The sequence below is a fragment of the Myotis myotis genome, unplaced genomic scaffold, assembly GCF_014108235.1.
Source record: "Myotis myotis isolate mMyoMyo1 unplaced genomic scaffold, mMyoMyo1.p scaffold_m19_p_18, whole genome shotgun sequence".
NCBI classification, from domain to species: Eukaryota; Metazoa; Chordata; class Mammalia; order Chiroptera; family Vespertilionidae; genus Myotis; species Myotis myotis.
The window spans coordinates 27,473,755-27,530,935 of NW_023416322.1; the positions used below are offsets into that span (position 1 = coordinate 27,473,755).

General features: G+C 52.5%; 1 protein-coding gene across 6 annotated transcripts; it reads left to right on the forward strand.

The window, feature by feature from the left end:
- Window positions 1-10,146: 10,146 nt before the first annotated feature.
- MEF2D (myocyte enhancer factor 2D) lies at window positions 10,147-43,839 on the forward strand. Of its 6 annotated transcripts, XM_036342673.1 has the most exons (13): window positions 10,151-10,478; window positions 23,252-23,324; window positions 26,647-26,838; window positions 27,438-27,641; window positions 29,130-29,267; window positions 30,291-30,501; window positions 30,720-30,776; window positions 32,616-32,806; window positions 33,270-33,290; window positions 34,463-34,592; window positions 38,752-38,989; window positions 39,450-39,756; window positions 40,094-43,839. In XM_036342673.1, exons 3-13 carry the CDS (start codon window positions 26,785-26,787, stop codon window positions 40,103-40,105), a joined length of 1,563 nt encoding a protein of 520 aa, XP_036198566.1. In that variant the 5' UTR covers window positions 10,151-10,478; window positions 23,252-23,324; window positions 26,647-26,784; the 3' UTR covers window positions 40,106-43,839. The 6 variants fall into 6 exon arrangements, with proteins under 6 accessions (XP_036198568.1, XP_036198570.1, XP_036198566.1 ...); XM_036342675.1 differs by lacking the exons at window positions 23,252-23,324; window positions 29,130-29,267 and adding an exon at window positions 29,324-29,458 and having other exon boundaries at window positions 10,147-10,478; XM_036342671.1 differs by lacking the exon at window positions 23,252-23,324.
- Window positions 43,840-57,181: the final 13,342 nt, after the last annotated feature.

Here is a 57,181-nt window from a genome sequence, read left to right on the forward strand (position 1 = left end):
TGACACGGCACCAGAGTTAAGTTAGGCTTTTTCAAAATGCTGACATGCCGAGCTCAAAAGGTTCGCCATCACTGCCCTAGAACATGATTCACTGATTTCAGAGAGAGAGGAAGGGAGAGGGAGAGAGAGAGAAACATCAACATGAGAGGGAAACATCGATTGGCTGCCTCCCACACACACCCAGACTGAGTATCAAACCTGCAACGTGGGTATACGCCCTGACCGGGAACCGAACCCACAACCCTTCGGTATATGCTCCAGCCAACTGAGCCACCCAGGCTAGGGCTTTGCAGCACTTTATCAGCATCACCCTCGCATTGTCACTGAGGAAACAGGCTCAGGATCAATGGCATGCCTATGGTCACAAAGCTAGAAAGGACTGAGCTTTTTGCATGGGCCACTTCCACATCTCATCCCACCGGAAGGTCTTCAGAGCCAATAGCAGGCATGGCGCTGTCATCGCCTGTGAGAACAGTGCCTTCTTCCAGAACCCTCCTGAAGGACCCTCCTGAGGTTCTTCCTGAGGAGATGTCACTCTTTTCAGAAACACATCTGGGGGAGCATGCGATTTTGCTCCCTGGCATATGTCATCAGTTTGGCTCAAATAAACTCATAAAAATTCTCTAAAAAAAAAAAAAAAACACATCTGGGTGGTGTACTTGGCTTGTTGTTATTGTTTCATCATAGCTGTGCTTGTGAGTAGATAATGCACCATGAACATTCCTCCCTATTAATGAAAATCTTTTCAGTGTTGAGATCCATGCTTTCAAACTTTTTTATATATATATTTTATTGATTTTTTACAGAGAGGAAGGGAGAGAGAGAGTTAGAAACATCGATGAGAGAGAACCATCGATCAGCTGCCTCCTGCACATCTCCTACTGGGGATGTGCCCGCAACCCAGGTACATGCCCTTGACCGGAATCGAACCTGGGACCTTTCAGTCCGCAGGCCGACGCTCTATCCACCGAGCCAAACCGGCCAGGGCTCAGACTTTTTTTAAAAAGGTCAGAAGCAACAAATGAATCCATAGCTAAATGGAACAACAAATATCTCTCCCTTCCTCTCTCTAACACCAATAAATAAAAACAATGGAGTTCAGTGGAGTACTTCCGCTGTGAGAACACAGACATCCAGGACGGGTGTGGGACGCCCCTGCCAGTCTCCTCTGTGGAGACTCGGTCTGAGGAGGAGGCTGGTGCAGGTTACAACCAGCTTTCCCTCTCTTTCTGCCCCCCCCCCCCCCCCCAAGATGCCACCCTCAGGCCTTTGCCTTTCCACAGAGGCTCCTGCCTTTTAGCAGATGGGGCAGGTCCTGGACCCTCCCATCACTCTGAAAGAGGCTTAACCTGGTCTTTGGTTCCCTAACCTCTGTCCCTGCCAGTCCTCAGAGAGAGTCTGGTGAGTGTCACAGGCGTGTGCACACACAGCATTCTGGGAAAGGACCACACACTTACTCATGAACATGCCTACTGAGAGATGGAGACAGCCCTCCTCTGCTACTGTCTTGAGGAAGATGGGAGAGGGAGCCTTGAGCTTTGTCCACCCTGCTCCTTTATACCTTTCTGCCTCTGAGTATCAGCGGTGCCAGGGCCCCCTCCAATGCCCTCCAGGTACGCAGACTTTGGTTGCTTAGCAATGGTGTGCCTCTTCGCAGACCTCAGTAACTTCTCTTGAAGCTCTAGTAGCAGCCAAAGCAGGGAGAGCCAGGCTAGACCTACAGGAGCCGCTGCCGCTGCCACTGCCAGGGAATGTGTGGGAACAAGCCCCCAAAGAGGCCCAGATGTGAAACCCCAGGTTCCTTTATAACACTCAAGACCCACACTGACTCTTGGAAAGTCCTGCCATGCTGCCCTCTCCCCAGCTTCTGCCAGATTACTGGCTCCCCCTCCCACATTGTGTGTCTCAGTCCCAGGCGTCTGCCCTCTCTGCCCTGGGGCTCTGGATCCGCCCTGTGGTCTCTCCTCTTGCCCATGTCCTCTTGCCCCTGTCCGTTTGCCCATTCTGTAACTCTAGCCTCTCTTTGGCCCCTCCTGCTCAGACTATAACTTCCAGTCTCCTCTTTACTAACACAACCCCCTTACACACCTCCTCCAAGGGCCATGATCCTATGTTGCCATAGCAACCATGATACACCCCTTGTTACCATCTTTCTAGGAAAAGCCTGTGGTGGGAGGGGGTCATGAACGGGCCCCTAGGGGAACCCTGCTTGCCTCGCTTAGCCTGCCCTGGACTTTAGCTTCAATGGAAACTGACCTTAGGCTCCTGGCAAATGAGAAGAGGACCAGGCCCAGAAAAGACAGCAGGTCCTTCCTGCCGCCGCCTCTCCGTCCTAGGCTACAAGATCAGTCTTCAGGAGAAGCCACCGAAGAGGCTCACAGCTGAAGTCAGGAACCTGCTGCCCCCAGAACAGTGCTCCCAGCCCCCAGGACAGAGTGCCCTGCAGTCTCCCTGTCTGTGTCCCCTGACTTGGCCTCTTTACCTAGACCCCCTGCCACCCCACTTCCTTAGTCCTTGATGCTTGGGTCTGACGATTGTCTCTGGGTTAAGAACCAAGACAGCCCGGCCAGCGTGGCTCAGTGATTGAGTGTTGACCTATGAACCAGGAAGTCATGGTTCAAATCCCGTCAGGGCACATGCCTGGGTTGCGGGCTCAATCCCCAGTGTGGGGCACGGTGAAGCAAAAGAACAGTTTCTCTCTCATCATTGGTGTTTTTATCTCTCTCTTTTTTTTACCCCTTCCTCTCTGAAATCAATAAAAAATATATTAAAAAAAAATAACCAGGACGAAAAAGCAGTTGGCAAAGAGACAGCTGAGAGGAGATACAGAGTAAAGGGAGATGGGGTGGAGCTCAGCGCCCGGGTAGGATGGGTTAGGAGAGATGCTGAAATGAGGGCAGGCGGGAAGCCTGGGGACCGGTGGTCTAGATTCTGCCTTCTAGCAGAGGAAGCAGGCAAACAGCAGATGGAACGGAGGAGGCAGGAGGCCGGACCAAATGACCTCACCCAAACCCTGTTGTCTGCTGCTATTGCAACCTGGCGAGACTCCCGGCTCTCCTGGGTCCCCAAGCAGGAGAGCTTTTTATAGTTCACTCCCCAACTTGGGTTTGAATAATTAAACAAGATGGACAGAAATAGCAACCGGTCGGCAAAAGCTGTTATTTTGGGGTTTTCTGGAACACAGAGTGCTCCTGGGCGGCACCCCACCCCTGCAGAGGGTGGAGCCAGCAACAAGGCCGATGGGAGATTTTTGTGGGGGAAACCCACCTGCATCTCTCCCACAACCCCACCCCTCCCCTGGCCCCCCCCAGGAGGGTCTCGCCGCTTCTTCCTGGTCTTCAAGGAAGGAGAGGGCTCTTACTACCTCTTGCTCATAGCTCCTCCCCTGGCAGGAAGGCCCTTCTGTTGTCTGTCAGCCCTGCTACTTCAGAGATGGGGACAGATACTGACAATGAGATCAACCAGCAGCTGCAAGACAGGCTGAACCAGGACGTGGTGGCTACTGATCCTCTGACCAAGAAGCTGGAATCAGGTTTAAGAGGTGTTGTGCCTCCTGCCCCCACTGTAACTATTGGGAAGCTATGGAGGAAATGAATGAAGGTTGGGGTGGGTGAGGGGAGGCAGGGTCGGAGAAAGGAATTGATGGGGGGACAGACTAGGCTCCAGAAAAGAAAAGGCCAGAGATGGATTCCTGTCTGACTGAGGAACTCAAAAGGGCAAGAAGCTCCCTCTCCCTGCTGCCTTTTAGTGTCTTATGTCCCTGGCAGGAGCACAGCCTGGGTTTCCTGGGACAGGGTTTCAGCAGCTGAGCTGGGGGTGGGGAGAGGTGGGGAGGCCCCCTCAAGTCTCCACTGCAGGCCAATCCTTGGCAGCTTGTTTGCATAATACTTTTTATTCAACCACAGAGATTAGGGCCTCCCCCCAGCTCTACCTGAGGCTCTACTACAGAGCTTAAAACCTGGGCACAGAGGGGACATTTCTAATGTTTTCTCCTTTTGGGTAACAACTTCAGGGGTCAGATTTCAGGGAACACTGATATCATTCATTCACTCATTCATTCCTGTTTATTCATTCAGCAAACATTTTAAAAGCACCAAGTATAAGCCTCCCACTATATTGATGCTGAGAACAGATTAGTATGGCAAGGTCCTTGACTCAAAAAGCTCACAGTTCAGTGCGGGAGATGGCCATCTTAAAACCTACTCCCCACCAGTACTGAGTGCCTGCTATACAACAGATATCACACAAGAGCTGCACAGAAATTGTCCCATTTAATCCTCGTAGCAAGCCTATGGTCTAAATAGCATTGGCCCCATTTGACAGTTATTAGAACTAAGATGAAAAGACTTGTCCAAAGTCACCTAGCTATAGAAACGGAATTGGAACACAGGTGTACATGATTCCAAGTTCTGTCCTTTTCACCGCTGCCCTGCGGTCACTAATGCATGGAAGGAAGATGCAGGCTCATTAAATGCTATGTGTGAGTGTTCAAAAGAGAGTAAGATTGTCTTTAGCTGTGGGTATGTGAGATGCATGCGCAGTGAGTGGGGCAATCAGGGAAAGCTCCCTAAAGGAGGTGGCTTTGTACTGGACCCCATTCGTATCCACTAGGCGTTTTGTTCTCAGTGCTGGGAATACCAAGTGAACCACGTCCTTAGACGTGTGGGGGAGAGGCTGAAATTGTCACAGGGCTAGTCTTCAGTGTTGAGTCCTTTTCACCCTCAGAGTTGTCCTGCTCCTTCTGGGTCTCTCGCCTAGGCGCAACCTTCTGGGGAACACAGATGGAAGTCTTTCCTACTGTCTATCCTGCATTTCTTCCCGTTCCAATAGATTTTCCCACCTCCCATGTCATTCCACTTTTTCAAATCTCACAGCAGTAACCGGGCAGACCCAAAGCTTCTGGCCCTTTAAGGCCACCTTCTTCCCCCCACGTGCCGTCTGGTTGGGTTGGCGACGCTGACGCACGCGTGACGTCAATGGCAGCTGGCGCGGTCTGGGCACGAGGAGCGAAGTTGGAATGGGGGTTGGGGGGCGAGAGCCAGAAGGCGGTCATTTGCATTTAAAGGGGCCATTCCTGGATTAGTGATGAGGACTTGGAAGAAATGTGTATCTGGCAAACTTTACGTCCTGGACTGCGGAGCAAGGAAAAGGCGTGAGACAGCTGAAGTCTCCGGTGACTGCAGTTTGCGCTGTCAATTATGTCCTTCCGCGTAAAGGGGAAATAGTCCTTCGGTGCCCCGGCTGGAAGCACGTGACCTGGAGGGGGCGGATGGGGAGGGGAGAGAGAAGGAGGGAGGAGTTGGGGAGACGACTGCTGTCAGGCTGCGTTTCAGCTGCCCCCACCCCCACATCCTGCCCACCCTCCTGCAGCTGCCACCACATCCTGCCCAGGCAACTGGGGGGGGGGGGGGGCGGGGACGGGGGGGACGGGCACTGACCTAGGACGTGGCTGTGGAACCCCTTCCCTGCCCCTTTCAGTTCCAGGGTTGCGCCTCTGCCCTTTGCCCTGGCTGGCCTACCCTCTGGCGCTTTGGGGCACAGCTTTCTGCCTTACTCCTTCCCGCGTCCCCTCCCCCCCTCCCCTCCCCCCGCCCACCTCTGGCCTGTGAGACTTGTCCCAAACCCAAGATCAGAGCCCCATTCCTGGGCTAGCACAGTTATCAATGGACAAATACAGGTGTTCAATGCAGTTTTTATAACTTTAACCTAGGTGCAGTTACACACACAGATCCATATAACAGATATTTGCTGAGCGCGTTCCATGCCAGGCCCTGCAAAGCCCCGAAGACACAAATTTGAGTTAAACGGCTGCCCTCAAGATGCTGAAGATCTCGTGAAGAAGAATAAGTTAAAAATCAAAAATAGTACAATATGGTGTGTACTGATGGGGTAGATACACAGAGTAGGGAGCACTATGCACAAGTGGAGGCACAGGTGGACCCGCAAGTCCACATGAAGAATGTGTACACGGAAGGACCTCCAGTGCGCAGCGGATAGCCCTTTCCCACAAGCAAGGTGTGAGATGCGGGGAGAGAGTGGAGCTTTTTTTTTTTTTTTTTAATATATTTTATTGATTTTTTACAGAGAGGAAGGGAGAGAGATAGAGTTAGAAACATCGATGAGAGAGGAACATGGATCAGCTGCCTTCTGCACACCTCCCACTGGGGATGTGCCCGCAACCCAGGTACATGCCCTTGACCGGGATCGAACCTGGGACCTTTCAGTCCGCAAGCCGAGGCTCTATCCACCGAGCCAAACCGGTTTCGGCAGAGAGTGGAGCTTTTGCTAGAGTTTATATGGATGGAGGTAGGGGGTGGAGATTGTTCACGTGCTTGTGGGGAAGGCAAGAGGGGTCACCAAGCAGCCAGACAGAGGCTTGTACAGCAACAATGGCTCCCCAGAGATAAGGAACAATGGGCAGGAAGAGAAGCAGCTCTTGGGGGTGAGAAAATCTTTCCAGATTAGGTTGAATTAGGGATGCTTGGGGAGGCATAAATAAAAGATGCCATTTAGACTTATGAAGATGATACTGTACAGAGGAGTTTACACACACTTTGTACGACTTTGATGGATGTCTTTCTGACTCCTGGGCGGTTTTGGGGTGTTTATAGCAACTTTGGGCTGTTAGATGACTTTTCTCTAGGAAAGATGGGTTGGTAGCCAGAGAAGAAGGAAAAATGAGACCCAAGCTTCTGAGCCTGCTCAGACATTTTTCGCCTAGAGCAGCGGTTCTCAACCTGTGGGTCGCGACCCCTTTGGGGGTCAAACAACCCTTTCACAGGGGTCGCCTAAGACTGTCTGAAAACACATACATAATTACATATTGTTTTTGTGATTAATCACTATGCTTTAATTATGTTCAATTTGTAACAATGAAATTGGGGGTCACCACAACATGAGGAACTGTATTAAAGGGTCACGGCATTAGGAAGGTTGAGAACCACTGGCCTAGAGGATTGTGGGATGGGTAGTCTAGGGGCTAGATACAGGGGTGGGCAAACTTTTTGACTCGAGGGCCACAATGGGTTCCTAAACTGGACCGGAGGGCCGGAACAAAAGCATGGATGGAGTGTTTGTGTGAACTAATATAAATTCAAAGTAAACATCATTACATAAAAGTGTACGGTCTTTTTTTTTTTTTAGTTTTATTCATTTCAAATGGGCCGGATCCGGCCCGCGGGCCGTAGTTTGCCCACGGCTGGTGCAGTGAGTCACTTTCAGGAAGTCTTTATTATAATCTGATTTCCCTAGATCCTTTCTTAGTCCTCCCCAGAAATCAAGACCTCATGTTTGTTACTTTTCCTTTCCCATGAAGTTCTCTCTCTCTCACACACACACATTATATATATACACTATATATATATATATATATAATTTCTATCCCTCATCCTCTCCTAAATTGATAAATTCTATCCCTCAGCCTCTCCTACTCTGCTCTGTAGTGAATTATCATTTCAGCATCTCAGGGCCCAGGACACTCCATCTCCTTTCCTGAGTAGACACCACCCTTAGTTTCTCCCTCCAGCTCCTGGCCCTTTAATACCCTCCCAGGTGACTCACCTTCCTTCCTCATTCCTTTGTTAAGGACTCAACATTCCAAGGCAAGAGGACCAATTGGCCAATCACAGCCCTGACAAGCCTGCCTGTGGCTTAGATTGGCTGGAACTGTGGTTGTGGGAGGCTCAACAAGTAGATCTATAGAGTTTGGGGAGGGGGTTTCTGGGAATCAGCCCTGGGCCAGAATTTGTTGAAGAGTTGCTAATGTTTTTGATGGAACCTACTAGGAGCGCTGGGGCTAGAGAGGTATCTGGCTTGCAGGATCTCAAAACTGGAGGCTGGCAGAGAACCCAGCTCTCTAGGTCCCCTGGGGACTTTGGCTGCCCCCTGCCCACTTTTTTTTTTCTTTCCCATTATGATTTGGGACCCAATGGTCTGAAGACTGAGTTCCCAGGCCTGTTCCTAAGAAGTCTTTTTCAGCAGCCCTGGATCTCTCCAGTCTCAACATTCTGCTTTCCCGACATCGGAAACAGCCGGAAAATAAACACCCTGATGACTAAACGGTTTCTCCAGCTAGAGCTTGGGGAAGCACTAAAAATAGAGGCCACAAGTGAGGGGAGGTTCCCCACTTGAAGGGGGGGGGGGTGCACTTTCCCATCCTGCTTCAGCCACAGCCCCAGGCCTGGCACAAGGCTCTGTTCTCAGAGTCCTTGGACAGATGGGCTTCCCTTGCCTACCCTTTCCTGGCCGGGAAGACTAACATCTTCTGGTGCTGGGACCCCATCTCCCAGATATAATGGGGAACTGAGAAACTGCATTTTGGGACAAAGTGGGACACTTTAAATCAAGTTTCCTGAAGGAGAGGCCAGATGGAAGGGAAACTGAGGCCGAGGAAATAGGAGCCTGCTGGCTCCCCGTCTTAGGACATTTAAGATAAGCCTCCAAACCATATATATATATATATATATATATATATAATTGATTTCAGAGACAAAGGGAGAGGGAGAGATAGAATCATCAATGATGAGAGAGAATCATTGATCTGCTGCCTCCTGCATGCCCCCCACTGGGGATGAAGCCCACAACATGGGCATATGCTCCATCCTTGACCGGAATCGCACTTGAGACCCTTAAGTCTGCAGGCCAATGCTCTATCCACTGAGCCAAACCAGCTAGGGCAAGCCTCCAAACCTTTTTGCAGAGCAATTCTACTGAGCTGGTCTCGTTTGAGACTTGTATGTGATAATGGGTCTAAAGGGGTGTTTGCAGTCCAGCCCTGGAGTTATTATAATGCAGCATGAAATACTGTTCTAACCAATCTACTTGTGTGAACTAATTTAATCGTCACGCCAAATTTATGAGTTAGGTACTATTACCACCATCTCCACTTTTACCCATGAGGATCATGAGGTACAGGACAGTTAAGGAATGTATGTGCCTCTGTTCACAATTAATAAATGGCGGAATAAGGCTTTGAACCAAGACAGCTTGACTATTTCCAAGTTGATGCTTCCAGTCACTGTGACATGCTGCCTCTCTCTGTACATGCTAGTCTTTTCAGCACTTAACCCAGAATCCGGTTTTTGTCCAGTAAATCGAACCCCGCCAGATAGAAATCAGGGTGTATGAAGAACTGAGTGCCCTTCTGTTCTGCAAGGTTCTTTGAGATCTAAGTCAGATTCCATCATTTCCTCAAGCTCGGGTAAAAAGCAGAACTTAGACGTAACAGAGATGCTGGAGAGGAAGTCTGCCTGGGATGGCACCCACACTCTTGTTGTAGGGCATGTAAAGATTCACCACACCCTGGAGCAACCAGGAATTTTTATTTATTTTATTTTATTTAAAGAGCTACTGCTGCCTCTTTAATAAGAAACTTCTGGGCGTTTCCTGTCCTGTGGGGAAATTAGGGTCCCGCCCCTTTAAATTGCCCCCCTTGGCTGTAAGTGCTCCGTGGCCACAGTCACTGGGGATTAGGTCACCCAAGAACTATGAGCTGTCGCTTTAAATTGCTGGGCGTCTGCCGAGCAGGCCCCGGCAGGGAAGGGGTCTGTCACAGGTAGAGGGAGCAAACGAGCTCCCTAAGTAACCCCCAGAAATGAATGTGTCCCTTTAAGTGAGCTTGGGCACACAGTAAGCGGGGGAGATGGAATCTTTCCTTCACTTAACGTCTACCCTCAATTTATCTATTTAGACTCCCACCTCCCAACTCTCCTGGGGCTTGGGGGGGAGCTGTCGAGTAGCGTGTGTGCCTATGAGTGTGCGCACAGCGCACAGAGCCTCCCGGAAAAGGACCTCCTGAAGCGCATGGTAGCAGCAGCGCTAGGCGGCGGTCCCGCGAGCTCCGAGGGGCCACCTTCGACCGCGGGCCGATCCCTTTAAAGGCCTCTGGGTCTCGCCTCCCCACTTCGCCCCGCTCTGTCCCTCCCTCCCTCCGCGGAGGGATCTGCCGCTCTTGGTGCTACAGCCTAGCTTGGTCAAGCCGAGGGGCGGGGGCTGACCCGGCCCGGCCCCGCGGGCCAAGGGAAGCGAGGGGCGGGGCCGCGCCCTCGGTCCCGCCCCTGCTTGGGCCCCGCCCACTAGACACCACAAGTCCCTCTCATTGGCCCCCCGCCTGTCCATCACCACTGTTTCCCCACCCCTCAAGCTAGGCTGAGCAGTGCCTACGTCGGCCTTGACTCCCAGGGGCTGGAGGAGTTACCTTTGGAGCCCGAAAGGAGGAAGGAAGCAAAATATCAACACAGCGGAGGCGAGTCGGGTATTCGGCCCCGGTCCCCCGCCTGTCCGCCGCCCGCCTGCCCGCCCCCCACGCCCACGACGGGGGTCCAGGCCCCTCGGCGCCGCCCAGAGCCCGCGTGGACGCCAGCCTCATTTATTATTCCCCCGCCCGGAGCTGCGGCTTCCCGGTGTTAAAGATACCCCGGACTAGAAGCGAGAGCTACCCCTTCTCAGCCGTGACACCCCCCTTTTCCCCAGCGGGACCGGTGAGTAGAGAAAAATAATGTGCCTGTCGCTTTAAGAGGCCCCCTCCCCCACTCCGTCTTGGGGTTGAGGTGGAGGGTGGTCCCGACTGTCCCCCTGAAGGGGTGGGATAGGGTGGCCGCCTGGGCCGGGAGAAACTCGCGGAGCGGGCTGTGTTTTCGTGTGGCGTTGGTGGGAGATGACATGGGGGACTGTTTGTGTTCGGGAGTCGGCTGTGGGGGACAAGTGGGGCGGTCTGGGGGGTCGGGGTGGGGACGGGCGGCTGGAGGCGCGCCGGTCGGTCGGTGTCCGGGGGTCCCGGGGGTCCCCGAGTGGTCTGGGAAGGGAGGCCATCCTCAGAGGGGCCCTCCGGTGACAGCCGGGAGCGACTGACATTTTAACAGCCGGCCCTCCCCCCCCCCCTCCTCGCGCCGCCTGTTCCCTCCTCCTTGGCCCGAAATGGTGCAGAAGGGGGCCTGGGAGGGCGGCGGGAGGGTGGGGGCGGGGGAGCCGCAGCTGTTTGGGAAGCGGGGGAGGGAGGAGGGATGTTGTTCAGATGACACCGGGGTGGTGGGTTGGGGTGTGTGAGCGTGTGTCCGGGCCCGGGTTTGCCGGGTGCCTATGGAGTTGGGACGCGGAGTCACCACGGAGGCGGACGCGCACGATCCTTCCTTGGGACCTCCTAGCCCGCTTCCGAGACCTCTGCTCCGGTTCGTCATCAGCCCCAGCTGGAGAACCCCTGGCCAGAAGTTTGCAGCTGTGCAACATCTGGGCAGGAGTGCTCCGGTCTCTCCATCGATGGCCAGCTGATCTGGGCTCAGAGTGGGGGTCTAGGGAATGGGGTGGAAGCTTTTGGGGAGGGAGGGCCAAGGAGACAAAGATGCATCTAGTCTCTCCTTTCCAGGGCCAGCCCCCATCCTGTGAGGTTTGGGTCTTACAGAGATGGGGGAAGGGCCTCCCTTGCCCAGGGATTCGGGCTGCCCTCCTCGAAGCCTCTTGAGGTCTCCCCTGGGAGGAGGGCTCCTGGGTGTGAGCAGTCTTGGAGCCGCTGAGTAGCTTATCCCAGGTTTGTCCTGAGTGGGAAGCTCTCTGTAAGTCCCCTTAAGTAGTGCATTGTGGATGGGTTGGGGGAGGGTACAGTGAGTGGATCCTGTGTCCCCTACCCTGTGTCCAGCCTCTCTTTTAAGGTTTCCTTATAGGCCTCGTTTTCGGGGGTGGGGTAGTTGGAGGGTGGCCCTCCCCTCCCCATCCCCTCAATGGGTCTCCCAGGCATTTCAGGTGCCAGCCTTGACTATGGGAAATTTGCCATCTGGGGCAGTGACCTTGGGCTGCTCTGGCCTGGAGATAGGAGGGGAGCACAAGATGGAGTGTTTTGAAGTTCGGGAGCTGTCCACCTCCTACTCCCCTCCAAACCCCCAGCAGGGAAATCTCAGTGGTCAAGGAGAACATCAAAAAGGCACATGTCATTGTTCACACATGTCCACCCGCCTGTGGCCAAGGGTCACGCCCGCTCCAGGTCTCAGCCTTTCTGTTCCAGTTCCCAGGGCTGCCTGGGAATGGATTTCCTTCCTGTGGTTTCCCAGTGTCGGGCAGGAGGTGGGGGTGGGATGGGATCCGTGTGAGATGGCTGAGGACCCGTTTCTATGAAGTGATTGGGGGACACTGGAGCTTATCTATAGCTCTTTCCTCACTTGCCTCAGCACAGGTATTTGGACTCTCGGGTCTCAGTAGTCACATTCTCATTGTAACTTCCCTGTCCCCAACACACCTGGTGTGTGTGTGTGTGTGTGTGTGTGTGTAACCAAGATCACACAGCAAATCTATGTCAGAACTTTAGTCCAACTGCCACTCTTTCAGGCGTGGATGGCTTCACTGTAGGAAGAGACCATAGGAAGGAAGACACAATTCTTGTTCTTGGAGGCCCTGGTCCAGAGAGAGAAAGAATCAGGACCCAGTCAGAGAGCATCATAATCCTTGTGTTGGATGGGGGGATGGGGGGGGGGGTATGGGAGGCTGGGCTAGAGCTTCTGTGTGCTGTACCCAAGGCCTGGAACGGAGTGATGGAAGGATGGTGGGTGCTGTCCATTGCTCACCCCACTCTGTACCTGCCGCCTTGCACTGGAGGGGCCTGGGCTTCCCAGCTCTGCCTCTCTTGGCTACTGGATCCTCTCATCATCTGGGAGATGTAATAGTCTTTCTGGCTGCTGTTATATAATCTCTCTCCAGCAGGTTTTTCTTTAAAAAAAAAAAAAAAATTCTTCACTGAGTCTTTCTTGGGAGGTGTGATGGGGGGAAAGGTGTCGAGTAGACTCGCAGGTGGGAGACTGGAAGACCAGTAGCGAGGGTGGGGGGCTGGCCCCGGAGCCAGAAAAGGGTTTAGACCCTCTTTGATTGTTATCTAGCCCCTCCCACCCTCCTCCTCTGACTGTGCCTTGGGGTGGTCTCTTTTCCTGTGGGTGTTCCTCGTCCTCTGCTCATCCTGTCAATCTCCTTCTGGGCAGCTGGGTCCCCTGCCCTCTCCGGTTGGCACTGGGTCCGGAATCTCAGTGCTTACCGTGGTGCTGGCCTGGTGTGGGTGGGCCGTGTCAGACACCTTTCCACCCATTTCTGTATCTCTGTGGGGACAACGGGGTCAGGGACAAATGGTTGGTTTTACCATTTTTCTAGTTGTATTTGGAGCCAGGCCCCCTGCTTCTCTGCCCCTCTAGTCCAGAGGGTGGTGGCCTTACTGGAGAAGATGAGTCAGTGAGGTGGGTAATAGAGGTCTCCACCTCTTGGCCACAAGTCAGAGATGGGGTTCACCTGGGTCCCGTCAGTGAGTATGAGGATGAGATGCCCTAGAACCCTTCCCCGGGGGTTAGATTCTGGCCTTGTGGCACTGGTGGCAGGTTCTCCCCACCCCTGGGGACCATGGCTGGAACCCTCCAGGCTTTCTGAGGCCAACTGGTTTGAGGCAATTGCCTCCCTTTTACAGGGAAGGAGGAGATGGCAGTGGGGCCGGCATAACCTCAGCATCACTGTAATCACTGGTGGCTTTTATGGGCCAGTCATGGGGTCGGAGTCCGGCCAACTGTCTGTCCTTCTGTCCCAGTTTGGTGACTTACTCATGGGGGGAGGAGGAGGTGGCTGCGTTCTGGAGGCTGGACACCTTGCTGTGTTGTGGTTGATGTTGCCCTGTCTGTCCACAATCGCAGCAGGCAGAATGGAACTTAGACCTAAGGAAGAACTCCTAGTGTTGGAGAGACAGCCGGCTCTTAACGTGGTCTGGGAAAAGGGACCCTAAAGCACTTTCTTCTTCAGTAGTTCTTGGTGGCTCTGCGGAAAGGCCTTGAACTTTGGCCTAGTGGGAATGGTGCAGTTTGGCTCCTGGAATATTTATTTTCATTTCTCTCCTCCCGCCTGGGGCTGCAAGCATTCTGAGGGGAGTTTGTCCTGGAGCTATGGGATGGCGAGCTTGTGGACCCCTTTCCTCTAGCTGGGGGGCTGGGTGGAGGGTCTGTGCAGACTGATATGCCCAGACGCACCTGGCAGGTCCACAGCATTTAGTGGCACACAGGCATGAAGGTGCGCAGTGCATACACGTGGGTGTGTAGCACCCACGGAGCAGCTGCCGCCCTGTAGGGGGTTGGGGTTGTGAATGGCAAAGATGATTAAAGGATTGGAGACTGGGGATATGGGGGGGGGGGGGGGGGCGGGAGAACTGGAGGTAAGGAGATGAAGGGCATACAAGAACTCAGAAGAGAGAAGGGTTGACTGGAGCATGAGGGATGGAGGTTAGACTACAAATGGGCAGACCTAGAGCATGGCTTGTGAGTTGTGGAGCCCTGGCTGACTTCCATCACTGCCCCTTACTTCCCTCCTCTCCCCCATGTATCCCTCTCTGAGGCCCTGGCTTAGCCTGTCTGTGACCCTCACACTGCTTGTGTGTCCTTGGAAAAGTGAGCTTTCCAGATATATGGAGCTTCACCTTGCCTTGTGGTGACCAGAGCACCTGGGTGTTTTCGTGGTTTGTCACTGGTTTCTGTTGCCCTCCCCATTCATTCTGTGAGCCCTTCCACTCTGTTGTAGCAAGGTTGTATCTGAGCCCTCAGGCATTTGGGGCAGATTCCTGGCTTGGGTAATCTTCGAGGCCCTTCGCATCTGATTTTTCCTTTCCTGAGGCTGTGGCCACAACCTCCCCTTCCTGGGAGCCTAGCCATGCTTCTGGCCAGGCATGGAGACGGGGATGCATTCATGGACTCTGCACAGGACCCTGAGAGTCTGGAAGGGGGGTGGGGGTGGGGCAAGGGGGGTGGCTGTCTGATCTCTCTCTTTTGCTGTAGGCTGGGAGGGGAGGGACTTGTCTGGAGCTCTGGCCTGTTGCTGGCCACACCCAGGTGGGACCATATTTACTCATTTAAACTCACCCTCCCAGGAGGCTCTGGGCTCTAGCCTGGTCACTGACCTTGGCTTGGTGCCTCTGGCTGGGTGCTCCAGCCACTCCCTAGGAGTTGGGCCGACCAGGGACGCATATAGAGAAGGAGCTTTCTTTGTCCCCGGTCAAGAGCTTTACCCCACTCGCCCTAGTTTCCAATATACCTTTGGAGACCAAAAAGCTAAAACTTGTTAGGTGCTTGGGGACTGGAGGAATGAAACTTCCGTTTGTTTTATCTCCGTGTGCCAGGCCCTGTGCTGGGCATGGAAACATATGAAGACTTGTTTATTTCTCTCCACAATTGTTTTTCATAGTTAGGGAGACTGCATCAGAGGTTTCAGTGACTTGCTCAAGCTTTCCCAGTGAGGAGGGTTGAGGGCTTTTGTCTGAGTGTTACGGGAAGGGGTTCTGCCCTGAGGGAGGGCAGTGGAATGGGCGGCCAACGGAGACCCTGGAGAAGGAGGAGGATGTGCTGAAGGGAAGAGCAGGCCTAGTAGGATTCCCTGGCAGAGGGCAGAGGATTAGCTTGGTGGCTAGTGGAGAGAAGGTGCTTTGTTTCCTGAGAAGGTGTTGTCTTCTGATTGAGTGCCACAGGAGAGAGCGCCAAAGCCGGGACTTAGAAAGTAGGTGTATCCTTTTCTCCAGACATCAGGGTTCGCCTGGCCGAGGACTTGCCAGCTAAGGCACCTACCCAGAATGTGGGGTGGGAGCCGGCGGTGTCCCAGGTACGGACTGGGTGTATGTGTGTAGGGAGCAGGTGAGCAACTGAAGAGGCCCCGAGGGGACCAAGAGGCCTAGGGCTTAGTCCGACCCTGGGGTGGGCTTGGGGAGCTGAGTGCTCCCCAGCCAGTTGTCTGCGGATCTCAGAACCCTTCCACACTTGGCCCCATGAGCTTTCCAAATCCCTCTAGATTCATGTTCTTGATTTCCCTGCTCCCATCCCGCCAACAAATACTTGGGTTGAGGGTTGGGAGAACAAGAAATAAGAGAGAGCTCAACCCCTTCCCTCAGGGAAAACCTACTGTGGTGGGATGTGTGCGGGGAGAAGAGGGGTTGGTCTCTTTTCACCAAGTCTTCCCACTGCAGTTGAATGAAGTAACTGAAGCAATGGGATGGGGCAGATGACCTCGAACCTTGAGTTTTTTTCCTTTAAAGCATGCATATGTTATGTATTTGGTGAGGGATAATGGTTGGGGGTAGACCAGGAGAAAGGGCTGATTTTGAAAAGGTGCTTCAGGCCTTTCCATTTACATCTCTTTTGACCTCTGATTCCCTTTCCTCCAGCCCCCACAGCTGCCTGCCTCTCTGCTGACTCCCCTATGCATATGCTGTGGCAGGCCCATGGGGCCCCTGCTGACTGGGTGGGAACAGGTGTCCGGGACCGGCTGCTCTCTCTCATCTTGCCCACCTGTCAGCCCAGGGGATGGGGAGCTGATGGGGAGGGGAGGAACCTCTTGGCCCCCTCACCTGCTCCCTGGGTTGGGGCCCTGGTTATATAGTGCAGCAGAAGGACTGAGAATAGATCACAGACAAGACTTCCCACTTAGAGGAAGGGTAGCTCCAGATCATAGCAGTGGCAGAGAACCTTGGTAGGCAAGGGTCCTTGCTGGCAGAAACCAGAGGGGTCTTTGCACATGTCTTTATGAAAAAGGGAGAAGCTGGGTATTGGTGAGGCACATGAATTTGCATAGCTGTGTGCAGGTCCGCTCCCTAGTCCCCCGCCTTCCTGGGCCCCCCTCCATCTGGCTGGGCATCTTAGCCTCACCTGGCACCTTTCCTGAAAGCAGCAAGCTAATCCTGTAAGAGCCGCCTGGCTGGCCTTCTCAGCAGGCCCACGCAGCTGTGCTGCCTCCCTCCCTTGCCAGGGGCTTAGAGGACTGTCCTTCCGAGTCAGAAGGAGACCCAGGCGCCTCCCTGAGTGGCCCCTTTAAATCCTCTGTGGCTTCCCAGGGTCATGATTTCTCTAGGAGGATTTGCTTTCCCTGATTGGATTGGCCTCTTTCGGGCCCCCTGTCTGTAACTGTAGGTGGACACATCACGCTCATCCTCCACCTTTTATCAGAATTGCTGCTGTCCAGTCTGAGGGCCCAGGCCTCAGAGCCCCTCCCCTCTCTGCTTGCTCTCACTGTCCCAGCAATGGGGCCCTGACTCTTCTTCATCTGCTTCAGTCAGAGGAGCCCTGCCCTGGTTCTGTGGGTGGGAAGAAAGGATCTCACAGCCTTAAATAAGGGGACCAACCACTGCCCTGGAAGAGTGCTCCTCTGAGACTGTCTCCTTGCTGCCTGCTTTTCTCCACGTTTTCCTCTTCAGCCTGCTCTTCCTTTGGCCAGGGGCCCACCCTCCATAGTTACCCCCCGCCCTCATTTCCATGGGAAGTCCCTCCCCTGGTCTAACCAACAGCCCATCCGCTGCAAAGGCAGGCAGCCAGACCCAGCACTGGTATCACTATGCTCACCCCAACGGCTCTCAGGCTGACCCGCCCCCCAAGGTCCCAGCTGTCACTTTCACTTCTGTCTCCTGAGACCCCAGAGGGAAGTTGGGTGGGGAGGTGGAAGGTGACACACTAACCGTCCCAACTGCCCCCACCTCTCCTCATCTGAGGCTCGGGATGGCCTGGGTCCTGTCTGCCAGTCTCGTTTAGATGACTGGAGTGCAGTGCAAGGGTTGGCTCTAGTGAGAGGGATAGTGGTTAGATAGCAGGAAGGGCTTCCCAGGATTGGAGACCACTGATGGACTTCATTGTTTTAGAGGGTATGGCTGAAAGTGTAGATACTATAACTGGACAGGCAGAGGTCAGTTTGACCTCTTCCAGCTCCCATTGGTTGGAATGTCATGCCAGGACCTTCATGCCCTCCAGGTGTTACCAGCTGTCCATGCTTGGTTAGGTGGCTCCTAACTAAGCAAATTTGAGCCCTAGAGACTACTTAGAGGCAAAAACTCTGCTCGGGAAAGTCCTCTCGGTGGTCTGGCGTCTCTCTTGCTTGCTGTACTAGCTATTTCCTCTCATTTGGCACTCTTGGGAATGGATTTTTAAAACAGGGATAGAGGTAGAAGTTTACCACCCACCTCATCCTCCTGCTGCCCAGCCTCTGCACCAAGGAGAATGGAGCTGTTTACCTGGGGAGCCAGCATCCTTCATCTCCTGAATCTTTTCACATTCCTCAGGCTTCCCTGTTTGCTAATTCCTCATAACTACACCTCCCCTGCCCCCGCACCCCATCTCTACCTTGACAGGGACCTGGACAAGACTGGAGGACCCAGTTGGTTGAGAGCTGTAGACAGTACAGGCAAGGGGGGTTATTTATCAATTCATGAATGCTTTCGGGGGGAGAAAGATGGAGCTGGAGGCCTGAGGTACCAGGAACCCCACTTGGGGTCCTTAAGTGCCTAGTTTTGCTGGGTGGCCCAGGACCTGGAATGAAAAGTTGAGTTTGATAGAATAGGTCAGAGACACTAGCAAATCCCCATGCAAATGAGAGGTAGTGAGTCATTACTGATCGGCCTGCTGGAGTAGAGCATGAAGCAAGACTCAGGCCTGGATTCCAGAATTGGCTCCACTAATGACCATGACCTTTAGCCAGTCACTATTCAGTACCCAGAAGCAGGACCCAAACCCTGGTTCTGATAGGTATACCAGGTGTGTGAGGGGATTGGGACGACTGAAGTTGCCCCCAGGGCCTTGTGTGCCTCAGTTGGCACCTGCCCTGGCAGACCATGACCCTCTGTTAACCCTTGGCCATCTATTGTGGGGGTTACTGTTCAGAAAGCACCCTCTTTAGCCCCCTCCTTACCCTTTTCTGGCCTTCATATTGCTCTTCCCTCTTTAAAAAAAATTTTTTTAAAAATTGATTTCAGAGAGAAAGGGAGAGGGAGAGAGAGTCAGAAATATCAATCATGAAAGAGAATCAGAAATATCAATGATGATAGGCTGCCTCCTGCCTGCCCCCTACTGGGGATCGAGCCCACAACCTGGGCATGTGCCCTTGACTGGAATTGAACCCGGGACTCTTTAGTCCACAGGCCTACTCTCTATCCACTGAGCCAAACCTGCTAGGCTGCTCTTCCCTCTTAAGCTGGAGAACAATGGACCCAACCAGGCTATCTCTGCTGTTCCCTCTCCATGGAATTACACAGTCCTGACTTTTCTTCCTTTTGGGCCTCTCAGAAGAGCACAGGCCTGAATGTTCAGGCTGGAAGGGCACGTGGACAACCTAGTCCACTCCACCCATCCATTGCACTGACCAGTGGGTGAGGCCTGGAGGGAGCAGTGACTTAATTCAGGATCACACAGTACACAGTGACCTAGGGCCAAAGCAGGGACTAGAATTCGGTCCAGAGCCCCCATATTTCCCTGGGATGCTGCCGCCCTACCCTTTTCTACAAGATTCAATCTCCTGTTGCTCCCAGATTCTTACTGAGATCAGGCTGGGTGGCTCCGGGAACTTGCAGGGGTTTGGGGGAGGTTCATAGGAGCCAGCCCAGAGGCCGCCAGGCAAAGGGCTGAGCTGGGTTGGGAGGTGCTGGCGCCGGGGCGGCAGGCAGGCTGCTGCCTCCATAGGGAGACATACAACCTCACAGCTGCCACAGGAAGGATGAGAGCTAGACTACAGGAAGGACAAGCTAGGGTGGGGAAGCAATGGAGGAGGCTCAGGAGACAGACCCTCACTGGAGCGGCATCTCCTGGGCAGAGAACAGGATGACCCCATCCCAGGAGATTTGCCAAGGAGAAGGCTGGAAGCCTAGGGTGGGGCCAGGGAGAGTTGTCCAGCGGAAACCCTCCAGAGGGAGGGCTTTCAGCCTTGCTCCCACACTGGACGCTCCTCCTGGCAAGTCAGTTCCTGTCCCTTAAGCTGAGGCTGTAATGCCCTGCCTCCATTTGCATTCCTAGGGTGCCTGGGATCTGAGACCACCTCTACCGCAGGTCCAGCTTCCCTGGACTGGTCCTTCCCCCTTCCCCCAGCCGGCAGCCCGCCCCCAGGTCCCTTGTGGGTGAGTTAAAATTAGCTCAGTGCCCAGGCTAAAAATAGCCCCTGCCCAACCCTGAGGCTGCTGGGCTGGGGGAGGGGAGTTCCCGAGGGAGGGGAAGATGGTGGGAACCGGGTTTGGGTAGTGAGCCTGCCAAACTGAACTCTGAAGGGAGGAGGATCAGGGGTAGGGGCCTGCTTGTGCCTTTGAGAGCAGATCGCCTGTGCCTTTTAGAGTAGATCATATAGAACTCTGGGGTGAACGCAAAGAGACCACCACGTGGGAAAGGATCGGGAGACAGAATGGAGCCAGGAGTAGTGGGTGGGGAACCGGCAGGGGTGGGGGAATGGGTGGGTAGGGAGGTGGGGGTGGGGTGAGAATTGGGCTTCCAGGAGGGGCACTGCCTTTGCTCAGACTTGGGGAGAGGTAACGCCCCTAGTTCAGGACCAGCACAGTGTTTGTGAAGAAAAGGCTCCCTGTCCAGGGCCTCATCAGCTCCTGGTGCTTGGGGGCCGTCACTGGGTTCACCTTCCCACCCACCTTCCAGAGCTCTTCCTCATGTGCCTCTGCTTACAGGGAAGCAGGCCCAGCATGTGGTTCGGAGAGGACTGGGAAGGCTGTGAGCCCTGGGCCGGGGTGGGAATGGAGGTGGTACCCAGGGACTGAGAGTGCCCTTGGGCCTGGCGCTCACCTCTGCTCACTCTCAGGACCTGCCTGCCCTCAAGGTTGGGCATAATCCAAAGCCTCAGGGGCAGAAGTGCTCCTTCCAGCAGGGGAGGGGGGAAGTGGGTCCAATGCAGGCCCCCAAGGGCCCTTTTGCCTCTCCCCGCCCTTGTCCATGGGGGACCTGCCCTTCTCTTGTCTGTCTCTTGGCTGGACTGCAAGTTTTCAGAGCAGGGATGGTGTCCTGTTGAATTATGCCTACGCGCCAGGCCTGACATCAGGGTCTTGTCTCTTGTCTACCCACTTATCTCTGCACCTTCCCCTCTGTCTGCTCCTGCCTCTCCCCCTCTCCTATAGCCCTCTCCTTGTCTGCCTCTGCACCACCCTCAGCCTTCTTTGTGGCCTCTCTGCTTCTTCTGTCTCCTTCCCTACAACTGTGTGTCTGTCCCCCTCTGTGTCTGCCTCACCCAGGCCTCCTCCCTCATTAGTGAGCAGGCTGCTTGAGGCCCCCTGACTGTGGGGGTGATGGGTAGATTGGATTGCCACCCCCTCCCCCAGCTCCTGCTGCTTATTTCATGCCCTGCAGCCCAGCCACAGGGAAGGGGCGGGAGGAGGGATGACAGCTGTCTCCAGCGCCTCCTACCTTCCCCTTCAGTCCACAGCCTGCCGCCCTGGGCAGCCTAGGAGGGAGGGATAAAAGGCCCACGTAATGAGAACTGCCTTTCTCACTGTGTGGAAGAGCAGGGTTGAAGCCATATTGCTCTGTGACAGGGGCTGCTCACTCAGCCTCTCTGGGCATATTTGCCCCATTTGACCAGTGCTGGTGTGGCACTGCTGAAAGCAGGTGCCTTGCATTTTCTCCGAGCCTGTGGGACAGAGGACAGGTCTGGATGGAAGGATGTGAGAGAAGGGGAGGCAGGTACTCCCCTGACACTAGCCATTGGAAGGCACTTCCTTCAGTAGCTCCCTGGGAAGGGCAGTCCTGCTGCAACTGTGCCCCAGGAGACAGCCCTGACCGCTCCCCTGCCCCCATAGGCCCCAGGCCATCCTCACACAGGAACTGAGATAGCATCATTCTGAAACCCCGAGAATAGTTTGAATATTGCTCAGGTACCAGGAGGTGTTACATTGGAGGAGGCTGAGGCCTGCTACTTCTTCCATATCCCCTCCAAACCAAGACCCCCTTTAGGGTACACTTTGCATATTATCTGTACCTCATTTGCATGTTAATATAACCCACGTGTTCCTACTGGATCTGTAGCACAGCTTGGAAAAATGGCTGTCCATGGGATCCTTCTGGATCTCCCAAGTCTCAGGTCCCCTCAGCCCCTCCTCCTTGCCCACAATGTTGTCAGATGAGCCTCCCACCCTGCGTCCTCTCTGCTCTCCATTTACAAAGGCTTCTCTGCAGCCCAGCTGCCATCGTTCCTCCCTCTTTGCTCCTTCTGTCTCCAGGGGAAGGCTCTACCAGATCTCTCCCTGCCTCACTCCCCACCCTGGGGAGGTCCACTCTGCCCCATCCTGTCCTGCCAGCACTGCCCCAGAGGGTGAATCAGAAGCAGCTGGAGACCTCCAAAGGGTACTTTTGGTGACACAGATGCTGTCAGCCAAAGAGGTCATAGCTGTGGCCTGAGGTCAGGATTGGGCAGGCCCTGGGGCCATCAGAGCAAGAAGGCCATCCTAGCTACTCCCCCCACCCCCTCCTATCTCCATGGCAGCCCTAAGCCCTCCCAAGCCTTGGGCTCCAGGAGAAGTAGCCCAAAGCCAGTTCTTCTGGGAGGGCTTCCTAGAGGAGGAGCAGGTGGGAAAGGAAAGAGGAATGGGGCCAGGGCAGGCCAGGGAGAAAAGGCTCACATCTGGAGAACAGATGCCAAGGCCTCTGGCTCCTGGAAGTTGGTTAGGTAATTAGGTAGACTGCTAATTAAGGAGGTCCAGGTGTTCATTAAAATGTCGCTAATTGGGTAGGAGGGAAGCTTGGACAGGATAGGCTTCTATACCTTGGATAGGGTCAGTTTAGGGTCCTCTGTGCCCATTTCGGCCCCAGCCACACCTGTTCCAAAGTCAGGGGTGAGTTCATGTTCTTGTCCCAGAGCTTTCTAAGACTCTGCAACAATGTAGAATGGAGAGCAGAGAGGAAAGAGGTTGGTACTGACTGAGCCTGCTGTGTAGGAGGGCTCCTGGTTAGATAGGAGGAAGGACTGCCCAAGGTAGGGGTATCGCTTCCTCTGGCAGTGGAGGGGCCATGGGGAAGGGGCCTTGACAACATGGAATTCTAAAAAGTGCTTTGGGCTACTGGTGGGGATAGATGTTGCCCTCCTGATTTCCCTGTCACAGGGTGTTGGTAGGTCTCTGTGGCTTCCCTGTCTTCTCAGCCCTGATCCCTCTCACATCCTAGCTCCCCCAGCATGAGGCGGGGGTGGGGGGGGGCGGTATAGGAGATCAGCCAGGGAGCTGGTTGCCAGGCGACAGTTGCCTAAGCAACCCCATCCTCTCTATCTCCATGTGCTCAGGGCTGCTCCTTAGAAGACTTTAGAGTCTCACCCTCTATACCAGCCAACCCAGGGGCGGAGAGGGTTGAGGACTAGAGTGGCAGAGGTGGTCGGAAGGTAGATGGTTTCCAAACGGACAAGCTTCAGGTGCAGCTGGGAGAGGAAGGGTAGCTGGTCCTGATTGAAAGCAGGACTGATTGAAAGACCACAGAAGGACTTCTCACCGGGCCACAAAGATGAAACAATCCTTTCTTCCTTTCAACAGATATTTCCTGAGCTTCTCCTTTCAGGGGATAGAGTGGTGAAAAAGACAAATGTGGTTCCTGCCCTCATGAAGCGTGAGTCTCATAAATGAGCCAGGCATCAAATAGAAGCACAGAATTATAATAATTTAGAGCAGCGGTCGCCAACCCGTGGTCCGTGGACCACTGGTGGTCCTTGAGGTCTGAAAGGTTGGTGACCACTGATTTAGAGTCATGATAAGTGCTAGAAAGAAAAGAACAAGATGCCCTGGGAGTAAACGAACAATTGGGGGAACCAAAGGAGTGAGGTTGGCTTGCAGTAATGGCTTTTCTGAGTGTCATGAGAGCTAAGAATGTGTTCTCTCCCAACTCGGAGGAAGACATAGTATTGGTCATACGTTGACAGAGGCTACATCTCAGCAAGAATTTGCTTGTGAACAAAGGGTGGTGAGAAGGAGATATAGTAAAATGGGAGGGGAAGGGCAGTGAGATGCTATAAGCCAGAGGAATGCTGGAGTGACTGCATTTACCATCCTGGATTGGGGTCTCCAAAGCAGGCCAGAGAATCCTTTTTAAAAGCCCTCTCCTTAGCCCCACTCTCCTACCTTCAGTGTGCCCTCCTCACCTCCCCTGCTAAGCTCTAGAAAATGCAGCCCTTGGATTGCACTGGGAGGCAGGGGAGCCGAAATCCTTGAGTTGGAGACTTTGTAGCAGGGGGTTGGCAGAGATTGGGGTACAGGCAAGGAATGGTGAGGGGATAGAGCAGTTCTAGGTCCAGGTATCTGCTGGGCCACTCAGGGTTGGCTGGGCTTGTGTTGGGGTTGTCCTAGGGCCCTTATGAGGGCCACAGTGGGAGGCCCAGGCCCCATGGAGTAGGTTGAGAACAAGGAAGAGGGGACCAGAGAAGGGTAGGGGGTCCTTCCAGGGGTGGGAAGGGAATTACATTGCTTTCTGAAGATACAGACGGAATAGAAGCTCTCTTTCCAGCTGGTCTAGGGAAGGCCTGAGGGACAGTCCTGGTGATGGGAAAGAGTGGAGAGGGGTATTCCTGGCTCCTCCCAAGTGCACAGATTCCCTGCCTACCCTCCCCATGCCAAGATGCTGAGGCTGAGCTACAGACCCTATTGTGGAACATTGACCATGGTTGAGTGGAGCTAAAAAAGGCTCAGCCATTGGAAACGGGGGTGGGGGGAATGGGTTCCTAATTACAGGTGTCTATCAAATACCTCTCCCCACCTCCCTTGACTTTGCAGTGGGGTCTCTGATAGGGGTGCTGTGGAAGGGAAATTCTGGAGGGAAGTGCTGGGTTTCTATGGTCTGGGCTCCTCTCAGACCCAGAGAGGCTTTAGAAAGCATGACTCCCACCCTAGCTGGTTTGGCTCAGTGGATAGAGCGGTGGCCTGTGGATTGAAGGGTCCCAAGTTCTATTCCAGTCAAGGGCACATGCCAGGGTTGCAGGCTCAATCCCCAGTAGGGGGTGTGCAGGAGGCAGCCGATCAATGATTCTCATCATTGATGTTTCTATCTCTCTCCCTCTCCCTTCCTCTCTGAAATCAATTAAAAAAATATTTTTTTTAAAAGGGAAAGAAAGCTTGAGTCCCATGCTCACTGCGCCCTCCACCATCTCTGATGCAAAGACTCCTGAAATCAAAGAGCTGGAGGGACCCTGGGATTAATTCATGCCTCCAGCCCCCCAGGGCTCACCCAGCCTGTTGGGGCGCTGCCCACACACCTGAAAGCATGCACCTTTTCAGGCTCAGGCTGAGCTCTCATTCCTATGTCCCCTCCCATCCCAAGGTATTTCCAGGATTGTATAGTACAGGGGCTCCATTTCCCATTCTGGCTCTGGAATTGGAGCTGTTCAACCAGTGGGCCATGACGGTTTATACCAACAGATGTACTGAGACAGACTCCCGCCTGGTGCCTGCATCCCCTGGCTTTCAGCAGTCTCCTATGGGTACATCAGTAGGCTCTGTATTTTCACTTTGTGCTTCAAGGTGAACAAGGTTGGGAAGCACTATTTAGACTGAACTTGGGTTCTAGACTCGGCCCATTCCTTTAGAGTAGGAATCAGCAAACTGTGGCCCATTCATGTTCGTATAAATCTAGTTTCGTTAGAACACAGCCACACTCATTCATCTGTGTGTTGTCTACAGCTGCTTTCATGCTACAATGGCAGTGTAGGCCTGCAAAGTCTGAAATATTTATTATCTGGCCCCTCACAGAAAAAAATTGCCAACCCCTGGTCTAGAGGGGTGATTTGTTTGTTTGTTTATATAGCAACAGAACCCTTCAAAAAATTATAGGTTTAGGCCCACTGAGTAAAATGGACTGGTGTGGAAGTAGTTGAAGAGATAGGGGGTCTGCAGCCCCAGCCCCACTCTGGAATACCAGGCTCCAGGCTTCATGAGCTGGGTGTGAGGATCTCTGCTCTAGACTTGCTCTGGTATGTTCTTTGTTGTTGTTTTTTAAGATTTTAAAATAAATTATATATTTTTTTAAAAATTAGTTTTTCTTGATTTGAGAGAGAGGAAGGGAGAGGGAGAAACATCAGTGATGAGAGAAAATCATTGACCGGCTGCCTCCTGCACACCCCCTGCCCCCTTCCCTCCCCCAGGATCGAGCCTGCAACCCAAGCATATACCTTGACTGGGAATCGAACTGTGACCTCCTGGTTCATGGGTCAACACTCAACCACTGAGCCACACCAGCTAGGCTAAATTAATTTTTAGAGAGAAAGGGAGAGAGAGAAACATAAATGTGAGAGCAAAACATCAATTGGCTGCCTCCCACACGCCCCCTACTGGGGATCGAGTCTGCAGCCCATTCATGTGCCTTGGTTGGGAATTGAACCAGCAACCTTTAGGTGCATGGGATGATGCCCAACCAACTGAGCCACACTGGCCAGGGCTCTGGTATGTTCTTGATACAGGGATGCAGAATCACTCCCATTGTGGCACCAGGTAAACCGTGCCAGCTGCATGGACTTGGCAGGTGTTCACTCAACACGTTCTCTGCACGAAGCTCCAGCACAAGAGCCAGTGTTCTAGGCCGGAGGGACCGCTGGTGAGCCCAAGTGTCTCTACTCTGAGAGAAGGAAGTGGCTGAGATGTTCTCTAAGACCCAGACCCTTAGAAGCCAGGGAGCTCCATGTACTCCATCTGACCTGGAACCTGAGGGCAGCAGTGATGGCATGGGAAGGGCCTGGGCCAGAGTCCTGGGCTCTGAGTGTGAGGTCCAGCTTGTGCCCGGCTGTGGCATGCTGTCCCCTCGGGTTGCCACCCTGTCCTCACTTTGAGGATGGGGCTCCGACACTGACAGCCTCTCCCAGAGGTGCTGTGGACCTGGCCTGTGTGCCCAAGGAGCAGGGCTGAGGATTGCTAGGACTGACTGTCTTGTCATGACCTTCCCCTCCCAGGAGGCTGTGCAGAAGGTGTCCTGCAGACCATGAACTGAGCACTGGTCCCAGACCGTTCATGAGCACAGTGTGAGGTGTGCCGAGACCTGCCACCCAGCGATCCCCTCCCCTCCCTAGCACTGAGGATCCTCAGAGAAGATGGGGAGGAAAAAGATTCAGATCCAGCGAATCACCGATGAGCGGAACCGACAGGTGAGGAGGTCCTAGGGCCACACAGTGTGGATAAGGGCAGGGAGCTGGCCTCTGCCTCTGTTCCTTACAGCCACTCCAAGAGGGCTTCCTGGAGGAAGGGGTCTCTGAAGGCTATTATGAAAGGGGAAGGACTGAGTTGGGAAAAAGAGGAGCCCCCACCTCCTTGCAGCTGTTAGAATCCTGTGTCCCAGAACACCTGCTGCTGATGCAACCATACAAACCTATGCCCAGGAGCCATATGCCCTGGGCATGCCCCCTTTCCCAAGATGAATCCTTCCCCCTTCCTGCCCCAGGGGAAGAGCCAGGAAGTCCTTCTGTTCTCCTTCCTTGGCCTCATTATAGTTCCCAGAACAGATGTGGAGGTCGGTGCATCTGAATCCTCTGCCTTCAGTGAGTTAGCTGTGGGCTATGTCGTGGCCATGTGTTGGCAGAGGGGTGCTGGCCTGTTTCTCCCTCAGGCCAGGGGCTCCTGAAAAGAGAGCTGTGTCACCCTGAGATGGGGGCTCCCAAGAAGGGGCTGTGTCCAGCTGCCTGTAGGTGGGGACTCCTGGGCAGGCCTTGACTGAGCCAGACCTGGCTGCCCACCCACCCACCTGCAGGTGACATTCACCAAGCGGAAGTTCGGGCTCATGAAGAAGGCGTATGAGCTAAGCGTGTTATGCGACTGCGAGATCGCGCTCATCATCTTCAACCACTCCAACAAGCTGTTCCAGTACGCCAGCACCGACATGGACAAGGTGCTGCTCAAGTACACAGAGTACAACGAGCCGCACGAGAGCCGCACCAATGCTGACATCATCGAGGTGGGCCCACGCACCGGACCCCGCCCACCCCTGCCTGCCACCCAACATCACGTGCCCATGCAGCACGCACCCACGGGCCCGGCCTGCCTGTGCATGCGCAGGTGTACACCTGCCCTCATAGCTCCTCACCCGTGTGCACCAACATATAAACCCACGTCCTCTCACACAAACCCTAGGCTGAAGAGGGAGGAGGGGCAGTGAGTACATGTCAGGTGTGGCTGCCCACCCAGCCCACTCCCACTGCAGCCCTCAGAGTCTTTCTGCTTGTCTGTCAGGCATGACATGACCTCTCCTCCATCTTTTCTCAAGTTCTCTCTCTCGGTCTGTCTGTCCCTCTTCTCTAGCTTTTGGTCTGCTACTGCATCCGACTCTACCTTTGTCTCCCTCTTTGTTTTTGTCTCTCCTGCTGTCTCTGTCCCTTTTTGGGTCCCATAGCCCTACGTTCTGTTTCAAAGAGGGCTGCCATTGTGAACTGTTGAGAGATAGGGGCTTTGGGGTCCAGTTCTGGCCTTTACTGGCCATATGACCTTGGCAGAGGGGTTGGCCTCCCAGAGCTTTGATGCTCATCCACCGCCACAAAATGGGGCCAGTGCCTGCTTTGAAGGGTGTTGTGGGAATTGAATGAGACGGTCCAGTTCTTGCTCCTCACACAAGGTATTCATGCCTTGGGCATATGAACTTGTGTCAATGGAGAAGGATGCCTGGGAAGGCACAGGCCTGCCTTCCTGTAGTGAGACTTTAACTCAGAGATTTGGAGGAAATTCCCTTATTTTTATATTAGAGAAAACAGATTTCCTCAGGACTAGAATGTAAAATCTGCATTCATTTTAAAGACAAAACAAGTATCTATGAAGATGTTTTGATCCTTGAGAGGGCAGCTTTGAGGTGTACTCCAGACCCACCAGGTATGTCCTTACTTTATGGCCACGTGTGAGAAGCTCTGACCTTGGGCAAGGGCAGCATATGGGGTGGTACAAGGAGCTCAGTCAAAGCTAGTTCCTCTGTTTGCCTTTCTCTCTCTTCTCTCTCTACCTCTCCGTCTCATTTCTATTTCTCTCTCCTCCATCTTCTAAGCAGAGCCCAGGGATCGAGCTAGGCAAAGCCAGCCCTGATGACCTTCCCCTGGGGAACGCTCCGTGCCTTTGTGCAGAGCTGGTCATGGGTGGTAAGGCAGCGGCTGGCCAGAGCACCATCCTCCCAACCCCCAGAGCCCTCCCCACCTATCACCTTCGAGGCACATGTCTCTGCACCACGTGCATTCCCTGGGCTATGCCCACCTTCCATGTGACCCCTGCATGCTGATGCCTCCCCCCCAGCCGCATCTTCACACAGTGCCCCAGCGGGGAGGGTGGCACTGAGGGATGGGGCTGGGGAGGTGCTGGGACCCCTGAGGAAGGAGGTTGGAGAACAGTTAAGGGCTGAAAGAACTCCAGAGAGATGGGTGTGGGAGGACCCTCACCTCTGCTGACAGTAGCGGTGCGGTTACAGACCCTGAGGAAGAAGGGCTTCAACGGCTGCGACAGCCCTGAGCCGGACGGGGAGGACTCGCTGGAACAGAGCCCCCTGCTGGAGGACAAGTACCGGCGCGCCAGCGAGGAGCTCGACGGGCTCTTCCGGCGCTATGGGGTGAGCCCCACTCACTCTCTCTCTGTTGGCCCCCCTTCCGGCCCCTTCCCCCCCAGGCGCTGCACAAGAAGCACAGGGAATGTGAGAGCCCCGAGGTGGACGAGGTGTTTGCCCTGACCCCCCAGACGGAGGAGAAATATAAAAAGATAGACGAGGAGTTTGATAAAATGATGCAGAGTTATAGACTGGCCGTGAGTAGTAGCATGGAGGAGAGCCTCCCTGTGGTGCATGGTGTGGCTTTGCGCCCCGCCCGCCCTGGCCCTCTGCTGCCTCTGATGGATGTTCTGCTCTGAGCCATGCTGGGGCTATTGGTGATTCCTAAGGAACCTCTGACCGTGGTTGTGATCAACCTGTGACCCTCGCTGAGCCTCTCTTGGATGGAGCATAAGCCAGAGAGGCCTGGACTGTCCCCCTCACCACAAGAAATGTGTAGATGACAGGAATGTAGACAATGTGCTATTGTCTGGATCTTTTGCGGGGAAAGGCCCCCTTGGGCCTGCTCTGACACCCCAGGCTCAGATGCTTAGTAGCATTGTTTAGGGAAGTCAGGCTGCTAAAGGGAAAGGCAGTGAGGTGGGGTGAGCACCTACAGTAGGCCAGTGGATGAGAGACTGCAAGTGAAATGATACCCGGACCCATGTGCAGGCCTGTAACAGCTGTGTGTGTGAGTTTGGGTCTGTACTCAGGGCCTCTAACCTGCTCCCTGTGTGTCCTGCCTGGCTGAGGACTAACCCACCTCTACTAGGGGGTTCTAGGTGTCCCTGGTCCTGTCTGTAGTGAGCAGAGCCTTGTTCTCGTTCCTCTGGGCCAGAACTGGATCCCAGAGCAGTCCCACCAATGCACTTCCTTGGTGGGAGTGGCAGGCAGGACTCCAAAAGGGCCCAAGGCAGAGAGATGGAGCTGCTGGCCCTAGATCGAGTGCACAGCCCAACATTAGAAGAACCCTCGCCTGCTTTCTCAGGCAAAGTGGGTCCAAGGTAAGAGGTCACCCTGCCTGACCCCGCCTCTCCATTTTCTGTCTAGTCAGCTGTCCCGGCCCCCAACTTTGCCATGCCTGTGACAGTGCCCGTGTCCAATCAGAGCTCACTGCAGTTCAGCAATCCCAGCAGTTCCCTGGTCACCCCTTCCCTGGTGACATCATCCCTCACGGACCCACGGCTCCTGTCCCCCCAGCAGCCAGCACTACAGAGGAACAGTGTGTCTCCTGGTCTGCCCCAGCGCCCAGCCAGTGCAGGTGAGTGGGCTGCAGGTGGGTGGGTGAGGTGGAAATGAGGTGTGATGGGGGTTTGGGATTCCATTTTCAATAGAGAGTATTTCCCTTGACCTGCACAGCATTCTCCCATTGATGTGGCTCCTGAGGGAAGGAACTATGACTCCTGTCCTGTTTAGTCCCCAAGACTCACTCTGGAGGGGACATCTTGTCAGCTCATCACGGTTCTGTTTGTCTTCCAGGGGCCATGCTGGGGGGCGACCTCAACAGTGCTAATGGAGCCTGCCCCAGCCCTGTTGGTGAGTACTGCTGCCCTTGCCGGGGGGAGGGTAGGTCCTGCCCAAGAGTCCAGGGACAAAGAAGGACCTAGATTACAGGAGGAGAAGGTCCCAGGGCCTGAATGGAGGATTTCTAAGCCCTGAGGTTTTTTTGTCTGTAGCAGTGATTGGTGTGGAGCTATAGGCTCAGAGAATTCTGGACAAATGATTGGAGGTGAAGATTCAAGTTTTTCCAGTTGAGCAGGACATCTGGTTGGGATCTGAAGGATGGAAATATATCTCGTGCTGCCAATGGGCAGTAGGCACACACTCACACACATACTTACTTACACACGTGTAGACATTCTCACTCATGGAAATATCCAGACATTCAGTGTGCACTGTGTGCACACATCTATAAGCCCCAGAAGAAAGGCACACACACCCCCACCCGGCAGCTGACAGTCCCTCCTGCCCTGTGCTGTTGTCCGGCTGGTTACTATGACTTCGAATGTCACCATTGACGTCACCCTGACATTCCTGCCATTCCCGGAGTGATCTGGGAATTGGGATGGAAGCAGCCACACACTTACAGAGCAGCAGTGTGCTCTCAGGCAACAGAGCAAAGACACTTCTGATTGTGGTTACCCCCCACCTCTGGGCTTTAGAATCCCCCTTTAGCACCAAGCACCATATCCTAGCATGTTGGCAGTGATTGTGTATGGCAGGGGTCCTCAAACTTTTTAAACAGGGGGCCAGTTCACTGTCCCTCAGACCGTTGGAGGGCCGGACTATAGTTTAAAAAAAAAACCATGAACAAATTCCTGTGCACACTGCACATATCTTATTTTGAAGTAAAAAAAACAAAACGGGAACAAATACAATATTTGCATTTGCATGTGGCCCGCGGGCCGTAGTTTGAGGACCCCTAGTGTATGGGGTTAGGAAATGGGGGAAATGCGTGAATACGCTCCCCCTCTAAGGAGAGGGCCAGACAAATGCCTGCAGACCTTACGGAGGCAGCGGTACTTGTGGGCCCTCAGGCCTGGCATGTGGAAAGTGGTAAGGGCCCTAGCTTGGCTTCCAGCCAGCTGTGTGGCCCTAGAGAAGTCATTAATACCTCTGTCAACCAGGCCCTTCTATACACAGGGCTAATGATACATGTCCTGACCACCTTGAGGGTTAGCGTGAGGATTAAATGAGATAATATGCATGTGAAAGCCCCAAGTAGGTTGTGGAGTATGTAAGGATAGTTATTGTGCTTGTTATTACCAGCCTAATTATGGTGGTGGCTGGGTTATCAGTCCCCCATGCCAGGAAGAATACCACCACTAGTGAATGGCTCATCTTCCCCAGAGCTGAGGGCATCTTGGCATGGGCTCATCCAAATCATCGTGCCCCCAGCTCATTGCAAAGGGAGCAGCCTGAGTGGTTGATTTGCCCTGGTGAGCAGAATCCTCACTGAGACCCAAATTCCAGGCTGCCACCCCTTTTCCAACCTGGGTCATTGTGGGCCCAGTCAGAGGCAGGTAGTGGGATCACAAGGTGCTGGAGTTCCTGCCCATAGGTACCAAAAAGAGAAAAGGTGGGGAGAAGGCTTGGCTGCAGAAGAACCTCTTGAATATTGTGGTTTCCATTTCCAATTCTTCCTACCAACCTCAGAACTCCTACCACCCAGTCCCACACATAGCTCAGGGCCAGGAGGATGAACCAGTGATTCGGTAGTAAGGGGTCTTAGGGGAAAATCAGATAGCTCAGTACCCACTCAAAGCCTGGGCGTAGCTTTGAGAGGACTGGGTGACCGGAGTACTGGCAAGGGGGCAGTTAACAGGGCTGAGGGGTGGGTCCATGTTTTTCCTTTTATCCTCATCTCTTCTTCAGGGAATGGCTATGTCAGTGCTCGGGCTTCCCCTGGCCTCCTCCCCGTGGCCAATGGCAACAGCTTAAACAAGGTCATCCCTGCCAAGTCTCCACCCCCACCCACCCACAGCGCCCAGCTTGGAGCCCCCAGCCGCAAGCCCGACCTGAGGGTCATCACTTCCCAGGGAGGGAAGGGGTTAATGCACCACTTGGTGAGTGGGGTTTGGACGGGGCTGGGGAATGGGCGCGTGGAGGGAGGAAAGAGCCGATCTCCAGCAGAGATGTGAAGGTCACCCAGCAGTTAGGGCTTCCCAGGAGAGACCATGAAGCATGGCTGGGAAGAAGTCCCAGAGGCCTTACAAAAGGTTGGAACACAGAAGTACCAGCCTCAAAGGCAGTAAAGGGAACAGGAGATGGGAGAGAATGTTCTGTAGCAGGAAGAGATCTGCCATCGCAGCAAAGGGATGGGAACTAGGTTGTGAGGGTTTCCCACCTCTGATGGACATTGGGATGTAGCGTCTGTGGAAACCCATCAGGGCAGTGAGGAGCTCTGTGCTTCCAGGCTGCAGAGCCTTCCCGCTCTCATGCAGAGGTGGGAGGGTGTGGGGACAGTGGTGTGCGGGGAAGGTGGAGGCAAGAGACTGAACCATCCCTTGGTTTTATTTCTGCTCCCAGACTGAGGACCATTTAGATCTGGTAAGTGAGGCTGTGAGATGTTTGCTGTGGCTTTGAATTCTGGGTCATCCCCTTGCTCTGTGGCCCCCAGCATGGAACATGTGTGTGCCCTTGTCCTTTTGCCTGTGTGTATAGTGTGTGTTGTTTGGTTGCTTGCCGGGAGCGCCAAGCAGGATGCAAAGGTGAATGGGGAAGGGGTCAGACATGCATGTGTTTGTACATGTGTGTATGTAGATGTGTTACTGTGATGTTGCATTCCTGCAGGCACACCTTTCTCTGTGTGTATGTGGGTGTGCCAGGGGAGTGGGCTAGGCCTTGTCCCAGGATGCCTGGATTAGGCCCTTGGACGAGAGGCTGGGCTGCACTTGCCCCCCAACTCTGCTCATGCCCACCACATTCTTGGCACCCAGCTCAGGACCTCATAAAAGGGGTACCAGCCAGACAATAACATTCGTTTTCCAGGGAAGCCGAGGCTTAAGGTGAGGCCAGAGGTGTCCTTGATGGGGGGCTTCCCCATTTCCCTTCTGTCTCCTGTGCTCCCTTCTGCACAGCCTGTCTCACAGGCGCTCAGAGGCATACCCAGCCGCTCTTTCCTTCACACACCTACATACTCACCCTCAGCCAGGATGGGGCGGGGGCTCCTCCCTCCCCAGTTCCCTGATGGGAGGCCAGTGAGGCTGGAAAAGGCAGGCAGGCTTTGGCGGCCAACACGGCAGCAGTTTCGGCCTCAGCGTGGAGTTGGAATAAACAAGTGAGTCAGCAGCAGATGGAGCTGACAGCCCCACACACGTGTGTGCATACACGCAGGCACACGCATTCCGTCGCAGATGCCAGCACGCCTCTCCCAGGCATGTGCTGCTGTGTGATAGATGGAGAGCAGACTCCAGAGGCATCAGCCAGGAGAAGAATGGCTCTCCCTTCTCCCCTCTGCCCTCGGAGAGCTTGGTGCTGGGCCACAGGGCAAGCATTCCTCTGTGTGTAGGTGTGAATGGATTTGTGTGGCATGTTTCTCCCTGTGGATCCCAGTCTCTGAATGCAACAGCATGTGTTTGTGTATCTTCGGGGCCTCTGCTGAGGCATCCCATCTGGGCCTTGGGACTCAGAGACCCCAGCTTGGCCTTGGAATGGAGGGCCAGGATCAAGCAACCCGTCCCCCCATCTACCACCTCTTGACAGACAATTTTCTCCTGCAGAACAATGCCCAGCGCCTTGGGGCCTCCCAGTCTACCCACTCGCTCACCACCCCAGTGGTTTCCGTGGCAACACCGAGTTTACTCAGCCAGGGCCTCCCCTTCTCTTCCATGCCCACCACCTACAACACAGGTGAGTGTTCAGGTGGCCTGAGCTGTGTGCACATGGCCTTGGGACGGGAGGGGCCAGCGAGGGGACATGAGATATTCTCTGGGGACATCCTAATCGGAGGAAGGCCATTGATTTGGGGGAGCCCTGTGTAATTAAGGTTGCCAGATTTAGCCAATAGAAACATAGAATGCCTAGCTACATTTGAATTTCAGGTAAAACAATGAATAATTTTTTAGTATGTCTCACAGATATTCTTCTGTAAAATATGTCCCAAGATACACTTATGCTAAAAAAGTATTCATTATTTTGTCTGAAATTCAGATTTAACTGGGTATTCCTTATTTTTTTATTTTTTTGTTCATCCTCACCCAAGGATATTTTTTCCGTTGGTTTTTAGAAAGACTGGAAGGGAGAGGGGGAGAGAGACAGAAACCGAGACATCAATGTGAGAGAGACACATGGATTGGTTGCCTCCCGCACGCACCCTGACCAGGACCAGGATTGAACCTGTAACCCTTCAATGCTTGGGCCAATGCTCTAACACTGAGCCACACCCTTTTTTAAAATATAAGACCTAATGGAGAAGGGAAGCCCTGTCCTTAGTACAGAGGTGAGCAGATGATTCAGGCCACCAGGGCTGGAGAGTAGGGAGGCAGACATGGTCAGTTCAGTGAGGCTTCTTAGAGGAGAAGAATGAAGGAATGAGGGAGAGAAGGGAGAGGCTGAGCAGGCCAGAGTGAAGGATTCATCCAGGTTCCGGGGAAGGCTGCTGAACTGCCTTGGTGGTGGAGTCTTACGGGGGCAAGGAGGAGGAAGACTGTGAAAGGCTGAGGAGAGATCTGAAGACGGGAGCGAGGCCTCTAGGAAGAAGCATTCAGACAGGACATGCAGTGCCCAGGCCGCTGCTAGGCACCCAGAGCGGTCCTGGCCTGTGTCACCCACTCATTTCCCCGGGAACAGTCTGTGACGCTCAGCCTTCCTCGCCTGCACTACAAGCTGCAGTGTCGGGGAGCACTGCCCAGAGGGAAATGCCATGTCACTTTGTTTCAGAGCATGTGTGTGGCTGGGAACCTGGTCTGTTTCCCTGCTGTTCCCCAGGTTCTTTGACCTGCGAGTGGCTTGTGTTGGGGCTGTTTTATGATGAGGTCAAACTAGATCAAAAGACCCTTCAACTTCACTCCCCTCTCCAAGCCCCCATTCCAGAGTTGAAGCACCCTAGGTCCCAGACTTCAGTATAAATACCCGCGAAATCTCACCTCTTCCCCACGTGTATATATCCAGAACCAGCCCTGTATGTAGGGAAGCCCCTGGGGGTGGGTAGGACAGCTGTTGCGGAACCAGACTCTGGCATGGTACCTGTGTCCAGATTTTGTCATCCAGGTGTCGTACAGCCCCTGTTCCCATGTGTCCTCCCATGCGTGCACACACTCTCAGCTTGCTATGTCCTCAGGCGGTTTCAGGGGGACTGCTCCAGAGGGCCGAATCCCTGGGGCCAGTCTCTCCATCTGTGAGAGTTGTGAGTGGACAGGAGGTCTCTGGGGCTCGTCCAGCCCTGCCAGTTGGGGCTGGGCCTGGCTAGAAAAACCAGTTGCCTGAGGACAGCCGAGGGTGGTTGGCAGAGGGCAGCACAGAACACTTTTCAGGAGCTGTTGTTTTTTTGGAATCCCAGGGAGGTGATTTTCTGCCGCCATCTTGGGTCTCCTGTCACTCTGTGAAGAAGGAGGGAGGTTAGTGGGCGTCAGTGACCTGGGGCAGGTGCTCAGCAGGCCAGACTTTGTCACTGTGGTGAGAGAAGATGCTGATGCTGGGACTGCCGTTGGAGCCCTGTGAGAGGTGTGTGGCCTTCCTCGCATCCTCTCGGCAGCCAGGGCTCCAGCTCCTCTGGCTGCAGGAGTAGTTCCAACAGCAGTGTTCAGGTGACTCTAGATACATCAATAAAACCCTCACGGACACATTGCTGTTTAGTTGTTTACCGTACAGTCCTAGTCCCCAGTTCAGGTTCTGGCTGGGGGTGATCTGACTCTGGTAATGTCTTCGTAAGGGACAGGCCCGGCCCCTGTTAACCCTGGCTGCAGAGGTCTGGCTTGTGGACATGCCAGGAGCAGGCCCAGTGGGCTGCCAGGTGACCTGCAGGCCAGGTTCCTCTTACCTAGGAAGAGCTAAGCCTCTTGGAGAGCCAGGTCTCCGGGTAGATGGGGCTGGCGTGTCCTGGGAAAGTGAGGGACTAGGAGTTGAGTCTGAACCATTCACTCGCTGAGGGACGTTGGGCAAGTGATGCGCTTTTCTGTGCTTGGCTTCCTTGTTTATATAATGAGCGTTTGAAATAGTCGGTCCTAGGGGCCCCTTTTTGCCCTTGCTCTGCTTTTTAAATGTAAGCATCTCAGAGCTCCTGGCTAACGTTAATGAGGCCAGAGGCAAGCATGGACCATCTCTCTAGGGTGAGATTTAAATGTAATAAAGAGGCTCTGCCGTTGGCTTTCTCTGTGACCTGGGGCGTTCCTCAGACTTGAGGGTGCAGTTGCCTCCTTTGTAAATTAATAATAAGTAAATCTTTTGAATATTTACTATGTGCCAGACACTGTTCTACCTGCTTCATGTGTGTTTGTTGTTGTTTTGTTCCTTTTCACCGGAGGATATTTTTTCCATTGATTTTTAGAGAGACTGGAAGGGGGTGAGGGAAGAGAGAGAGAGACAGTCATCAATGGGAGAGAGACACATCGATTGGTTGCCTTCTGAACACACCCCAGTCAGGGCTGGGGACTGAACCTGCAACCCAGGTACGTGCCTTTGACGGGGAATAAAACCCACAGCCCTTCGGTGCTTGGGCTGACGCTCTAAACACTGAGCACACCCCTCAGGGCGTGCTTCCTTGTGTATTAACTCAGACCTCACACAGCTGTGTGGTATAGGCAGGATGATTGCCTCCAGTTTATGGAGCGTAAGTAGCTTGCCCAAGGTCACATGACCTATAATGGAGGTAGCCCGGAAGTTTGCCCTCATCGCTCATGCCTGTAAGCTTATTGTTATGTTGCACAGATAATGCTATCTTCTGGAGCGGATGGCCCCTGAGTAAGAGCTTGGTGGCACAGAGCTGCTGTGATGGGAGGAGGGGCGCGCGTGTCCTCCTCCTACCACAGTGCAATCACCTTCCGCTCCTTAGGAAGACATTTTCTAAACTGTTCCAAACAGGATGCAACATGAACCATTACAGGGCTGTGTAAATTGTGAAACATCTATGGCTCTGTTTGTTCTGTGACAGTGCAAATATCACAGTTTCTTTATTGGGACAGAAACTTTAGAAAAGAACAAGCAACGTCTCCTGGGGAAATTGGTTAGCACCTTGGCCTGCTGTGCTGCACAACGGTTTCCCCGCCTGCCCCTCTGCTCTCGCAGGCTCTTCTGGGTGGCAGGCACACGCCCTCCGTGTCGATGTGGGGGCCCAGCAGCTCAAATCTGGCTGCTGCTTACGTGTTGGCAGTCTCCAGCAGACTCTGGACTTTGCAGAAGGTGGAATGGCCGTGAACAGTAATTCGTTTCGGATGGGCTGTTCACCTGGTGTTTACACGCCCCCCCTCTGTCTCTAAAAAGCACTTACAGACTTGGCAGCTGAAGCTATGACAGACATACATTAGACCTTCCCTGATTTTTTACCCTTCTTCTTCTTCTTAACTGACATTTTAAAAGTGATACCTACACACAGTAAACTTTTTAAAAAGTTAAACACTATTTAAGAAACCACCTCTTGCCCTCAGTGTGGCTCAGTGGTTGAGCCTCAGCCCATGCACCAAGAGGTCCCTGGTTCAATTCCTGGTCAGGCACATGCCGGCTTGCTGCTTGATCCCCAGGAGGGGGCATGCAGGAGATAGCCGATCTGTTTTTTTTTTCTCTCTCTCTCCCTTCTCACTCTCCCTTTCTCTCTAAAAATCAATAAAAACATATTATAAAAAGAAAGAAACCACCTCTTTTCATCCTGTTAAAAAAACAGCACCTTATGGTCATTACAATTTGCATCTTTTGAACTAGGAGTGCCGTGCCATCTTCCTGGATTTGTGTGGGTTTTGTGATGGTTCACATCTATCATTAACAGCTCCTCCCCTCTCCACATTCCTCCCGGAGGTGCCCCCAGTCTGAGTCCTCCCCTTCCCACTGCGGCTCATCCTCCCTTTCCCCATCCACGCAGATTACCAGCTGACCAGTGCGGAGCTGTCCTCCTTACCAGCCTTCAGTTCACCTGGGGGGCTGTCACTAGGCAATGTCACCGCCTGGCAGCAGCCACCACAGCCCCAGCAGCCGCCCCAGCCGCAGCCTCCGCAGCCTCAGCCCCAGCCGCAGCCCCAGCCGCAGCCGCAGCCACAGCAGCAGCAGCAGCCACAGCAGCAGCAGCCCCATCTGGTCCCTGTGTCTCTCAGCAACCTGATGTGAGTCCCTGGGGATCCGTGCATGTGTTTGCAAAGGGAGGGACGAGGGTGGGGAAGAGGAGGGATCCCTTTAAGGTTGTCTGTCATCAGTGGACAGCATATGAGGCACCAGATGGCAGTCCTGATATCCCAGGCACAGGCTTGGGAGACCTGCCCTGAGCCCCTCCCCCAGCCAGCCAGGGGTGGGGGTGGGGACCCCGCACTGTAGAAGATGACATGAGATAGAAAGAGAACTAATCTGACTTCTTTTCCTTCTTTCCCTTCACTTGGCCATCTCTCTCTCCTGGTCTCTGTCTCCATCCACTTGTCTCTGCCTCCCCCTCACATCCCCATCCTCCATCTTCTCATTCTCTGTCCTCTCTCACTCTGTTTTGTCACCGCCCATCACTTTTTTTGTCACTCACCTTCTCTCTGTTTCTGTCCCGTGTACCCTGTCCCCATCCCCTTCGCCTGTTACCAGCCCTGGCAGCCCCCTGCCCCACGTGGGTGCTGCCCTCACGGTCACCACCCACCCCCACATCAGCATCAAGTCGGAACCTGTGTCCCCAAGCCGCGAACGCAGCCCTGCGCCTCCCCCTCCAGCTGTGTTCCCGCCTACCCGCCCTGAGCCTGGTGACAGTCTCAGCAGCCCAGCTGGGGGCTCCTATGAGACGGGGGACCGGGATGACGGACGGGGGGACTTCGGGCCTACCCTGGGCCTACTGCGCCCAGCCCCAGAGCCTGAGGCCGAGGGCTCAGCTGTGAAGAGGATGCGGCTCGACACCTGGGTACTGTAGCATCACCCCTCCTGTCTGCCAGTGTCTGCTACACCCAGGGACTGCCCCGTGTGCCCCCCCACCTGTTTTATCTCCTACCTGAGAGGCCTTGTGGCCAGCTAGCCCTTCCATCAGCCCTTTTGGGGCAGCACCATGCCCTTTTACCCCCACCAAAGGCCCATCTCCTACCCTTCCTCCAGCATCAGTCCTTCTGCTCGATAGCATCCTCCCCTCAGAGCTGGCCCTGCCGCTGAGAGTCCTGGCCCGACAGGGAGAGGGGCGTGGGGGACACATGCCCTGTAGCCTGGGCCACCCCTCACACCCCCTTCTCCATCTCCTCTCTTCACAGACATTAAAGTGACGATCCCCACTCCCCTCCTCTCAGCCTCCCTGATGAAGAGTTGACAATCTCACCGCCCACCCCCTGTCCTGGGCTCCTCCCGCTTGACCCCCACTTCCTTTCTTGTGCTCCGTGTCCTGTTGACGGTTACATTTGTGTATAATTATTATTATGTTATTATTAATATTATTATTTTTTTTAATTTGGATTCTCACTTTGGAGAGGGGGATGCCCCCATCCCCTTTCTGCACCCCCTGCCATTTTCACTGGCCGCGGGAGCTCTTTTTGCGGGAAGGGGAACACTTTGCACGTTGTACACATATGCTGCAGGAGGGGGGGAGGCCAGGGGGCCTTTGGGAAAGGACAGGTGCCGAGCCCTGCATGCGGACCCTCCCACCCCGTCCCCCAGATAGTGGGAAATAACCAAAAAAACTACCAAACAACAAAACCCTTACAATAGACTGAAACCCCAAAGTTGGCTTGACGGTGGGTTTGTGTTTCAGGGGAAAGCGAGGAAGAGGCTCTGTAAAGGGTTTCTGCCTCTGGGCTGTTCCTGCGGCCACAGGCATACGGGGCAGAATGCCCAAGCCTGGCCCCACATGCCCCACACACACACAGCACTCGCTCACTGGTTCTGTGTGAGCTGCACCTGCGAGGTGCGGGGGAGCTGGCCGAGCTTTTGGGCTGGGAAGGCTGCCTAGGAATCGGAGGCTGCGGGGAGGCTGTGAGGGAGCGCCCCTCTGAAGCACATTTGGAGAGAAAGAGCCATGAGGAGAGAGAAGGCTGAGGAGGGACAGGGCTGGGACAAGGTGTGAGTCAGCATCCCTTCCCTTTCCCAGCGTTTTCTCTAAGACACAGTGCAATAGCTCCCCAGCCCTCGGTGGACACCAGCCCAGTAAAGCTGGCCACAACGTGCGGGGAGAACTGGGGAGAGGAACTTGAGTGAGGTGACTCGGGGGGAGCGGGTCTTGTCACTTCGGGATGCCTGAGGTTGGAACCCTTGCATCCAGGGGCGAGGGTGAGTGAGGGGACTTGCTCTTCCTTGCACGTACATATTCCCAGAGGAGTGGATGTTGGGATGGGTGAGAGGATGGGAAAGGGGACTGGAGGTCTGCAGAGGCCTGCCTCCCTTCTTTCCTCCTTGTCCCTTCTCCCCAGCCCTCCTCCCAGCTCCTGCTCCTGCCCCCCGGATCGGCTCCAGACCCCACCTCCGTGCTCTTGGCGCCCTCATTGTCTGGCTACCTCCTGCCCCACCACCCCCAGGCCGTATCCCACCTTCCCTCTTGGCTACTGTAATTGTAAATAGCAACCTTTGGAAAAGTTAGCAGTGTAACAGTCCAGGAAACTGTTTTTTGTTGTTGTTGTTGTTGTATTGATATGAAATGAGATTCTATTTTTGTCAAAGTATATTGTAATAATAATGACTCAAACGCCCGTACTGTACAGATGAGGTTCTTCTGCTGTTGTTCTTGCTCCCCTCCTCCAGCCCCCAGTCTGCCTCTCTCTGCGCCTCACCAGGTCCTGAGACCTCAGGCTGGATGACAGGTCAAACTGGAGGGGGCAGGCCCCACGCCCGTGATCCACACCACCCCTCACCCTAACGTGCGTGGGCAGGCAGACTCCTTCACATAAGCCCAGCTCCTCTGCCCAAGGGGTGTAGCACTCCCTTGGGGTTTCATCCTGGTGGGAAAGCAGAGTAGACAAGGCCCAGTTTGTGCCAGGTGACTACCTTTGCCCACCTGTAGGACCCAGCCACTTGCAGTATTCCAACACGAGGCAGGGAAGGAACCAGAAGCAGAGGGGGACATGTGGCTGCACATGTACCTGAGTGTATTCCCAAGGGCATCTAGTGTTTGTACGTCCAAGTATTCCTTTGTATTTATGTGTGTGTGTGGCTGTGTGGGTCTCCTAGCCTGTCTGGGCATACACATGAATCTTTGTGCGAATTAAGCTCTGAGGGCATCTGTGCGTGCGTGTGTGTGAGCACGTGCCTGGGTATGTGTTTACAGAGGGACAGGTGGCTGTTGCAGCCACATAACCCTGGCTTCCAGCTCCGTGACCCTCCTCCCTGAGCCCCGCTCCCTTCTGGCCTGCTCCTTCACCTGTTCTCACCCTCAGCTCTGATATTTTGTCCTCCCGTCAGAGAGGATCTAGCAGTTGGCCCTCCTTGCCGCCCTGCCTCTCCCAGGCTCCACGCACAGTTGTCTGCCCAGTACCCACACCTTTACAGCCCCTTCCCTGGAGTACACTCTTTCCTCGCCCCAGTCCTTTCAGGGTGACCCTCAAGCTCCTCTTCCTCCCTGAAGCTTTTTCCTCACCTGATAGTGAACCATCGTCCTCACACCTTAACCCCACCTGCTGGCTGGGCACACAGCATGGCCAGTCTTCCTGCAGGTTCCTAGAGGGAGTTTCAAGAATAGATGAGACTTGATCAGGGCCATGAAAGAGGAGGATGTAGTCTCGTGTGGGTGTGCATTCCCAGAGCCTTGCCCAGTGCCTGGCACTCAATAAATGCTGGATGAGTGAACGGTGAATGAATGATGGGTGCTCAATCAACATTGAACGGCTGGCCATCCCTTCTCAGGCTGTTCCCGCCACGAGTCTGTCCACCTTTCTAAGCTGAGGTTGGCCACCATTAAACACGGGGTGGGGGTGAGGGCCCCTGCAGTTCACGGTGCAATATTTACCAGTTTTGCCCTCTGCTTTGTAATGGCAAACCTGGCTTTTGATTACCATGTGTGGATGTGTGTGTGTCCTTTCTTCTCTATCCCTGAGGGCAGGGGGTGATTTGTGAATGAATGTGTGACATTTCTGCAATTCAGTATCCCAAGAGTTCTCTTGGGGGTAGGGGCTCCTGGCCGGCCAGAAGAAGGGTCCCTGGGAACCCAGACCTCAAGTGCAGACTTCATCTTTCCCTCCTCTCACAAGCCAAATTTGCCTCCACCCACTCCTTCCTCTGAATAACTGGGCATTTGCCAAAGTAATCACTGGAGTCATCCAATGCTCCTCCCCTCCCCAGGTTTCCCACAGCTTTCAGGGACAGTGGGCAAGAGGGCCCCCCACCCAACCCAGTGGAACACCATTTCCTCTTTCCCCCGTAGTGCACTCAATACAGCGAGACTGACCCCTGACCCTCACCCAGCCCTCCCCACCTTGGACAGGAAGGAAGTAATGCACCTTCTCTTGCTGATTATTTATTTGTTTGGAGAGACAGAAATGATGTAAAAGTGTATCTAGAAATATCTATATCTATATATTTTTAACTGACTCTTTGGAATCCCCTGGGGCGGGGCGGGGCATGGATTTAGGCTTTCACGGAGGGGAGGAGACATGGAGCCTGGGAACTCCTCTGTTCTTCCCTCTGCCACCTCTCTCCACCCTCTAACCAGTTGGTAGAAGGAATGGGATTTGTACTGGGGGAGGGGCGCTGGAATGTTATATGGAGAATCTGGATTCTCTCTGTCTTCCCCACTCAAGTCCCAGAGGGAGGAAGGGGACAGGGCACGGAGGTGCCTCACCCCCAAACCCGACAATCACCCACACTCCTGGGGCTCCTCCTGGGTCCTGGGCAGGGCGAGTCCAAGTGTGTGGCTGTTGATTTGTTTTCAATATTTCTTTTCGTGCTGTATGGTGATGCTTTCTTAGTATTCTACACAATAAGAAAGACAAAGTCCTCGAGATTCTTATGAGTTTTGTTTGAAAACTCTTTCACTATATTTGTTGTAAAGAGGTTTACTATTAAAAGAAAAAGAATACACGTTTCTGATACTTTGGCTTGGGTTCTGGTTTCTCTCGGGCGGTGGGCTGAGGAGGGAAGGAGGGGCTGTGTGGCCCCACCCGGGTCAGAGGCCAAGCATCACGGCAGCGGGGAGGAGTGGCGGGAGCCTTCGGGGCGGCACTTTCAGGTGGCTGTTGTGGGGTTCCAGATGAGATTTTCTCCCAGGTGCTCTGTCAGAAGCAGAGGCAGCTCCAGAACTAGGGAGGGTTGCCCTGTTAGGAGTCATAGGAGGGTTCGTGGGATACACGAGAAGTCCCACTCAAGGCCTGGTCAGCAGCAGGATGGTGTGCAGTGAGGGAGCCGCACAGTAGAGAATCTTCGACGACGGAGAGCTGTCCCATGGCAGGAACTTGCCCAGGTGCTAGGTTAGGCACAGATGAAGTCCACCTTCACACGGGTCCCACGGAGCTCACGCCAGTAGGGGCATCTGCCCTTCCCCTCCCTTTTGAAGCACCTAACAGTGCCAGGGTGCCTCTCCCTACCCTCCTCAGATCCCAGAGGGCCTCCCACCTGGTGCCCTTAGGGGCAGGTGACTCTCAATCCTGCCTCCCCGCACCCTGCACAGCTATGCTTTGGGCTGGTGCAGGGGCTATGGAGGGAAGTGCGCAAGGCTTGGCTAACACATTTGGCCACTCCTCTGTACCAGGCCCATGCTAGGTGCTGCAGAGGCAAAGATGGAGTGTGAGAGGCCAATATACAGTGAGAGAGGTGGGCTTACAAATGTCTAAAATCCACACTGCACAGTCAATGCTTTGGTTGCTGCCTATGCAGGTTGGTGCAAGAGCACATGGAGTGAGGCAAACTGCAGAATGTCTTTGTGCCTTGAGTTTCCTCATCTGCACACTGCGGTGATCTGCCTCCCTCCCAGGGTCATGGCAAACTTCACCTGGCTTCTCCCTCAGCTGGAGCAGAGCTGACAGACAGCTGAGCAGAAGGTGCTTAGGAAGACACCTGTGGTGGCAGTCTCCAAGGTGACATCCAGTGACCTCAATGCGGTACTCATACCCTTGTGTGGTCCTCTCACATTGAATCATGGTTGGTATGTGTGTCCAATAAAACTTCCAGAATAAAGCTGGTACATGGTTCTCCAAGTGCTTTCCCTGTCGTGGGAACTATGGACGCACCTCAGAGCAGCCTGGAAGGCTAAGCTGCCTCAAGGTGCCCAGCACACAGGGGACTGTGTGAATAGAAAACGTCTTAAGCCACAGAGGTTTGGGTGTTATGCCTGTAATAGAACCTATCCTATCCTGACTAATGGATTATCCATTCACACTTGAACAACCTTGAAGCCCCATCTACTGATAACCCTGTGGTGAGGTAGATCTTTGGACTTGACGTAGTCCAGAACTGGTTCGGCTCCTAGTTCTGCCACTTAACAGCTGTGTGGCCCCAAGGATCATGATCTCCCCAAGCTGCTGTTTCAATAAGCAGAGCTAGTAGCTGCCTGTTTTCTCTAATCCCTGCCTCCCCCTTCTCCAATCCATCCTCCTGTCTTTGGCACAGTTCTAATCATCTAGCACCTCAGGGTTCTCCACTGCTCACCATACCACGTGAAATCCCAACGCCTCAGCCTGGCTCCCAGGGCCGTCAAAGAACCAATATAACCTCTTTTCCAGGCTTAGTCCACACATCCCTGCTGCACAGCCCTTGGACTCTGGACTGGCCAGGCAGTCCAGTCCATTCCTGGATAGATCCTTTGTATCTTTGTTCATGTCATTCTTCTGTCTGAAATGCAACAAACGTGCATTAAGCACGTACTCTGTGAAATCCTGTTAGGCACTGGGGATATAGAGAGGAGCCAGGCAGCTCCTGCCTTTCAGCAACTCACAGTCTAGTGGGGACAAGAGCCAAGAAGTCTTGAGTCAGAAGTCTGTGTTCAGTGTCATAGGACGGACACGAGCAGGCCGTGGGATCAGAGGTGAGACACCCAAATCCAAGCCAGTGGAGATCAGGGAGTCTCCTTGGAGGTGTTTGAGCAGAATTTTGAAGACATGGAGTATTCTAGGCAAATGGGACGGAAGGCATTCCCAATAGCAGGAATAGCAAGTAAGATAGGGAGAAAGAATGGTGCATTCAGGAAATCCAATACTGTGGTGCAGGTTAAAGGAATAGCAGATAAAGCTGAAGAGGTAGCAGAAACCTCACTGTGAAGGGCCTTGATTGCCATAATCTGGACTTTATTCTGCAGAAGATGTTTGGTCATCAAAGGATTTTAAGTAGAGGATGGACGTGATCATATTTGACGTGATCAGAAAGCTCCTGCCCGTACACGTTCTCTCTTGGTGCTGCAGAGAACCAGTTGGAAGGAATGCAAAATTGAGGCCCAGTCAGGGTCCTTTACAACTAAGAGGATGAATTTAGTAGATATTTGAGAGGTAGAATTACAGGACTTGGAAACTGCCTGGTAAAGGTAGCAAAGGAAAGGGAGGAGGGTCAATAACTCCCAAACTCGTGCTTGGAGTACTGACTGGATGGATGGTGGTGCTCCAGTGGCTCCAGACAGGGCTACCAGGTATCTCCTGAGATTTTAGACAAACGGAGTTGGAAACAAGGGAAAGCTCAGGGGTACCTTCTCGGGGGCATAAGGGGAGAAGTGGTACTTTGCTCCCCGGGGTAATTTCAGGGTTAGGGATGGTGGTGAGGGTTGTGGGAGCCTTAGGAAGATCTGGTTCTAAAGGCAAGACACGCAGTGCAACCCTGGAGGTCATTCTGTTTTCTCTCGATACGGGAAGATGACTGGGAGATGGACCTCTCTATGCCTCAGTTGCCTCATGTGTAAGTGGGTTGCTGTGAGATTGATTTTTTAAAAAACATATTTTTTTTACAGAGAGGAAGGGAGAGGGATAGAGAGTTAGAAACATCGATGAGAGAGAAACATCGATCAGCCGCCTCCTGCACACCTCCCACTGGGAATGTGCCCGCAACCCAGGTACATGCCCTTGACCGGAATCGAACCTGGGACCCTTGAGTCCGCAGGCCGACGCTCCATCCGCGGAGCCAAACCGGTGAGGGCTGCTGTGAGATTTAAATGATACCCCTAAGTGAACTGAAAACCACTCCTGGCCATCGTAAGTGCTCAATCGTGTCATTCTGATTACTGCTACTTGTCAAAGACATGAAAATAAATGAGCTTACTTGGGTAAGAAGATGTCTAAAACACTGCCTTACACCCCTATTTCTGTCTTTGTAAACTTTCCTGTTATTCAAGGTTTACTCCTACAGCTTCCCCTCCATAAAACTTTTATTTCCCCTGCGCTACCCAGCTGGCTGTGTTCTCCTCCTCTAATGGGGTGTTAGGAATCTGCCCCTTCACAGCACCTGCCTCATTTTTCCTGAAAATGTGGGTACTAGTTTCAATTTTCTCTTGAAAATCGGTCTGAAAGCTCCTTTTAAAAAAAGTGCACTGCCTCATCCCTTTGTGCGTCTGGCTCAGTGCCCGGCACACAGTATGTGTCAGGCTAACACGAGATAACGCATGTGAAAGTGCGCTCGGTCAACGACGGAGCTACAAACCTGGAGGATTTTTCCTTCCAGGGCGTGGTGACTTCCTGCAGCTTCTCTTCTACTTTCCGGCTCCAGGAGCACCGACGAGGCTGAAAGCAAGTGTGGGTTCGTTTCCTGGGTTTCGCGGTCAGCAGCCCACTGAAGGATTAGCACCCACTGGGCTCCTACTCCCCAAAGACGTAGCTCCGGGGAGGCAGGAAGCAAAGGGTGGATTCTGATTGTTCCAGCGGAGGCGGCCAGGCCAGTTCCCTGTACCGCATGTTCTTCTGACTCACCACCCCTCCGTCCCATGGGCTGAGTAACTTTCCCAGCCTTGTGATTGTGGAAACTGGTTTCAGGAACATCTTAGAGCCTAGCCGATGTCAAAGGGGCAGAAGGCGACCCCACCCCAGGCTCCCAAGCTGGAGCCCGCACAGACTGCGTGTTTGTTCACAGACTTAAAATGACTGTGTTACTGCCCAGCCAAGGCTCGGGGCTGATTCTGTAACGAGACGCGGCGTCTATGTTACAGTTGGTGAACCTGAGGCCCCAAAGAAAGAGGCAACGCTCGGGTTCCGCCCACGGCGCCTCGCGCTGTTCCTGGATCTAGTTCAAGTCAGCCTGGGGGCCCAGGATTAACTGCTTCCGGGGTTAAGTGATGTGCGTTTAACACCCGTCCCCTTTGCTTTGTACTCGTTTCCACGTGCTTACAGCTCTTGGGCCTCGTTCGGGCAGTTTGGCCTCGTAAAGCGCGGTCCCTGCCTCCGCAGCGTGGCCGCCCAGAGTCACTCCTATTTACAGCGCATCCGCCGCCACGTGCCGAGGAAAAGCTGGTGACTCCACCCCGGGCCGAAGGGGGAGGGGGGCCCCGCCTACCGGGAGGGTCACGCGCCCGCCCAGACCCGCCCTCACGCGGCCGCGGCGCCCGTCCTTTCTCAGCTGAGAGTGGCTGCTGGCGCCTAGTCCTCGCTGGCGGCCAGGGATGGGCGGGGACGATGGAGCCGTTCAGATCTCGGGAAGAAGAAATCTCCATCTAAGGCGAAGGGGGAGGAGGGAGAAGGCATAAAAGCGCTGGTCAAACCTGCCCCTGCAGACCTTAGGGCTCCGGGGAGCAGAGGCCGCCATTCCCAAGCGCCTCGCAGTGCCTGGCACAGCAGGGCTCAATAGTTGGCTGGCGACCACCCCTCCGACGCTGCCCGCAGCAGAGTTGAACCCGCCGCCCTTCACACGGGCCCTTTCACCCTCCGGCTGTAACATGACAAAGAAGGCAATGGTTTGGCGGCCGGGAGCCAACTGCTGCCCGCGCCGGGGCAGACTCCTCAACCCCTAGATCCCCCACTGCACAGGTCCCACAAGGACCGGGTCCCACTCCCAGGGTCCCCCGCCGCGGGGCGTGGACCTTGAGGCTCATTTCATTGGCTCTTCTAATGACGGATGGGATCGTCAGCCAACCGAAGCCTGGAAAAGACGCATGCGTACACAAAAGATTGAGCCCCTATAGGGTGTGGGGGGAAGCCCGGCGAACCAGTTTGGGCTGGGTCTCACCAAGACCTAGAGAAGTAGGCGCGCATGCGTGGACCTCACCTCTTCTCTGCCCAGTTTGAGGGGCAGATAGCGCCCTCTGTCTTCCTGGTAAGTTTTCCCGGACGTCTAGCCTCCGTCACCGCTACGTCAGACCTGGTTCTGCCTGGAGGATCCCGAACGAATCTCTGTCCCTGCCCTGAGGGAGGACACCCCATCCCCTATCAGCCAGAGCCCTTAGCTCGGGTCCTTGTGCAGAGATCCCTCTGGGCCAACAATAATAGGAATATTAATTTGAGAACGACACTTCTCAGTTTACCAAGCATTTTGTTGATGTAAGAAACATCCAAATCTGTAGGGAATTTTTATGAGGTTTTTTTTTTTTTTTTTTTTTGAGCCAAACTGATGACATAAGCTGGAGAGAAAGATCTCAAATGCTCCAGAGAATAACAGTTTTGCAGCTTTTTAACGCATTTGAAATTAAGAAGGTGGGAGAAAGCAAGGGGGGGTTATAAGATAGTTAACAGGATTACTCCCTTGGAAGGGGTGTTAACCTACCTGCACAAGAACGATGCACAGGGCTGGACCCAAACCTTTCACTGAAGAGGCTATAGGCCTGGAGCGTGGCCGCCCACCACAGCCTGCCCAGTTAGGAATTCATCTCAGATCACAACGGTGGGATTGCTTTCACGGAACGCCTTTCTTCACCCATGTGTTATATCCAATGTCTCAGGAGTTCCTCACAGTTAGGATCAAGAAGGCTCAGACGCTGGAAGGGAGGCTGAGACACTGCCTGTGGGGGTGTAGTCTGGACTGGAACCCAGGCCTCCTAACTCCCCACTCAGTGCTGACAAGCTGCCTCCCTGCTCTCCAAGGAGTTTGTCTAGTTGAGGTGATGACACGACACTTAAAGATACAGGAAAAGTGAAGGTACAGTTTCAGCCCATTTTTTTATATAGATATGGAGTGCTAAGGGGAAAGATCACTATGTGCTTTTGTGATCTGAAAAGGCCACGAGGAGAAGATGAAGTGTCAGAGTATATACTTGGATGAGATGCATCTTAGGAACATATTATTGAATGTAAAAAGAAATCCCAGAACACAAACATCTGAAATAATTTTTGTAAATTTCAAAACAAACAAAATTAGACAACATATTCTTTAGGTATATATGATAAAACGTTTTAAAAAGAGGAGGAATAATAAATACAAAATTCTTTAGTAGTTACCTTGGAGAGAGGCTGGGGATGGGATGGGGAAGAACAGGTGGATGCTATTGGTAATGTTCTAATTACTGGGTTAAAGGTAAATTTATGGGCAATTTTATTATTTTTGTATCACATATAACAATTATCCTTTTGTATGTATAAGATGTAATTTAAAAGATGATAGTGGAGTCACCCCCCCACCCCAATTATGTATGACATAGTTGGAAACAAGGGAGAAAGCCTTACCTATATCACACTTGGTTTCCAGAACACTTCTACACATATTTTATCGGTTGATCTTCAGAACAACCCTTCAAGATATTATCTCCATGTTAGAGATGAAGAAACACAACTGGAAGTTACTTAAGGCCAGTGAACAAAGACAGGAAAGGTGGGAATGCAGAAGGCCAGTGGGGAGCCCTGTGCAGCTAAATCTCCAGTCTACCGAGCACTGTGCCTGCAACAGAGAATATGGTCAGTAAACATTTGTTGAGTGGAAAGCGACTGAACTTACTAATTCCTTGGGTGTCTCATAGGAAAGCAGCTGTCCTGAGAGAGGTTGAGGACCCTGCACAGTAGCTGGCTGGCCATTGTCGGGAACAGGAGTACTATTCTCTCTTTGGGGGAAAGAACCTCTAAGGCTCTGAAGTTTATCAGTGACTGAAGACAAAACCAGTATTAAGATAATAAGGCTCTCTGCCCAGATAGTAGACATGGTCACCAAAGAAAGGCCTGGGTAAAAGAGACATTTTGAAGTCAATACGACCTATTGCCAGAATATGTATAAGGTATGCTGTAGTTGTGTGTATTGTATGTTGTTGTACGTGGCTATTGGATGTTGATCCATCCCAACTGGAAGAATGGTTGTGTGCCTTGGCCGGTGTTCTCAGTGGTTGGAGCATCAACTCAGGTTCTATGCCTGGTCAAATGCATACCTGGGTTGCAGGTTCAATCCCTAGTCCTGGGTTAGGGCGCATGTGGGAGGTAACCAATCAATATGTCTACATCGATGCCTCTCTCTCTCTCTCTCTCTCTCTCTCTCTCTCTTACCCTTCCTCTCTTTTACTCTCTCTAAAAAGCAACGGAAAAGTATCCACAGGTGAGGATTAACAAACAAAAAAAGAATGGTTGTGCTACTGACTAGGTAAAACAAGACAGTCGATGGACATTTACTTAGAAATGCCCAGCAGGCAGTTGGCAATACAGGACAGTGCTTGGGAGAAATAGAGCTGACAGCAAACTTAGATGTAAGAGAAAAGGCACTGGAATTTCAGTTAGGACTGACTTCTAGACCAGGCCTTGTCTTTCACAGTGTCACTTTGGACGTATCATTTTGGACAAGTCGCTTAATCTGTTGAGACTATTTCCTCATATATTAAAAAACATACACACACAACAAGAATGTGCCCAATCTCCTCAAAATCTAGTTAAATCTACTCATATAGTTAAATAACCAGATATCCATAACTGGAACTTTGTTTTCTTCTGTTGTCTCCTATCATGTTCTTTCTCCCTTATATGACTTACCACGTGTGCTTTGCACAAAGTAGGAGCTCAGTAGATACGTCTTGAATTGCACAGAATTGTGTGGTGAAATAGAAAAGACCATCATTTAATCTCTCTGAGACCTAAATTTCTTTATTTGTAAATTAAGCAAGTTAATCTTTAAAGTTCTTTTGAGTTCCAGAATTCTGTTATCCAGCTATGTTCTATGGATTGAGAGGACTGATCTATCTGATCTCTAAATTCCTTTCCAACTCCAATATTCAATGATTTTACAATATTGAGTTGCAAGTAATCTCATAGAAGTGACAGTTGAACAAGTTCTCAAAAAGAAAATGTGTAGGAGAATATTAAGAACAGAAGCAAGCCTGGCCGACATGGCTCAGTGGTTGAGTGTCCACCCATGAACCAGGCGGTCACGGTTTGATCACCAGTGTGGGTTGTGCAGGAGGCAGTCGATCAATGATTCTCTCTCATCACTGATGTTTCTCTCTCTCTCTCTCTCTCTCTCTCTCTCTCTCTCTCTCTCTCTCTCTCTCTCTCCTTTCCTCTCTGAAATTGATTTAAAAAAAAATAGTAGGCCACGTTCTGTGGGTAAATTTTAGTTTGACTGATTTGAACCAATCAAATAAACATTTGATCCATTCTTGTTAATCCTTCAACTTCCGAATTCCAGGTTCTGTCAGGTGAGGTTCTATGCGGTGTTTCTGAAGGAAATTGCCCTGTAGGCAGGAGTCATTCCTGCAAGCTGGAAGAGATCAGAGCTAACTCCAAGAAGAGAGATTATTTTTTTAAAATATATTTTTAGCCCTAACCGGTTTGGCTCAGTGGATAGAGCGTCAGCCTGAGGACTGAGGGGTCCCAGGTTTGATTCCGGTCAGGGGCATGTACCTTGGTTGCAGGCACATCACCAGTGGGAGATGTGTAGGAGGCAGCTGATGGATGTTTCTCTCTAATCGATGTTTCTGACTCTCTATCCCTCTTCCTTCCTCTCTGTAAAAAATCAATAAAATATATTTTTAAAAAATCAATAAAATAAAAAAAAATAATAAAAATATATTTTTTTATTAACTTTTTTACAGAGAGGAAGGGAGAAGGATAGAGAGTTAGAAACATCGATGAGAGAGAAACATCCATCAGCTGCCTCCTACACATCTCCCACTGGGGATGTGCCCGCAACCCAGGTACATGCCCTTGACCGGAATCAAACCTGGGACCTTTCAGTCCACAGGCCGACGCTCTATCCACTGAGCTAAACTGGTCAGGGCAAGAGAGATTATTTTTTCCATTGGATTCTGACATAAATAAACTCTGCCTACTTTTACCCCTGTCAGCCTATTCCAAAGAAATAGAAGGAAACCATGTTCCCTGCTTTGGAGACAGACGGATCTGGGTTCAGGGCCTGGCCCCACAATTTACTACATATATGACTCAGCACAGTTACTTAATCGCTCTGCAGAGTCTCTGTGAGTTTTGAGGGGTCTATACAATGCAAGTAAAGCACTTAGAACAGTGCCTAGCAAAGATTAGAGCTTAATCAATGTTAGTTATTACAGTAATAGAAGGGATACATAAAACCAATTCAAAATGGGTTTTATCTATTTATACTTTAATAAGGATGTGCCCGCCATTCTGGAAATTCACATCAGTGCAGATTAAATGACGCTGCTTGCTTACCTCTCTTCCCAGCCCAGCTCAGCCCTTCAGACCCTTTTCTTCCTGTCCTCGCCCCACTCTCCTGTGTGTGTGGGGGGGGGGAGGGGGGGGGGATGACGACATTGCCATAACCTGGCATGACCACTGGGAGGCGCATTTGTGCCACAGAAAGAGTTCCAACTCTGCAGGAGTAAAAGTCCCCTGTCTCCAGGCCGCGTATCTCGGGTTGGGAGTATATTGCTCTAGTGCAGTGGTCGGCAAACTCATTAGTCAACAGAGCCAAATATCAACAGTACAACGATTGAAATGTCTTTTGAGAGCCAAATTTTTTAAACTTAAACTATATAGGTAGGTACATTGTTATTAACTTAATTAGGGTGCTCCTAAGCTGGCCTTTGCTAGAAACGTCCTCAATCTGATTGAGGTAGTTCCCTGAGGTCGACCCCTTCTAACTCATCCACCCACACTGTCTTGTATACTTGTTCCCTCTATCTCCTTTCCGAAAACCGACTTCTGCGCATGGGCCAGGAAGTTTCAATCGCACTGTATGTGTGCCCGCACGTGGTATTTTGTGGAAGAGCCACACTCAAGGGGCCAAAAAGCCGCATGTGGCTCGGGAACCGTGGTTTGCCGACCACTGCTCTAGTGTACTATTTGTGTGTGTGTGTGGGGGGGGGGGATATTTGTTTAGTTGTTGCTGTTTTTTGAATCCTCACTCAAGGATATTTTTCCATTGATTTTTAGAGAGTAGAAGAGAGAGGGAAAGACAGAGAAATATCGATGTGAAAGAAACACATTGATTGGTTGCCTCCTGCACGAGCCCCAACCAGGGCCCGGGATGGGGAGGAGCCTACAACCAAGGAACATGCTCTTAACTGGAATCAAACCCGAGACCCTTCAGTCCGCAGGCCGATGCTCTACCCACTTCTACCCACTGAGCCAAACCAGCCAGGGCTTCAGTGGACATTCTTCATGCCCATCAACCTCGTGCCTCAGGTCGGAAACCCACTGTTGGGAGAGATTGCAGAGCCCCTTGTCTCCACTCCTGCTAGCAAAAGGAATGGGTTTGAACCATAGCTAGAGGGAGTGGGTTGGAGTTATCTGTGATATTTAGAGGAGAAAAGCTGGAGTCTCTTTAAACAGGGAGAAAGGGACAGAGGGCAGCATGAAAACAGGGTTACCTAGAAACAAGTGCAGGGATGGGGTGACTTGCACCATAATTGGCCAGAGGAAAGGCTTAATATATTTTTGCCAAAAGATTAAGCAAATCAGTGAATAAAAAATGAATGAGCTGTGTAAGTGAATCTGAGTGAATGAGTGAAATATGGTCTCTCTCTAGGGCAGTGATGGCGAACCTATGACACGTGTGTCAGAGGTGACACACAAACTCATTTTTTTGGTTGATTTTTCTTTGTTACATGGCATTTAAATATATAAAATAAATAACAAAAATATAAGTCTGTTTTACTATGGTTGCAAATATCAAAAAATTTCTATATGTGGCACGGCACCAGAGTTAAGTTAGGGTTTTTCAAAATGCTGGCACGCCGAGCTCAGAAGGTTCGCCGTCACTGCCCTAGGGTAAGGCAGTCTAAGGTCTGAGGACACCAGGTGGCAGCATGAGACAACAAACCAGGAGAGGAGCGCCTCTTCCTGGCTGCTCTGAAAGAAGCGGCACTTCGTCGGTATTCGCCTCAGTTGCTTTTCTCTGCACAGGTGCTTTCACATGATGGCACTCTCTCTAATGGGAAAGACACAGAAGCAGGCGGGGTGAGAAAACCTGGAAGGGAGCCAGATACGTATTACCTGGGGTTGGTTCCAGCTCTCAAAAGGGTATAAGAAAGAAGCAAGTTGACCCCAGCTGGTTTGGCTCAGTGGACAGAGCGTCGGCCTGTGGACTGAAGGGTCCCGGGTTCGATTCTGGTCAAGGGCACATGCCAGGGTTGCAGGCTCAATCCCCAGTTGGGGGATGTGCAGAAGGCAGCCCATCAATGATTCTCTCTCATCATGGATGTTTCTATCTCTCTCTCCCTCTCCCTTCCTCTCTGAAATCAATGAAAATGTATTTAAACAAACAAACAAAAAGAAGTAAAGCACTTGAAACAGAACGCAATATCAGCCATTATCATTGCCACTTCTAACCACCTGCAATATTTTACAGTTTACAAGAAATTTGCCATGCATTGTCTCATTTACTCATTAAACAAATGTCAATCAAATGCCTGCTATGTGCCCAGCATTCCTCTGGGCACTTTATAGAGAAATAAACAAATGAGCATAATTCGTGCCTTCATGGAACGTTCAAGGAAGTTGTAGTTTTCTGTTTAAGCTGACATATCCACTGCTTCGGATTAGAATCTTGGCACGGGAGACATGGTAGGACTGGCTAGTTCAACCACTTAACCAAACAGAAAGTCCTTCATCCACATCTCTGATGACGGGCCACTCTTAACCCAGCCTTCTCTATATTTGGTCTTTTCCAGGCATTTGTACATTCTTCTTCATGCCAACCCTAATCTGCTTATTTCTATTCACTGATTCTTCTCCTGCACCATTAAGTAAGTCTGTCCCTCTTCTCATGATGGCACATCCAATAATAGTTATATATTTATTTATTTATTTATTTATTTAAGGGGGGGAGAGAGAGAGAGAGAGAAAGGGAGGAAGGGGGAGAGAGAAAGTGACATCGAGGATCTGTTGTTCCATTTATTTATGCATTCTTTGGTTGCTTCTTGTATGTACCCTCACCAGAGATCGAACCTACAACTTGGCATGTCAGGATGACACTCTAACCACCTGAGTTACCTGGCCAGGGCCTGGCCCATTAAATAATTAAAGACAGATACCATGTCTCAGGCATCCATCAGTTTTTTCACAATGCTTTATTTTTGAAGAAGCATTTAAAGTATTTCTCATGTGTTAGGCACTCATTTAACCTCACCACGAACCTTGTGCAGTAAATGGCATTCTCATTTTACTGATAAGGAAAACAAAGGTGAGACATGTCAAGTAACCCCCACTGGTCATACGCCTTGTATATAGCAGAGCCCCTTCACTGTTTTTTTTTTTTTTTTGGCTAATTATCTTCTCAACCCTCTCATATGTCAGCATCTCACTTCAGATGAAACCTTTTCACAGAATAGTAACAGTTCTCACCTTTCTTGATCTAGATGTGATTCTTCTGCTCATAGAGCCAAAGACACATTCACTTGAAGCAGTTATATCATGTTATTGACTCACAGTGAGCTGTAGTTACCTACATGTTGAGGTCTTATTGATAAGCATTCTCTCTTGTCAAGTGTGGTTTCTCACATTCTCTGCTTTCCCCTACCTTCTGCAGGTCCGGGTCCTGCCCATTCAAGGACTGCCCAGCTCCTGCTTAATGAAAACTTTCCTGACTCCACATTACCCCAAGTGAACATTATCTTTTTCTCTCTCTGTAGAATTTCTGTCTCATTTTCTGAGCCCATACCATGTTCTGCTATGTACACCAGTAATTTGTGTCCTTGTCTTCACCCTTTAATCAGGGCATGAGCCTCATTCCCCTGTGTGTTTCTTCGTGCCTTGTACCTAGGGGTATCCAGCAAACACTTGTCAAAGGAACAAATGTTGTGACTGGGAGTTCATACTTTGTCCCTGAATATATAAGTGCTTCACACATCCCTGTTAAATTTCTTGAGCAAATCCTTTCTACCTCCTCTGTGGTGTGGGGCTCAGTCCCTGCTCTGTCTTGCACAGTTTCTTGTATGGAGCATCCGCCAGGAACTGTATATGTCTCCTTCATTTCTCACAGCGGTCCTGTGAGCGAGGTATGGTCTCTGTTTTACAAATGAGGAAATGGACAGTCAGAGAGCCAGGATCCAGACCCCAGATCACATAGCAGGTAGCGGAGCTGGGATTGATTCAAAATGACATCTTCCTGACTCCCGTGACTGTGCGGCTTCTGTC

Excerpts from the sequence above, each read along its gene's own strand:
- MEF2D (XM_036342673.1), top strand. The coding sequence starts at position 26,785 with ATGGGGAGGAAAAAGATTCAGATCCAGCGAATCACCGATGAGCGGAAC. Across the intron at positions 30,777-32,615 it reads AGCCTGCCCCAGCCCTGTTG|GGAATGGCTATGTCAGTGCT; the intron begins GTGAGTACTGCT and ends TCTCTTCTTCAG. Across the intron at positions 38,990-39,449 it reads GTGTCTCTCAGCAACCTGAT|CCCTGGCAGCCCCCTGCCCC; the intron begins GTGAGTCCCTGG and ends GCCTGTTACCAG.